This window comes from Neovison vison, chromosome 6 (genome assembly GCF_020171115.1).
Source record: "Neovison vison isolate M4711 chromosome 6, ASM_NN_V1, whole genome shotgun sequence".
Classification (NCBI taxonomy): domain Eukaryota; kingdom Metazoa; phylum Chordata; class Mammalia; order Carnivora; family Mustelidae; genus Neogale; species Neogale vison.
In genome coordinates, this window is record NC_058096.1 from 222,142,150 (window position 1) to 222,203,097 (window position 60,948).

Here is a 60,948-nt window from a genome sequence, read left to right on the forward strand (position 1 = left end):
GGACCAGGAGCTGAGCCCTCACGGGGACTCCCGCATCACCCCGCACGGGGCTGTTACTGACCACTCACGACGCGCCAGGTGTGCGATCACCTGTCCAAGAGCTACGGCGGGGGGGGGGGGTGTGCAGTACTTTGATTGTTCTTCTTTTACAGAGGGGAAACTGAGGCTCTGAGAAGTCCAGTCAGGAGCCTAGGGACACGTGGCAGGTAGAACTCACCTCTGAGATGTGGGAGGGCCGGGTATCCGCCCCATCCCCGATTTCCCTCATCTCCTTGAGGTCTCCGCACCCATGTCCCCTCCAAAGGGAGGCTCCCTCTGACCCCCGTGTTTAAAATTACTGCCCTCCCGGCTTTGTTTGCTCTTTATCACGATTATTTATTTCCTGTCTGCATCCCCCGCGGAGGGTCCGCCTGCGGAGGGTCAGCTCTGGGCGGGCAGCATACTTTCCACAGTCTTCTTCACTGCTTTGGTCCCAGGTGTCTGGAAGCTCGCCTGGCACAGAATGGGCGCTCAGTAATATATCTGTTGAATGGGTGAGTGAACGAATAAATAACGGGGCCAGGGTTTTGCAAACAATGGCATTTCCTGCTGACTTTCACAAAAGGCATTTTCATCTTGCCGCAAGAGATCCAGGTCCGGCAAGTGGGATGGGGAGGGGCAAGGAGCCGGGCACCCGCTCACAGGGGCTGAGCGAGGCCGCCCCTCGGCCTCAGCCGCCTCACCCAGCCGAGGCTGGCACAGCCCAGCCCAGCGGACGCGGTTCGCCCACATGGAGGCCCCCGCCCGTAACTATAATTTGCCTCAGTACCTTGTGGTCGTAGGAGACAATTACCCCACAGATGTGCGGTCGGAGTAAGGCATTCAGACGGCGGGTCAGAGCCCGGGCCTTGGCGGAAGGCAGATGTGGGAGGCAATCTTCAAACAAGAAGGGAGGGAGAGAGACACAGAGACAAAGAGACAGAGGGAGAGGTGGGGGACGGGGAGAGACAGAGACGGCGGAGAGACAAACTGAACAGAGAAAGACACTAACACAAGGACAGACCAAGAAAGGCCAGGAGACCAGCCACGCCCCATCTGATGGGCCAGGCAGGAGGCTGCTGGGTCACACACCCCACACTCCCAGCCCCCTGGGGCCTGGCTGGTCAGCTAGTGTTCACTCAGGGAGACTGAGACCCCTGAGAACCAGCCCAAAGCCTCAGCCACAGCTGAGCTAGGCCAGGGCCTGGAACCCCGTGAGTCCCCCCACTTCCTGTCCTCTAATACCAAGGGCAGAGGGCCCAGGTCCCCAAATCTTTGCCCACTCCGTGCCTCAGTTTCCCCAGACGCCGAATGAGCAGGCTAGATTAGGGAGGCCCCATTCAGCCTTCAGTGACTCACCCTCTCCATTTTGTGCGTGTATCACCAGACATTTTTCTTTCGATCACACTGTTTAAGTAAAAAGACTGAGATGTATTTAAATAGAAAAGTATAGGGACGCCTGGGTGGCTCAGTTGTGTAAGCAGCTGCCTTCGGCTCAGGTCATGAGCGTCCTGGGATCGAGTCCCACATCGGGCTCCTTGCTCGGCAGGGAGCCTTCTTCTCCCTCTGCCTCTGCCTGCCTCTCTGTCTGCCTGTGCTCGCTCTCTCTCCCTCTCTCTGACAAATAAATAAAATATTTATAAATAAATAAATAGAAAAGTATAGCTCACCACTCTGGCTGCCATGAGTCAAGGTCAGCAGTGAAGATAAATGCACCAGATACTGCAATCTAACCCTAACCCTGACCCTGACCCTGACCCTAACCCTAAAGCTTGCTCTATTTGTTAAAAAGTTAACCAAATATTAAAGAGGTTTTACAGATGGGTTAAGAGCATCCCAGAGCTGTGGGTAGACCAAAAGACCTAGTACACATCTTCAGAATCCCAGAAGAAGAAAAAGAGGCAGAAGAATATCTTAAGGGAGAATGGCCAATAATTTTCAAAAATTAAAGACATTAAATCACAGATTCCAAAGTTTAGAAAATAGCAAACACAATAAAGATCCCCCCAACACATACTCAGATATTTCATATTCAAAACGCATAAAATTAAAGATACAGAGAAAAATTTTGAAGGAGGATGAGGACAAAGAGACATGTCCCGTACAGAGGACCGACAGTAAGATTCACCACAGGCCTCTCATCTGAGCATGGGCAGGCAAGAAGGCAATGGAGGGATATCTTGAGGACGGGAAAAGACTGCCAACTCCGAATTTTATACCCAATGAAAGTATCACTTAAAAATGAAGGCGAAAGGAAGAGTTTTCAGCAAACAAATGCTGAAAAAAATTTCATGATTAGCAAGACACCCACTTTAAATAAAAAGACAGATGAAGTTAAAGGATGGGGGAAATGTACAAGAGAACATGAAATTCAAATATTCTGGAGTGGATACATTAAAAGTAGATAAAACAGACACTGGGGCAAGGTGGATATGCCAGTAATGGGCTCCGTGGGCTGATCCAGAAAGTGTGTGCATCTAAGCACCTACAATCAGCAAACTATCTAAGAACGGGCAGTTAAAATGTAAGAAATAAAAACAGAGCTTAAAGGAGAAATTGGCCAGTCTACAATTATACTTGGAGACCTCCACACTGTTCCCTTAGAAATTGATAAGGAAAAGGAGACAGGACGTCTGCAAGTCTCCAGAAGAGCTAGATAACACTGTCCACCAGCTTGAAATGACATGTACAGAACTCACCATCCAGCAACAGAGTATGCATCCTTTCCAAGTTCACATGGAACATTCCCCATGAGAGACCATATTCTTTTACATGCTTATTTATATTCATGTGTCTCTCTCATAGGGGGACCATATCCCCTGTGAGACACCATAGGCTGTGAAATGAACCTTAATAAATTTAAGAGAATTCAAGTCACCCACATTATATTCTCAGACCATAACAAAATTAAACTCTGTATGAATATCAAAGAGACATGTGAAAAGAATTTCTAAATATTTGGAAATTAAACAACCAACTTCTTAATAACCCAGATCAAAGAGGAAAGCATAAAACATAAGAAAATACTTTTAATTCAATGAAAAGGAAAAAGCAATATATTAAAGTTTATGAGATGCCACTAAAACAGGACTTAGGTGAAAAATTACAGCATTAAATGCTTATATGATAGCTTGTATGACTGCTTAGTGCCATTAAGCTGTATGCCTAAAAATGGTTTCAATGATAAATTTTATGTTACATTCATTTTACCACAATTGGAGGAAAAAACACAAGAGGGAGGAAAGTAACCGAACCACGGGAGTGACCATCACCTTTGCCGTACTCTCGTGGTTATGGCACTCAAGGGCTGGAAGGACCCAAGGTGGGTATCTGCGAAATCAGCTGCCCACAGCGCTCTTCTCTGTGCAGGACAGACTTCTTTTTTTTTTTTTTTTTAAGATTTTATTTATTTATTTGACAGACAGAGATCACAAGTAGGCAGAGAGGCAGGCAGAGAGTGGGGGGGAAGCAGGCTCCCTGCTGAGCAGAGAGCCCGATGCGACGCGGGGGTCGATCCCAGGACCCCACGATCATGACCTGAGGGGAAGGCAGAGGCTTTAGCCCACTGAGCCACCCCGGCTCCTCAGCTCAGGACCCCTTCCCTGACTCTTGGCCCCATAGGATCTTCCCCTCGGGTTGCCAGCTGATTTCATCCTTCACAACCGCATGGCTTAACTCTCGCTCATGCCTTCCTGTAGCCAGGGCCCTTGTTCTGGCCCTCGACCCTCATCCTTCCAGGCCCCACCCAAATGCCTCCTTCTGTGGAATGAGACCTTCCATGACCACCAGAAGTCTGCCCGCAAAACCCTTCCCTTCCTTGAGTCTTAATTTCCCCATCCGTAAAATGGGTCTGATGACGTTTTCTTTACAGCTTTGCTAGAAGAGCCAATGCGGTGTCGGATGCCTCCCGGCCAGGGCTCTGGACAGGAGCCATCCATTCACTGATCCATCGGACTTCTGCTGAGCACATGCTGTGATGCTAGATCCTGTTCGGAGCCCTGGGGAGCATAGCAAGACCAAGGCAGGCCCCAGTCCTGCCCTCGGGGTGCTCACAGTATGCTGGGGGAAATAAATATTCAATCAATATATATATTAACATATAAACTAAATATTAATATGTAATCAGTTATCTAAATATAAATTAAATGTTAGTACACATGTAATTAAAATAAATAAATAAATAAATATTTTTTAAAAATTTATTTATTTGAGAGAGGGTGTGCATGGGCACAGAAGTGGGGGGAGGGACAGAGGTAGAGAATCCTCACGCTTCCAGCTGAGCACTCAGTCCTACAAAGGGCTGGGTCCCATGACCATGAGACCAGTACCTGAGCTGAAAGCAAGAATCAGAGGCCCAACCGACTTTGCCACCCAGGCGCCATAATATATTCACATTCAAATGACAAAGGTGACAAATTCTGATGAGGGGAACTCTGGGGAACTCTGGCCTCATTATTATTATAAGGAATTATAAGCCACATCATTGTTTGCCTGGAAGCCAGCATGAGCCTTCTCTTTTAACTTAGCTCCTCTTGCACTGTGTTTACCACACAGCAGCCAGGGAAAGACCTGAAAACGCAGATGTGCTTGACTCAGCTCTCCCTTGGGTAAAATCCTCCTATGGTTCCTTACTGCCTTCAAGATAAAGACCAGTTTCATCAGCGGGTCTCCAGAGACTGTGACATCACTAGTCAGCCCCCTGGTAAATTCCCCCACCTTTGCTCCTCCAAGGCTACCTCTGTGTGTGAAAAGAAGGAGAGAATAATTTGCAGGTGAGTATCTGGAGGAAGAGCGTTCCAGGTAGGGGACACAGCCTGTGCAAAGGTCCTGGGGCAGAACCTGCCTGGAGTGTTGGAGAAACAATGAGGAGGTCCATGTGGCTGGAACAGAGTGAGGGGGAGAGAAGGAAGGACGGGAGGGGACAGGGATAGGTCCTGCAGGGTCTTGGAGACCTCAGGATAGCCTTGGGCTTTTACTATCCCAGGGAGGTGGGAGTTCTGGAGGGCTTTTGGCAGAGGAGGGCGGGACCTGATTGGGGTGATCACGGTCGCCCTCTGGTGGCCGCAGTAGGACGGACAGACTGGGGTGGGGGCGGGTAAGAGCATTAGCAGGGTTTGGGGCGGAAGGGACTTCGCTGGTCCGGGCAGGGGCGAGGGGGCGGTGACGGAGGCTGGACCACGTGGAGGTAGAGAAGGGGAGAGAAGTGGACAGGTTTGGGAAAGAATTTTGAAAGCAGCGGTGACAGGACTTGCTTATAGATTAGATGTGGAGAGAGCAAGCCAGGAAGAAGTCAAAGATAACATGGAGTATTTGGCCCCCGCCCCTGGAAGGATGGCACTGCCATGTGCTGAGATGGGGACGACATGGAGGAGCGGAATTCGGGACCAGACACCGTTCCGTCCTGAAGAACGTCCCCTTGGAGATGTCAGGTGGATTCTTGGATCATTGGAGGGTTTGGTGGGGGGCAGCCAGGCAGAGAAAGAGTAGGCCCTTGGATGAGGGCCTGGGGTTCTTTCTGGATCCTGTCCCCAGCAGGCGCTCCGCAGTCCCCGCAGCGGCACAGGACCCTCCAGCCATCCTGGCCCTGGATCTGTCCACGACCCCCGGTGCTGAAGTTCTAGCTGCGCGCTGCAAACCCGCGGCTGGAGTCAAGTACTTGCTAGGGACTGAGCGCTCGAATCCTATCCCTGGACTTCACCTGGGACGGCAATGCTCCTTCGGTGCTGTTGGTCTGAGCCGGTTTCTAATTCGGGCCCACGCCAACCTGCATTGTATAGACCTCCAAAGAGAGGCAGGTGTTTGTCACTCTAAGTTCCAGACTCCCTTCTCTATAGGTCGTCACTGTCCCTTTAAGGATTACTTAATGCATCACTCACTCAGGCTCAAAAGACTGGCCCGAGTCCCGGATGAGGATTGGTTGATGAGCTCATGAATATGTATATTACCCACAGCCCCCCTCCCTCTGGTAGGCTCAGGAAAGAGAGGGGGCGGAGAGAAGGCGGGGCTGGGGGCGGGGCGCCGTGCTGGAAGCCCCCACGCGGTATTTTGTGCATTTTGATTCCTGCGGGGCCTCCAGTCCCTACCCAGTGTGCTGCATACAGCAGGTGCTCAATAAATCCTGTCGACGCACGGATCCAGTAGGAGTGATGTCTGCGTTTTCGCTTTTCTGATTCGGGAGGAGGATCTGTCTTGTCTTAGTCGTATCACATTAAAATGGCCGCGGCTTTTATGTGCATTAATTAATCTCCCGTAGTCCTGCATGGTGCATATACCCTCACGAGCCCCTTTTTACAGGTGAGGAAACTGAAGTTTGGAGAGAGAGAGGCTGCCGAGGGCAAGCAGGCCTCGACTCCCCCAGCAGGTCCTGGGAACCAGAGGTGGGCGTGCCAGTCCACGTCCTCGGGGCCCGCGCGCCCCATGTCACCCTAGTTTGCCCGCCATGCACCCTGTTGGCGTCCTCTGCAGCTCTGAGGCCAAGCGGGCCGACGGACCCCTGTTCGTCCCTAGGACCTGGCTAATCCCTCGCTCTCCGCTTTGGCCGGTGCTGTTCTCTGTGCTCGGAGCATCACGTGTGCCGCGGGCCCAGCCCAGCATCTTAGGATCCGGGGCGGGAGGGAGAGCCAAGGTCGGGCAGCCGGACCACATTCAGCCTGCAAAGGAGCAGGGCCAGACCGCAGGTGGGGCTGACCCCAATGGCTTTGAGGGACAAGCTAAGAAATTTGGGCAGGGTAGCTTTGGAATCCAAGCAGAGAGCCCGGAGGTCCCTTCACCACCTCCCGCAGCTCCCAGAGCAGTGCGCGGCACACAGGGCGTGCTCAATAGATGCTTGTACCCTTTCGAGATGAGGACTCCAGTCCTGAACGGAGGCGTGGGTCTTTGCTGCCCCCTGCTGGTGTCCGGCAGTGAAGCCTTTGGAAAGGAAACTCAAAGGGATCGATTTTGACACTTGTGTATGTCTGACTCCAGGCTTTCTAAATATTAACTCGTCCTCCCCACAACCGCCCTCAAAACCGGGTGCCCGGTTAGCTTCATTTTACAGAGTGGGGACACTGAGAGATCTGAGCCAAGGGACCGGCCTCTGTTCGGACAATCGTCATAACTGGGATTCAAACCCTAGGCTGAAGACCTCCAGACTTAACTATTGTGCTCTTGGGACATTCAGCCAACAGCCGCTATGTGCTGGGCTCTGGGGAGTAGTGAAGGAGATAAAACCTGCAGGCCTCCATGGCATGCTGATTAGGGAACCGTGCCCGGCAGGTAACGTGCCCAATGACCAGCCGTTCGTTTTGGCACATTCTGGACTGGCTTCCCTTACAATTCAATCATCTGCGTGACTTTGAGAATCAGGTTGCCCAGTTCTTTGGAAACTCTTGCGGGGATCTGGACTGGGTCGAAGTTCCCTTTAAGATTGGGAGTCTTAACCTTAGTGGCTTAAACCATTCATTATCTGAGCTTCTGTGGGTCAGGAATCTGAGAGTGCTTAGCTGGGTTTTCTGTCTGCTTCCGGGCCTCTCCTGGGCTGCACTCAAGGGCTTGGCTGGGCAGGGTCTTATCGGAAGGCTCGATGGGGGAAAGACCCCCTTCCAAACTTGTGTGGTTGTTGGTGGGACTCAGCTCCTCGCTGGGATCTGGACTTTGCCATGTGGAGCAGTCCTGTGAAATGTTGGCACTTTTCCCCAAATGCTGCCCATACCTGCCTTTTCCATTCTTGCATCTTTACAAAATGTATTTAAAATGATTTTTTAACTTCTTAAATGATGCTTGACTGTATTCAGCTTGTGAAGATCGCAAGTGAGACTCAACTGTTCATCCTCTAGCCCCCCAGTTCCTCACTCCCCCAAAGTGTCCTCCTTCAGCATCCTGGTGGAATCGCTTCTAGTCCTCCTCATCCTTATGATCATAAACGCGCCTCCCACCCCAGCCCAGCCTTCAGATGAGGCAGCCCTAGGGGGGCCTATGGGCTGACCACAATCTCATGAGAGACCCCCATCCAGGACCGCCTGGCTACGTCTTCTCCTGTGGTCTGATTCCTGACCACAGAAACCACAAGATAACCAATGCGTGTTGCTTTAAGCTACTAATTTGGATGCATTTGTTATACAGCAATTACTAACCAATACGCCCTACATGTTACTTAGCCTACCCCACGCCGGATTAATGCCAACATCACAGCAGGGCTCAGCTTTGTCATGCACACTCCTGTTCACTCCATGGAGACACCCAGTCAGGACTACTGTATTGTAAGGGTGTACAGTACAAAAGTTCAACAGCTCGGAGTTACATTTAAATGCTTCACTTGGGGGGCGCCTGGGTGGCTCAGTGGGTTGAGCCTCTGCCTTCGGCTCAGGTCATGAACTCAGGGTCCTGGGATCAAGCCCCACATCGGGCTCTCTGCTCAGCGGGGATCCTGCTTCCCCCTCTCTCTCTGCCTGCCTCCCTGCCTACTTGTGATCTCTGTCTGTCAAATAAATAAATAAAATCTTTTTTTAAAAAACTTCATTTGGAGTATTACAAATAGTAACTTGAACTACAGTCTAATACATTTGACTTTTAGCCACTACATAGTACAGGGAAGCAGGTGAGAGCCAGCCAGAGGGCCAGAGTTCCCTTCCTGTGGAGCTGCCTCAGGCAGGCACTTAGCCTCTCTGGGCCTCGGTTTAGTAGTAACTGCTAGACCAGGGCGGGGCTCTCATCAGGACCTCGCTAAGAGGGTGGTGGTAGGTTACATGAGTTGAGTCGCAGAAAACACCGCACCGCACCCCTGCCCCACCCCATGCTGTCCCCAGGAACTTTGTGCAGCGGTGGATGTGAAGCTCTGGAGCCACTGAAATGGGGGTTCATTTGGCCAAGGAAGTGAATTTATAATTTCGTAGATCGATTTAACTGTCAACAGCCACATGCGGTCCGTGTATGACTCGGGCTTGAAACAATGCATGGCAAACCATAGGTGCTTAATAAATGCTTGGTAGGAATATTTCCCTGCCACATTATCTTCCAGCGTGCTGATCTGCATCCTAGCAGTAGCACAGAGCAGAGAGGTCACCCTGGTGTCCTTCTCCAACGCCAGTCTGATGATGTCTGTCCCCTGCTCAAAGCCCTCCGGGGACTTCTCATTGTCCTTAAGATAATGGCCCAGATTGGTTAACCTCATTGCAGTTACAACTTTTAGCACACTTTGGAATTACTTTTTCCTGCAGGGCTGGGTTTTTGCCCATCTTCCTCCTTGCCTGGGGCCTTGGGAGATTGGGGACAAGGTCTGGCACTTGGTAGTTGCTTAATCACCAGAGGCCCTCTGTAGTACCCTACACCTCTGTAGGGCCTACACCCTACATCTTCTTCTCCAGCCAGTGCTACGTTTTAGCTGGCCATCCAACCTCCACAACATCTCAACCTCTGAGCCTTCGGCCAGGCTGTTCCTTCCATCCGGAAAACCCTTCCAGGCGGACTCAGACTCAGCTTTCCAGCTCCCACCCCAACTGGCCTCATTCTGCCTGAGGGGCTGGAGCAAGGTGCTTGCTGTCTCTGGGCCTCAGTTTCCTGAATCGCAAAATGGGATGAGTTATTGATAAGACTAAAAGATGTGGCTGTGGCCCAGGGGTCCACGGGGGATTAAGTGGCTCCCGGATGAGTGGCTGGTATCAGCATTGGCGTGGCGGTCCCCACCATTCAGAGCCCCGCCCAGCCAGACCCTGCTCAGGGGGCCAGTGTCTCCAGCCCCAGGTCTAATTTTTTTTTTTTAAGAACTTCAAGGCCCCCTCATGAGCTGCACGCAGGGTCATTTTTCAGCCGCAGTCATGTCACGTCTCCAGGGTCACCTCCTTCATGCCTCACCTCTTCGGGACACTGCTGGGTCCTCAGCTACTTCAGGTCCAATGGGGGACTCCGTCCTGCGACAGCAGCATGGGTGGGGGTGCAGAGAACGCGGGGGCTCCATCGGCAGCCCGGCAGCCCCGCCCCCACCCCCGCCCCAGAAAACGCGGGCAGGTGCTCACACAAACACACCTGAGTAAAGTGGCGCGATTTGCAACGGCCAAAAGCTAGCGACACCCGAAATGTGTGGGGATGGATGAATGCAAACACAAAACGTGGTCCAGGCCCCCACGCACACGTCCCGCGGCCACCAACGGGGGGCGAGGCCCCCGGGTGGGGGTCGCAACCCCAGCCCACGACGCGCAGGGAAGGAACCAGACACAGGAGGTCACGCGGGGTGGGAGTCCACGCGTGTGACACGTCCAGACCAGGCTCCTGCACGGACACGAAGGGGCTCGTGGGGAGTGGGCGGGGTGGGGGGGCGGAGGTGAGGGCTCATGGGGATGGGGTTGCTTTTGCTTTTGCGGGTCTGAATGTCCTGGAATTAAGCACACGTGGTGTCTGCACTACCTTGTAAATGTATTTAATGCCTCTGGATTGTACCTTTTAAAATGGTGATAATGAGGAATTTCATGTTCCGTGAATTTTACCTCGAATTAAAGAAAATGCATCTTTTAGAGCGTCTTTCTCCTCTGGGGGCCACCTCCGTGAGGACAGAGACGAGAGCCACCGGGGACGGGCACACAGGAGGAGGTGGGTGGGTGTTTGGGGAATGGATGAGCGAGTGAACGCAGCGCCACAGGCACCTGCTCTCCTGGAGAAGGACAAGTCCCATCGCCTCTGCTTCTGGACGTCTCAGAGGGAGTCTCGGTGTAGAAATATTCCCAGAATATCTCCTCCTGCATCCCCTAACCTGAAATCCGGGTTCTTCTCTTGCCCAGGCAACTCAGTGGGGCCAGACACGCTCTATCCACGAGAGGCGGCGAATAAGGGAGGACCCGGTCCTTTAGCAAGTAAAACTTTTATTAAATAAACTTTCAGTTTCTCCAGACCAAAGAGAGGCATTTGGACATTGAAATGATGGTTGCAGCTTCTCACCTGAACACGCCACAGTGACAAGGACCTCTCCAGCCAGAAATCCAAACCAAGTCAACCCAAAGTTCCCTCTAAGTCCCTTTCTTGTCTTCCTTTTCTGTGTGTGTGTGTGTATGTGTATTTATGTGTGTGTGTGTGTGTGTGTGTGTGGCGGTTTGTCTCCAAAAGTCGGTTTGCAAGTTGAAACTTCATGAAATTACTCGTAGCAGAAATAAAGTACATCGTACAAATCACGCAGGTCTTCGATGTGGAGTATAAAAATGGTATTTACAGCCAGTAAACATGGGCCAGAGGGACACACGCCACTGCACACCCACACGCACTCCCAAGCAGGCCCAGCGGAGGGCTTGGCGGGTGCCGGGGACACGCACGAGGCCCCCTCGTGGCCCCTGGGCACGCGCACGCAGACGCACGGGACACAGGCACGCTAGAGTGTCTTGGAACAATTATCAAACTCTGGAATATCGAAACAAGTTGGTCATTAAGACTTTTTTTTTCTTTTCTTTTTTTTTTTTTTTTTTGCAATGTGTTCTTTTTTGTTTTTTTTTGTTTTGTTTTTGTTTTTGTTTTTTTTTCTGGGTCAGTCGACACATTTTGGTAGAAACAAAAGGGAATGCTGTTCTTTTTTTTTTTTTTTCTTTACAAATTTCTTTTTCTTGAGCTTATTACGTTCTTCGGCGCCTCACTTGGCAAGAGGCCCCAGTGACGTCCAACGAACTTGACTCTGTGCTTCAAAGTGGGTTTTCACGGTTTGAGTAGCTATACAGAGATGCCCCGAAAGGACTTCCCTCCCCGCCCCGACTAGGAAACAAAAATCCAGTCATCTGATTTTTTTTTCCCCATTTTGTTCTCTTTTCTTCTTTGTATCTGCTCAGAAAGACCAAAATTAAAAAAAAAAATTATCTGTAGAGGTATTTCTGGTAAAGGGGTGCTGGGACGGTGCAGGTTGGCTTGTCCAACGCGCTTGGCAATCTTGGTCATGAGATCGTGAACTCCAGGCTGGTGATCCGAAGGCAGGGAGGGTGGCTGCCTGCCCTGGGGAGGGGGCAGGAGGGGCGGGGGGCGCCCCGGCCCCTGTCTGCCCCTGACGGAAAGCTAAGGGCTATTGGTCACATGAGTAAGGCTATGACGGGGTGGGGGGGTGGAGAAGGTGGGGGGGTCTCTTTTGTGCCTACGTCGGGGAAGGCAGGGCCCTGGGGTGAGGGAGGGGTTGGGGGTCCGGAAGCTGCAGCTAAGACCAGGGACACTTGAGCTGGCTGAGCCCAAAGGCCTGCAAGAGCCGTCGGCAGCAGGGGCCCAAAGTCCTGGAGGTGTATCGCGTTGGCGGCTGATTCCCAGTGCTTCTCGGCGCCCTGGTCTGACATGACAGCGGGAGATGGGGAGACACTGGGCGGCCCGGTCATCCTCAGCCCTTCTTATGTCCCTGCTGAGTGACCGGGCCAGGGTCACCATCTCTTGGATGGAAGGAAGTTGGAAAAGTTTGGTCCCATGATCTATACTCAAAAAATATATATACTGTCTATAGCTCTATATATATATGCATATATATATATAGGAAAAGTTGTGATTTAGTTTGGGGAGCCACCAAGGAGGGGGCAGTGAACCTCCTGGCCCCCAACTCAGAAGCCCCCTCCCCCCAGCACTGGGGCAGATCACAAAGCCCCCTCCCCGCTCCATGTGGCCTTTGCAGTGTTTCACATTAAGGGGGGTGGGCAAGGGAGACGGGAGAGGAGAGGGAGGGCTGGTGTCCAAACTCGGTTGTAATTTACGGGAAAGTCCGGGATCGGTTGGAAGCGGGAAGCCCTCCTGGGGTGGGAAGGCCCCTCACCTGGCGGAGAAGGGAGGGGCGTTAGGGTGCGGTGATGGGGGGCCTACGACATCGCCTCCCACCTACACCCCCTGCCCTGGCCAGGCTGGGTTCTGGGAACCCAAGGGCCCCTGTCCTTTCACAGAGAGTCCATTTCCAGATCCGGAGGCCAACAAACCGCCTGGGAAGGGACTTGGGGCCACTGAGCCCATTTCCTCCCGGAACCCGGGGCCAAGAGTTGGGTTTATTCTGGTCTCCCCTGCCCCCTCGCTGCCACTGAAGCTCCACAGGGGCAGCTCCGCCCCCAAGCCCCGCCCCGTGTCAGGTCATTCACCACTGCGGTGTGGCCCCAAGCGCCTAGCGCTTAGTAGGTGCTCAGTAAGGACTTGCTGTCCCAGAGCGTTCAGGTGCAGGGGGCATTAGTCGCCTGATCCCGTGACCAGATACCCGCGAATCTGGGGGTGCTGACTTGACAGTTGGAAAAGCATGCCCAGCCTCTAACTGAGCACCTACTTGGCGCCAGACCCCAGGCGCGGCGCTTTGATGACCACGGCGCTTGTGATGGAGAAAAGAAAACCGAAATGAATGATCAAGAGCTTTCCAGGTGGCGGGTCCTGGGCTTGGTGGGGAAAACACCGCATCCCCAAGCGGATCCTCCCTGTCTTGGGAGGCGACTTCCACGAACCCATTCCACAGATGAGGCTCGTCAAGGCTTGCGGTCAGTTACGTTTCCCCACTGGCCCCTTAGGCTCACTGTTCCTTCCCCCGAGAAGGTGTTTAGTTGTTGATAAAGTTGTTCTCTCTGATGGCAAAATCCACTCTTGGGGGTGTGTCTGGGGGTACCTTTTTCGGGGGTGGGGCAGGCTGGTGAGCAGGGCAAACATTCCGCTTTCTCACCAGCCCACAGAGCAGGAATTACGCCAGAGAAGAGTTACGACCCCGGCCCAGCTGCGAGACTCACAGGTCAGGACAGAAGACCCTCCCCACAGCCCACCCCACCCCACACCAAACCTGGCCTCTCAGGCGAACTTCTATTCATCCTTCAAAGCCTTCTGGAAGGATTCCCCAACCACCCCCGGACCCTAGTTCCACCTTCTGTCCCAGCCCCAACCGAAGGGGGGATGGGGGTGATCTAGTCTAGCTCTGTCCACAGCGACCCAAGCTGGGGACCCCTCATGGCCTCCAGCAGCATCCCCGGGGGGCTGGGGAGGGCTCAGAGAATGAGGGGGTGTTTGGCCAAAACGGGGTAGGGGTGGGGGTGGGGGTGGGTGGGGCCGCCTGGCGGCTCACCTGGGCCAGGCCCGCAGCCTCCGGGCGGCTGTGGGCGCGGTCAGTAGGGGTGTCCCGGGTCTTTGGGCCGCTTCAGCTGCACCTTGAGCCTCTTCATGCCGATCTGAAAGCCGTTCATGGCCTGGATGGCGGTCTGCGCGCTGGCCGGGTTGTCAAAGCTCACGAAGCCTGCGGAGACCGGGGCGGACCCGCCATGGTGGGCAACGCGGGCGTCCTCCGCTTCCTGCAGTGCTGCGGCCCCGGCATCCCGGCTCGCGGGGTCCTGGGGGTGGGGGGGTGCGCTCGCAGGGGCAAGTGGGCCCGGGGAGGCAGGAGGGCGCGCCAGGGCACGCACAGCAGCCCGGCGCCTGGCTCTGACACCCTCTGGACTTGCATGCCTCCGGGGACGGGGTGCTTGCTTCCTTACCCGGGGTCTGCTCTGCGGAGACGTCCCACAGGTGGAGGGAACAGGTGAGGCCCATGGGGGGGGTCCCATGAGGGCCACATTCTCCCTCCCTCCCCATCCTGGCTGCCTGCCTCCTTCCAGGCCCTGGATGCTAACCCTTTGCCCTCCCGACACTGCTGTCCACCTGGGATCTTGACTGTGGATCAGAGACTGTCTCCACGTGAGCCTCCTTGTGTGGCCTCTCTCTGTTCCTCTCGCCCTCTTCCTCTCTCTGCCTGTTATCTCTGTTTCTGTCTCTGTCTCTCTACCCCCATATCCCCCGAGACCCTGCCCCACGCCCCACAGGCCATCAGGAACATCCTTCTCGGCCACTCCTCAACCTTCCACCAGCCCCAACTCCCTCCACCTGCCACCCCGGGCCACCTGGCCCTACTCCTGCCCCTCACCTCTCGGTCTTCGCAGGCTTCCTGGGAGGGTGTGGAGGCCCCAGGGGCCGGGAGCCCTTTGGGGTGAGGGACTGCATGCCCAAGTATTTGAGGTGGGGATCCCCGAGCTCTGGGGGAGAGGCTGGGTGGGGGTTCAGGTGGAGAGATAGTGGGGGCAGGGTTGATCGGTCCTGCAGAGGCCCACTGGGGAGCCAGGGGGGAAGGTGGAGGTGGGGGGCATAAGGTCTTCACGTCTACCAGCTGCCCTAACACCTGTCCCCCGCTACACTGATCAGGAAACCGAGGCTCAGGGAAGGCACAGGACTCCTCACTGTTGAGAGGGATTGAGTGGGTTTTTCCCCACACGCCGCCTTCTTCGTACCGCAAGTGGGATGCTGAGGAGGGGCCTGGGCACTGGCAGAGGACCCTGATCCAAGTGACCTCAAGTGCGCTGTTTGACCGCCCTGTGCCTCTCCTTCCTCCCTGGGTAAAATGGGGCCGCTCTTGCCTTTCATGGCTGGATACTGAGTATATACAGAACGCCCTGGCTAAATAGGCAAGACTTGGCCTTTGGAATACAACAGAGTGAGATTAAGAGTCCACATTTCAGAGTCAAACGGACTGGTTCCGATCTGGGTTCTGCCTCTTTGCTGCTGTGTGAACTTGGGAGGCCAAGGCCCTGTAGGACTGCCCTGTCCCCTCCCTGGCCTTCCCTCCTCCCACCTTCCCCCTCTCTCTGCTCCAGCCACGAGGGCCTCCTGGCTGGCCCTCCAACACACCAGGCACAGCTCTGCCCCAGGACCTTTGCATGTGTTGCTCCCTCTGCCCGGAACCCTGTACCCCAGACATCCTGGGGCTGGGAAATCTCAACGTTTGGGTCTCAGCTGAAACATTACGTCCAGCACACCGGCTTCTGGGTCCTTAGGAGCAGATGGTGACGGTGTTCTTCCCGCCATTCATAACCCCCTGACCGACGCCCTGCCTTGTTTATTTCCACCTCCCACCCGTAAGCCTGTGTTTTTCAACTCCGCAGTCACTGGCCAGGGGCGGTCATTTAGATCTGGATTCCTTAAAACTAAAACTTTTATCTCTTTCTCTATCTCTGTCTCTCTACCCCATCTCCCCCGCATCCTGCCCTGCTCCCCCCAGGCCATCAGAAACATCCTGCCGGTTGAACTGCCCCTCTCGAGGTGCCTGGCAGCCACGCGGTGCTCATAGCTCAGACAGCAGAGGCGAGAAGAACATCTCCGCCAGTGGAGAAAATTCTGTTGGGCAGTGCGGCAAGACTGCAAGCTTTGGAGGGCAGGAATTTTGTTGCCTTCCTTTGCTGCCCTGTACCAGCACCCAGCAGCGTGCCTGGCACACAGCAGGTGCTTAATAAGTGCTCACTCTAACTTCTAAATGTGATTCTCTTGGACCACACCTGTCTCCTAGCTGACCACGCCAACCACGCCCTCCCACGTCCGTGTTCCTGGCAGCACGCGGATCAGGGGGACAGGGCTGGCCAGCAGGAAGGGGTGCCCGAAGCAGGTACTCACCAAAACATTTGCTCTGGTTGGTGGCCCGATCCATAAACACCTTGGAGGAGATGATATTGCCGAAGGGCAGGAACATCTGCGTCAGCTCCGTGTCTCCAAACTCCTGGGGGAGGTGGTAGATAAACAGGTTACAGCCTTCGGGACCTGCAGGTAGGGGAGAGAAAGACATAAAGCCCCCAAGGAGAGGAGGCGGACCCCCCCCGGGGGGGAGGGGCGCGGGACCGGAGCCCACCTCTGGCATCTCCAGCTGTTGGGGGAGGGCGCCTGTGACACCAGGAAGCAGGCGCGGGGGAGGGGAGGCAGGGTGTGCTTACCCTGGCCTTTCTAATCCCACACTTGGGTACCCTGAACCTCTGATTATCCTCATGCCCCAGACAATTTACAAAACTCAGATGGTCCCTCCCCGCAAAACTGACATAAATCCCTCAATGCCAGACCAGGTAGTCCCCAAATTCCAGACAACCGGAAACCCCGGAAAAAAATCCTTAAACCCGGAAACGCCAGACCATTTATGACAGTGGATGCATTGTATGTGGGGTATGCGGACACTCTGTATATCTCTGCACTAATTCTGTAAATCTACAACTGGTTTTAAAATACGATGTTCATGTCTTACAAGTCCGATGATCACAGAATAAGACAAGTCATTCCCCAGTCCCAAATCCCACATATCGAGATAGTCTTCAAAACCGTGGATAATCCTCCAAGCCTTGAATAATTTTCAGGACTCAGATGACACACATAAAAAACCCTCAATTAAGATTAAAAAAATTCTGTAGCCCCCAAGCCACCTGGTAATTTTATTACATTTTTATTTATTTTTAAGTAGGCTCCACGCCCAGTGTAGGGCTTCAACTCAGAACTCCTGAGATGGAGAGTTGTGTCCTCCACTGACTGAGCCGGCCAGGCAGCCCTCCCTGCCCCCCCTCCACGTCCCCCCCTGGGAATTTTAAAATGATATACTACACCAACCAAGAATAACTTCTTAAAGGCACAGCTAACTCTCAAAACCATCCCCTCCCCAAAGAATCCCCAATGGAGAGGTTACGTAACAGCTACAAATAACAGTGGAATTTTAAAACCTTCATTATCTGAAGCCATGAACAGCCAACAAACCTGCCCCTCATCCCCAACGAACAGATGACCTTCGCCCATGTCCCCCAAAACCACGAACCCCCAAACCACCAAAAATCCCCCTCGGTCCCGAAGTGAGTATTCTCCATCCCAGGAAATAAAGATCCGGGATTGCCCACGGACATCCAACCCTCATCTTCCTGGTTGGGACCACCGTCCCAAGAACGCTTGTTTTGAAAATGCAAGCGAGTTGCAACGTGATCGTCGTGACTGATGTGGACGGCGTGATCTCGACCGCGGCACAAATGTTACAGCCGCCAGAGCGCGACCCCATCTCCGAGAAACACGGGGTGAAGGCGGAAAGCCGCACCCAGCTGAGGGGACCCCGTGAGAAGACAACGCACGCGCACACACTCCCCACAGCACACAGCGGGACCGCCGACCACTCCCTCGGCTCCCCACGGGTGTCTGAGCCACGCGCATCCCCCTCTGACTTCAGACACGTCTCTCCCCGCGCGTGACCGCAGCCGCACCCGCACCCGCAACCCTTCCCTCAGTGCCACGTCCACGTGCAAGCTTGAGGTCTTTGCCGGGATAAAGGGCCATCCTGACCGTATTTTTTTAACCTGCCCGTGGGCATGACACGGTCTCCCATTTTTATCAGGGCTCTATCTTGTCTTTTGCTTTGACGTGGGGCGGACAAAGGTCTAGAATGGTGCGAGCGGGAGTCTTGTACATTGTCCCTCGAGGTGGGGACTCTCCAAAATGCTCGTGACAGCAGGGCTGATCACCACTGCCCTAGCTCTGACCGCCTCAGCCCTGGTGGAGGGAAGTGGGAGCAGGGAGCAGGGAGGGAGACACCCAAGTCCAAGCCATGCACAGAACAGTGACCCGAGGCAGCTGGGCCCTCTCCGAAGCCGGTGCTGGCCCACCTTGGGGGGGGGGTGCGGGGGTGTCGGGAGGTCGCGGAAAGCCGCACTGGAGCTACCAGCACTGTCAAATCCTCATGCCCGCCGGCTGTGACTTGACCCACTGAGCCCCCAGAGGAATAAAATCTGACGGAGGACAGAGCAGCGGCTGGTTGGCCCAGCTGGGGACCCTTCAGCCTCGAGTTCGTCTCCAAAGCTCAGCTCGTTTCCTGGCAGTGGCCCCCTGCCACGGGTCAAGGGCAAGGGCCAAGTGGGGCAGAGCCTCAAAGAACTCAGTTTGCAGGCCAGGACATCCCCAGTGCTCCCCAGCCATGGGGCCAGTGGGTCACCTCTCCCCGACCCCTATAGCTGGATGGACAAGCGAAAGGGCCTTCCTGGTGCTGAGCCACACTGTGGGTCAGGACCGGCCTTGCCTCCTTCCCAGTAGCGCCTCTTGACCCAGATGGTCGCTCCTGTTGCAGAGGAGGAAACTGAGGCACGGGCAGTGAGTGTTTTCCTTACCATGCACAGCCACAACTCGGTGGATCTGAATCCTGGTCTGTCCGACCCCAGAATCTAACTCCTTCCTCCTTCCACTTTACTGGGGAGCCTCCGTTCACCCGAGATATCCCACCACCACCCGCCGCCCGCGCCCGACCTCAAGATGAGCGTCCTTCCCCAAAATTCAGAGGCTCGTCCGGTCCTAGGGAGGGTGGCTGGTGGTGGCTGGGTCACCCCTAGTCCCGCTAGTCCTATGGTTCCAACTTTCCAGAGGAGCGAGCCGAGGCTCCGAGAGGGTGATGAGGTTCCCCCAGAGCACGAACCCAGGTCTGTCTGGCCCGCAGGCCGTGCTCTTGGCCGCGGTTCCCCGAGGTCCCGCGCCACGCCAGGCCAGGCCAGGCCAGGCCAGGCCAGGGGTCCTGGAGGTCGAGGGGGCGGTCAGAGGGCGGGGCTGGCGCCCAGGGGAGGTCGCGGCCCCCTCACCTTCTCGCTGCTGCTGCTGCAGGAGGGGCGGCGGCTGGGGGACGCTGTGCGCGATGGGCGTGATGGCCGCGGTGGGGTACATGGCTGCGGAGACCGGGAGCGAGACAGGGCGGAGGCGGGTGTGAGGCCGGTGGGCGGCGCGGGGAGGGCGGGGGCGGGGCCACGTTGGTCTTGGGAGGGAGGCGGGGCGTGCCCGCGGCGGAGGGCGGGCCTAGGGGAGGGGCCAAGGCACAGGGAAGAGTGAGGAGGAGCCATGGCTCGAGGGGGTGGGGCCAACGTCTGGAATCAGGGAGGGGGAGTGACCACAGCAGAGGGCGGGCCTGAAGGAGGGGCCAAGGCCGCACAAGATCAGAGCGGGTGGGGCCAGAGTGTGAGGGGCAGGGCCAAGGCTGAGGGCAGGGCCCTGGAGGACTCGGGACCGGATATGAGGGGCGGGACCAGACGCTGCGAGGGCCGAGGAGGGGTGGGGCCAAAACCTGGGAAAGGGCAGGGCCAGAAGTAGGAGGCGTGGCTAGGTACAAGAGAGAAGGCCAAACGAAAGGGCGGCCCCTGGGAGGCGGGGCCAAAAGCGGGGTGCTACCAGGGGGCGTGGCCAGACGGGAAGGAAGGCGGGACCGAGGGGCGGGGCCACGCCCGAGAGTGGGCCGGACTGCCCGCGTACCTGTGTACTGCTGGACTCCGGAGAAGGCGGGATGGAGGGTCTCGGCTACCGTCGGGCTCTGAGCTGCGGGGCAGACGGAAGGGCTGAGTGGGACGGGGGCGGCAGATCTTCCATCCACCCCTGATCCTTAGCGCCCCGAAGGAGAGCAACAAACATCCGCCCAGCTTCACCTCTGCATAAACGTTTTACAGGTATGGTCCCCATTTTACAGGTAGGAAAACTGAGGTTCAGAGAGGTGAAGCAACCGGCGCAGGGCCACTCAGATAGGAAATGGTAGACGTCGAACAGGGCTCCAGAGAGGTTTAACCCCATCTCTCTGTCCCCAGCCGGACCCCCTCGCTCTTCCCCTTTATTCTCCGGATTCTCCAGGACTTCAGGCTTCTGCTCCTGACCACCCACCACCCCCATCCATTTCCCTCTCTCCCACCCCAAGCCTCACTCATCAGACACCCCGCGGATCCCCCACGTGGCTGTGACCTCCTGACTGCTCACAGGGCAGGAAGTAAGGGGAGGAGAGAGGTTGTCCAGACCACTAGAGCTGCTGCATCAGGGGGAAATTTCAGCAAAAAGATTCAGCTCGAACGGAGAGAGGTTACTACAGGATGGGTGTGTGTGTGTGGGGGTGACCATAAAGGGGTCACAGGAATGAATCACCCCCCGGAGATGGAGCATTGTGGTGGTGGTTACACAAATCTCTGCCGGTGAGAACATGGCACAGACCCCCCCCCACACACACACGAGTGCACACACAACGTGGTACAGTGTCCATAAGGTGTCCAGCTCCTGTCGAGGTCATTGTACTGTACCAGTGTCAGCCTCCTGGTTTCGACAATGTGCTTTGTTATGTCAGCTGTTAGCATGGGTGGCGGGCTGGGCTGGAGGGACCAGGACCTCTCCGTACTACTGAAACTCTCTGTGAGTTCCAGTCATTTCAAAATAAAAACAAATTCTCCTCAATGGTGGATATGCAGATGACTTACTTCACCCAAGCAAGGTGTTGGAGGAGGCTTGCCTGGGGACTGAGGTACAGGATGGGGAGAACTGGGACCTCGGCTCTGCAAAGGCAGGGCCCAGCCGAATCCAGTGCATGGCGAATACTGCATGGCTGGATGTAGGAGTGGATATGGGTCCTGATATCTTCCTCAACAGTGACAGTTAATATTAAGATTGATGGTGCTGTTCTTGGTACAGACAGCGCGCTAAGCATTCAACGTGCTAATTTCATCAGTGCAAACTCCTGAGATGACTGATGGCATCAGACCCATTTCCCGGGTAAGGACACTGAGGTCCAGGGACTCACAGAGACCACCAGGGACAACCGAACTGAAACTTGACCCCAGATATGTCTGGATATAAAGTTCCCATGTTTTAACCACCCTGCTATAGTCTCTTTCTCTGTGCCCACTGCTCATGTCTGTTGAGCTGACAGTCCCTCTGGTTCCCAGGGACCATGGCATGGGAATGCCTGCTTGTCCCAGAGACACCCTCCCCACCCTCCCACCCCCCCCATAGGTCCCAGGGGACCACTCCAGTTACCTGGGTAGGGCACAAGGCCATTGGCATACACGGTCTCTAGGGCAGGGTGCCCCCCAGGGAAGGGCACAACCCCTGCGAAGCCATTGGTGATGGGAGCCACGAGCCCAGGCACGGCAGTGGTGCCAAGCAGCGGGGGTGAGTGCAGTCCTGCAGAACGGAGGAGCACCATGGGGAGCCTGAGCCTGGCCCTGGCCCTGGCCCTGCCCTGCCCACCCATCCTTAGGCCCCTGGCAGACTCTCACCAGAGGCAGGGGCGATGGGCGTGGCAGGCAGCCCGTTAAGGCTGACGGCGCCAATCTGCTGGATGTGGCAGGGTGAGAAGGCCACGCCGGGGCTCAGGTAGCTGCCCGACGTGGACAGGACCGTTGTCTGCTGCTGCATGAGCTGGGGGTGGAAAGGGAGTCAGTGTGCACAATGCGGGTGGCACCTGCCCTGAGGTCATGATTCGTGGGAGGAGGCCTGGTCCTCAAGTGACTTGAGTAGGGGAGGGGGTCAGCCCGGTTCTCTTGGCTCAGGCTGGGGTCAGGGCTTAGCTAGGAATTGGGGCTCAGTGTGGGATCAAGGCTTTGTCTAGGATCAAGGCTGAGTCAGGAATTTGGACTCGGTCTGGGATTGGGGATCAGCCAACACTGAGCTCAGCCAGGGCTGGGTCTCAGTGTGAAGTCAGCCTCGATTTAGAGGCTCCTTTTGGCTTGGAGGCTCCGCCTAGATTTAGGGCCTAAGCATGGAGTCGTTTCAGCCCAGAGTTGGGGTTCAGCTTGGGCCTCAGTTCATGCCTGGGGGCTCAGCTGGGGTCGGGGGGCTCAGGAATCAGCCTGGATCTGGGGACTCAACCATGACCAGGATAGGACCATGAGTCAGAGAGTAGGAAGAGACAGAAAGATGAGCAGAGAGGCAGAACCCCCAACAGAGCATGCATGGAGAGAGAGAGACTGAGCCGGACCCCCCCGAGTGGTGTGGGGAGCCCTGCTGGAGACGGAAGTGCAGCCGCTGTGGTCACTCACAGCCTGGGCGTAGGCACTGTAGGGGCTGAAGGGCAGGGTGAGGGACGGCGTCAGGATGCCCAGCTGCCCCACCATCTGCTGCATGCGCCGCAGGGTCCGCTCCTTGTCCGTGTCGGCGAACTTGACCACCAGGCTGGAGGAGGCACCCTGCAGGGGCAGCGGCAAGCAAGGAGGGAAAGAAGGAGGGAGGTAGCCAGGACTTTGGGATTCGTGGAACCACGCCAGCTCTGGCCCTTGGGGGAGCACAGCAGCCAGTCCTACCCGTGGGCGCCGAGCTGCAGGACACGGACCTCACAGCGAGAACAGCTCAGAGATCAGCATCCTGGGTCTCGCACTTGACCGTGTACAGCTGCCTGTGGGCACAGGTGGGGCCTCCCCGCCCAGGGGGCCGCGTCTGGGACCCAGTAGAGGACCCTGACTATCAGCCACGCTCTCAAAAATGGAGAGTCCAACTGGTGGGACCCGGGTGAAGGACCCTAGAGCTGTCACTCACACCTGAGGACAGGTGAGACCCCAACCCGAGAAGGGACATGCCCCCTTTGCTGGAGAGCTCGCTCCCAGATGCGCCCCATCACTGGTCAGCTGCGAGCGTGGGAGAAAGCCTGACCTCCTGGTGAGCCCGAATCCTGCCTCCAGGGGCTACGACTGAGGCCCGAGTGCCCAGCATGGGAGGCCTGGAGGCTCTGACGCTGCCCTGCTCCTCACTCCCATTTGAGTGCAGCTAAGAGGGGGGATGGTTCTCTAGGGCTTGTACCCTCTGTGGCAGATCCGGCCTTTTCTGTACCGCGACTGTGGCTCCTGGCCCCTCCCCCAGGGGGCGGGGCTACTCCCAGCGCGGAGCCTGTCCTCCTCCGCCTCTCCCCGCCTCTCCGCGCCGCAGGCCTGCCCCCTACCCATCCCCGCTCTGGCCCAGGGGACATTTCCAACCGACCTGGCCCCTTCCCTGCGCTGTCAAAACCTTCCATGGCTCCTCATGACCCCGAGAACCCCGTGCTCCTCGGCCGAGGGCTGCAGCCCCTCCCGCCCTCTCCCCTGCACCTCTGCGCGCCCCACCTCCATCCTTGTTGTCACAGCCCCCCGCCCCACGTTCCCCTGCTGGCCTTCACAAAGCCACACCACCCCTCAGGTCCCGCCCTCCAGGACACCCTCTTGTACACTCATACACACATGCACACACACTCACACAAACTCACTCAGACACGAAGAGTCCGAAATGTGTGCACACATTTGCACGCACCACGCACGTCACACAGTTGCATACACACACTCACACGGTGCGCTCAGGGGCCCATATCACACGTGTACACATGCAATCACATACACGCATATTCACACACACCCCCGCCCATCCACACACTTACATACGTGCCCTCACAGATGCCCACAGAAGCGTGCTGCGCTCGTTCCCGCCACATCAGCCAGGCAGACCCACACACTCACGTGCACTCAGTACACACATGTATAAACACACATGTGCACACACCTACACGCACGCTGCACAAGCCACTCACACAAACACACCCGTTCGACACACTGACACGTGCAGCAGCACACGCGTATCCATATTCTCACATACACACACCTCATTTGCACGTTAAGTCACCTGCTAACAACCACACACACTCACATGTCCTCTCTTACACACACACGCAGCCACACACTGGCAGTACCTCCAGGCACACTCCCACACGGACCTGCTCACACACGCGTGTGCTCCACACATGCACAACCGCACACTCACCTGCATACCTGTGCCCACACCACCATCAGGGACTCCGCCTCTCTCTCCGCCTGTGCCTTACTGATGAACAGCAAGTGGCTACGGGATGGCGGGAATGGTAGAGAGAGGTTTTGTCCCTGTCCCCTCCCCCCTTCCGCACGCCCAGCTCCGTGGCCCAGGGCGGTCCCTACTCACCGGCATGGTCTGGCTGCCGTGCAGGGCATGGATGGCTGCCTGGGCCTCGGTGTGGGAGGAGAACTTCACAAAGGCACAGCCTGGCCCAAGAGAAGGAGCACGCGTGAGGGGTAATAGGGTCTTTCTGGGTGGGGAGGGGCCACAGGTTAGGGGACTGGGAGCCCCGGGCGGCGGGTCAGACGGTCAGAACAGCCAGCCAGCCAGTCATGTGTTCAGACAGACAGCTGGACAATAAGGGATCAGGCAATAAGAAGAGCACACAGAGTATGATGTCAGCCCGGTGGCCTCTCATTCGCTCAGAAAGCCACCAGCTTCACAGGTGTTGGTGGCTCGCATGGCCGGACAGGCACTGTGAGGCAGTGTGCAGTCCGGGGGAGGGGCAGGTCCTGCCCCCTAGAACAAGTGAAGGGCACGGGCTTAGGGAACAGCCCCCAGCCACCAGCCGCTGACATGGTGAGATCCAGTTGTAATCAGATATGCAGAGAGAAGGTGACAAACGTTCAGACAGAGGCACTGAGATTCAGTCCTCTGGGCGCATTCAGGCACAGATACATTCAGACCTAGACACGCAGGCCCATGTGACCAGAGTTGGAAAGATGGGGACAGAAAATAAATAAATAAATACCAGACAGGTCAGACCCAGCCGGCTGGCCACACAGGAAGAAATCAGAAATCACGCAGCCAAGGCAGCCAGGGACCATGAGACACAGGCAAATTCGGACACAGAGTCATAGGAGAGGCTACTAGACGTAGTTCCAGACGGGCATATTGTGGAAGAGCCAGGCAGACTGGGGGTGGGGTAGGACAATGGAATGTTCTAGAATTGGAGCGTGGCAATGGTTGCACAATTTCTTGAACATACTGGAAAGCACTTAGCTGTACGCTTGCAAAAGGTAGATTTTACAGTATGTAAATATCAATTAGAAAAGAAAAGAAGGGTTCCTGGCTGGCTCAGTCAGCAGAGTATGCTACTCTTGATCTTCGAGTCGTGAGTTTGAGCCCCACATTTGGTGTAGAGATGATTAAATAAACTTTAAAAAACATTTAGAAATAAAAATAATTAAAGAGAGAGAGAGAGACAAGCAACTAGGGACCACGGGATACATTCTGTCCTTAGAAGATAAAAAGTTTCCAGGGCCAGAGATAGGCAAGGCAACAGTTGGTGCCTGACAGGTGAACCCCAAAAGGTAGGACAGGTAGACAGACAAAGACCTCCAGACACACGAAGAGCTAGGCAGAAATAGTCATTTAGACACTAAGGCAGAAAAGGTCAGAGACTAAAGACGCAGGTGGAGTGATGCCCTTCGCAGGCACAGTCACGTGGGCAGACAGGGAAACAGGTCTCTGCGGACCATGAAAGTCTTTTCCAGATGCTCAGCCAGGATCACACAGACGGTCTACGCGAAACTGTCCCACAGTTAGGTGGGCACAGGCGGAGCGCCGGTCGGACCAGGCGGGAAAGGACAGTCTCCGCCCACACAGCCCACGCCTCCCGGAGCCAACCCCGCCTTCTCAATAGGCCCCGCCCGCCCCCGGAAGCCAAACCCCGCCCCCACGTGCCCCGCCCCTCCCCAGAAGCTAGTCCCGCCTTCTCAAGCGCCTGGCCCCACCCCGGGAGTCAACCCCGCCCCCCCGTTCCCGCCCTGCCCGAGAAGCAAACCCCACCTCTCAAGGTCCCTGCAGGGTCCCCAGGAGCCAAACCCGCCTGCTTGCTTGCTGCTTGCTTGCTTTTTTAAAAAAAAATATTTTATTTATTTGTTTGAGAGAGAGACAGAGTGAGAAAGACCATGAGCGGGGAGGTCAGAGGGAGAAGCAGACTGGAGCTGGGAGCCCGATGCGGGACTAGATCCCAGGACTCCGGGATCATGACCTGAGCCAAGGCAGGCGGCCAACCAACTGAGCCACCAGGTGCCCCCCAAACCCACTTTTTTTTTTTTTTAATTTGACAGACAGAGATCACAAGTAGGCAGAGAGGCAGGCAGAGAGAGGAGGAAACAGGCTCCCTGCCGAGCAGAGAGCCCGATGAGGGGCTCGATCCCAGGACCCTGGGATCACGACCTGAGCCGAAGGCAGAGGCTTTAACCCACTGAGCCACCCAGGCGCCCCTACCCCCAAACCCACTTTCTCAAGTGCTCGGCCGCACGTCCAGGAGCCAAACCCACCCTCCCACGTGGCCCGCCCCGCCCCAGAAGCCAACCTCACCTTCTCAAGTGTCTGGCCCCACCCCCAGGAGTCAGCTCCGCCCACCCACGTGCCAGGCCCCTCTCCCAGGAGCCAACCCCGCCCGCCCATGTGCCCCGCCCCGCCCCAGAAGCCCATCTGGTTTTCTCAAGAGACAAACCCGCCCTCCCCTATCCCCAGGCCGCCCCCAGAAGCCAACCCCACCTTCTCGAGGGCCCGGCCCCGCCCCCAGAAGCCGAACCCCCACCCCCGTCCCACGTGCCCCGCCCCACCCCAGGAGGCAATCCCGCCTTCTCAAGCGCCGGGCCTCGCTCCGGGAACCAAACCCCGCCCCGCCCCAGGCCCCTCCCCCAGGAGCCAAACCCCTCCTCCCCCGCGCCCAGCCCCGCCCCCGGGCCATCCCCGCCCCCGGCCGGTCACCTTTGCTGCTGCCGTCAGGCCCGCGCAGCACGGTGCATTCGTCGATGACCCCAAAGGGCTGGAACAGCCGCAGCACGTCCTCCTCCGACTGCTGCTTGTTCAGCATCCCCACGAACAGCTTCCGGTCTCCTGTGGGCGGAGACACCCCCTCAGCCGCGTCCTGGCCTCCGGGAATTTCTCGGTCCCTCCGGCAGAATGGAGGCAGCAGGGCGTGGGGGGAGCACGGCTGGCCCCTGCTCTGCCTGCGTGTGGGAGGACACAGCCGCGCGCTTCCCTGCTCTGGGCCTCTCCATCCTCCCACGTGCCATGCTCGGCTCATCTCCAAGCCTTGGCTCACGCGGCGCCCCCCTCCTGGACGCCCTCCCTTCAACCCTTCAGGGCCTCCGACCGCTTCCCGGCTCCCACCCTCCGGGCGGAGAGGTCTCTCTCCTCGCTCGCGGAGAGCCCACACAGTACTAGTGTACGAACTGCCTGGCCTGGGTCCCTGTCTGTCTGTCTGCCATCTAGATTTCCCAGTGGGGGTGAGCGCTGATGGCCCCTTTACCCTCAGCAGGGGCCAGGCAGTCAATGTCTGTTGAATGAGTGAAGGCACCTGTGCGCACAGGACCAGGGGCGGGAAGCCTGGAGCCCCCATCTGCTGGGGTGGGGGTGGGGGTCTGGCTGGAGGCCTGGCTGGCCAGCCTCTCCCGTATGAGGCCCGAGAGTCCTGCTCCCTCTGGAAACTGGGCTGCTCCCCTGTAATCAGGAACATGGCAGCTTCATCTCCCAGGGATGGTGAGCTGGGTTACTATGGAAACCTGTTCTCTGGCAGCTGTCACTCATGGGGATGGAAGAGAGGCATAGACGCAGAGAGACTGAGAGTCAGGGAAAGAGACAGATGAGAGAGAGAGAGAGAGAGAGACAGGGAGAAACACAGAGACAGAGACAGTCAGAGAGAGAGACAGTAAGAGACAAAGAGAGACACATAAAGAGAGAGAACCAGAGAGACAGAAGGAGAAAAGATGGGCGAGAAAGAGGTATGGAGAGGGAGAAGAGAAGTTGAGACAGAGAGAGACAGAAAGACAGACAGAAGGAGGAGGAGGAGGAGAAGAAGAAGAAGAGGAATTATTAAGAGTGAGAGAGAGAAGAGAAGAGACGGAGACATGCAGACCACCCCCCACACACCCCGTCCCAATCCCTGACCTACACGAGCAGCCTGCTTGGAGACTATGAAAACAGGTCCCAGCCCAGATGGGCTGTACCAGGCTCCTACACATACTCAGGAGTCCTAACCGCCCTGCCCCACACACCACCCCCAAGGCTGGATGCTCCGCCTCAGCCCCCAATCCACCTGAAGTGGGGAGGGGGTAGGAAAATCTCCAAGAACGGCTAGACTTGGGTGCCACTGGGGACAGCCAAGCATACTCCTATGGTCACATCCCCAACACAGTCCAGACCTACGCAGACGCCAGGCCTTCAGCCCACATACCCACACGCCCAGCCCGGAACAGTCAGGCACTCACAATTCTACCCACACGCCCACGCCCAGGCCAGGCGTGCACACAGGCCGGCAGGAAGCCCCACCACATAAGCCACAGAAACACACGTGCACATGCGCCCTGCTCACACACATCTGCATACAGGCGTGCCAAGGTATGCATGCTCACATATACACAAACACGCACGTGCACACACACACAGTAATCCCCCTGAGGGGTCCCTTCAGGGATCCCAGCCCCTCTGCCTCAGAAGACCCCCAGTATTGCACCCCACGGGGAGTGGGGCATTTTAAGATCTAGGGACAAGCAACTGGACCTAGCCACCTGCCCCCCCCACTCCTTCACTCCTAGGCCTGTGGCACTGTGGTTTGGAAGAGGGGACACACCCCCCCTGCTCTCCTGCGCCTACTCTAGCCAGGAGACTCTGCCTCTCCCACCACAATGAGGTATGTGAGACTAGAGGGGACAGCTACAGCCTTCTGATCAGGGGTCCTCCCCTTCCCCCATTCTTCTGCCACCTCCCAGCCTGGTGGCCACGGAGAGATGACAACTACCTCCGCGGCTTTCGCTGTCCGCCGGCTTCACCTGGATTGGCCGCGCCATCTGTGGAGAGAGAGGGGAGGAGGAGGTCGAGGCTGACAGTGGGGACATCAGGGGTGAGGGCTTCACCTGAGCTCTGCCAGGCACCCTGCCCACCTCCCCGAGGCACAGCATCCCACCAACTTCCAGCAGCAAACCAGTCAAACAAGTGACACATGGTCCCACCGACGGGGCTTTGCTCATTGCTGTCTGGAAAACTCTTACTTTACCTTCAAAACCGTTCACAATATTTCTTGCTGTAGGAAGCCTCTTTGCCTTCCCAGGTGTAGTAGGCTCTTTGCAAAGATGTCCAACACCTCTAGTCTCTGCATATTTGACTTTGCAGTTTTTCTCACAAAAAACTGGAGCCTGTTTCCCCACCTTTCTGTATCTGGACTTGGCTTTGTGACTTGCTCTGACCCGTGGAAGTTCATGGAAAGGAAGTGGTGGGAGTTCCAGGCTCTGGCCTTGAGAGACTTTGCAGCTTCCTCTTTTGGAAAGCTGACATTGGGACAAGCCCAGGTGACAAGCCCAAGCAGAACAGGAAGAAAGACCTCATGCCCTGAGAGGCCCCACTGCCAAACAGCACATGGGAGTGAGGCTGGCCAGTCCTAGCTCATCCCGGCAAGCCCTGTCCACCACTGCATGAATGAACCCAGGGGAAACCAGCAGAAGAGCCACCCAGCTGAGCCCAGGCTGAGCTTACTAACCTGCAGAATCAACAAATAAAATGGTTGAGTGTTTGTCACCCAGCAGTAACCGATAAGAGGGCTCTTTGAGCCCTGGGTGCGAGGACTGTCCTACCTGAGTGGACCAGCTTTCAATCTGGACTCCTTGTTCTGAACACTTCTGTTCTCCAACCCCCCGCCCCCCCCAGCACTGAAAATGATGTTTAATGGAAGAAATCCTCCTCTAATCCCCACCCCCAAACTGACCCGGCCATAGGGGTGAGCTAACGTGGGTATTTGAGAAAAACTCAAGGGATGTGGGAAATGCGTGACATTGCTTCTCCACTGGTTTGAGAACAGAATCTCTCTCCAAGCCTTGCGGCTCCTGGTGAACTCCTATTCATCCTTCAAAACCCAGCTCAAATGTCCCCAAGCAGGCCATCTTTCCACCCCGCTGGGTTCCTTCTTCCCTCTGCCTCAGGGCAGGAAGTGTCTACATCTTGCTTTCTCAGAGCAGGCAGTTCTCTCCACACCAGGCAGGGAGAATCCGAGAGGCTTGCCAAATTGAACTGACCAGAAAGAAGTGGCCGGCACACGCCAGCATGGAAGTGTGGCTGGGATGTCTGTGCCCGACCTGGGGTTGGAACGAGGGCCCACCCCAGACCCCCTCCCAGGTCAGACCATCCCCATGGCCATTCAGAAAAGGTGCTTGAGTATGTCAGCTTTCTAGACGCTGTACAGACACCCAGCAAGCTCCAGAGAGAGGCTCAGTTTTCACCAGGCTTTACAGATGTCAACATCAAGGCCCAGACTCTTTGTCCAAGGTCATGGTGGACGAGTCAAGGCACTAAGCCTTCCTAGACTTAAAATTTTAAGGATCTTTCTACCCAGTCCTATGAGTAGAGACCCCTCTCCGACTCTGAACCCCCAAATCTCCTTCTCCTTGTCTTTGACCCTATCTCAGTTCTGAGCCTCCCCACGCCATCGGAGGCCCGTCCCTCACTCTGCGCCCTCTTTCCCTGAGCCCCCGCCCCCTCCATCTCTCCAGCTTCCCTACCCCACCCGCGCCCCTCCCATTCTGAGTGTTTGTTCCCCAGCTCCTAATGGGCTGCCTCAATCTGAACTCAGCCTTGGGAGCCCCAGAAGCAGAGAGGCCTTCCGGCGTCCCCGATTCCTGCCACCCAGCCACACCTTCAGAGGGACCCAGACCACCTGCGAAAGACCAAACCACATCTCCCTTCCCCCACCACGTGTGCACACACACGCACACGCACACGCCCCCTCTCCACCTGGGTACCACACCCAGCTAGCTGGAGGCAGGAGCGGGGATTATTTTAACCAGACGGGACCATTTCTGGGCTGGGGGCAGACTGAGGTTGTGAAGGGAGGTGGGAGGAGCGGGGGCACCTGAGCTCCGGCCTCCGGTTCGCCCCCACCCCTCCCGCCCCGCCTCCGCTGGCCCTCACCTCCTCCCTCCTCCCAGCACCTTGGGCAGATGAGGATGGGGTTGCCATGGCAACGCTGATTCACCACACGGAAGCTGGCAATTGTTGTTGCCATGGAAACCGCCTCTTAGGGGCGAGCCCAGCTCCTGCCTTGCACAAAAGAGATATTTAAATATAATCTTCTGGAGATGGATGAGCTGAGGGAGGGAGCGAGGGAGGGGGCCACGGGGAGGGAACCTGTCCCCATCACCGCACCCTCCACCCCCGCCCCATTCTCGCGGCCTGGGTCCCTGCGCCCCATCTCCCCCGCCCGCTGCCGAGCCTGGGACCTTCCGCCTCCTCCTGGGAGACCCCTTCCCCCTCCCGGGTCAGCTCGGGCTCGGGCCGAGAGTCCCGGTGCGGTCCCGAGAAGCCAGGCGGGCAGTCCCCTCCTCCCCAGTCTCCCGCTCCAAAGCCGAGGCTCGGAGGCCTGGCCATCCGCACCCGGCGGCCCGCCTTACCCACCGGCCTGGAGACGCGCGCCAGGCTGGCCTCCACGTGCCGCCGCCCGCCCGGCCGGCCCTGGGCGCACAGGCGCGCACACGCCGCACGCACGCACCGGCCCCGCGCCTCGCTCCCCGCGCCCGAGCCCGACGCCCAGGCGGGCGCAGTCGATCCGCCCGCCAGAGGCCGGGAGGAGGCGTGCGGCGCGGGGCGCTGGGGGGGGGGCTGGGGGGGGGAGGGAAGCTGGGTCTCCCCACACCCACCCCTCCTGTCGCCCCTGCCCGCCCATCTGGCTCTGCCCACCTCCTTCCGGCTCCCTCTCTCCATCTGTCCCACCGAGGTCTCTGCCTAGTGCCCTTCCTCCCTCCTGCACCTTCCCTGACTCCCCACGGTTGCATCCCTTCCCTGCCCCCTCCCTTCCTCCTTTCATTTATTCAAGAACATTCCTGGTGTGCCCCGTGCTGAGTAATTTTGCAGCCCCAAGGAGGACCCTCTCATCTGGAAGGAGGGGAGACAGAGGCAGATACAGACACTCCCAGACCTAAGCAATCAGGATTGAGGCAGAGGTGGGGACAACCCCCTGGGAAACCGTAGAGCATAGAGCAGTGGAGAGCCAAAGGCTATGCTGGGGCTTCAGTGAAGATGGAAAGTCTGTAGAGGGTTTTGAAGTATGAGTAAGAGTTTGGTGGGGGGCGTAGTTTCTCACGTTGGAGGAATACCTACCTCCACCGACTCATTTAATCTCTAAACAACTTCATGAGATGGAAGCCTTCTTACTCTACAGATGGGCAAATCAGAAAGGGAACGGAGAAAATCAAAGCAGAGGCCCAATCTCCTGGTTTCCTCCAGGTCCAGCCAACCCTCCAGCCAAGGGGCCTGTGGGCCGGGGCTCTGGGGGAGCGTCTGTGTCTTTGGGGTGGGCATGCTTTAGGTAGATGAGACCCAGTCCTTGCTCTGTCCCCCAACCTTTGCTGGGTGACTTCAACCAAGCCACGCACCATCAAGAAACCAGGGTCCCTCATGTCTGAACTATGTATTATTACAGATGGGGAAACCGAGGCCACTGGGGGAGGGATGGCAGGAGGTGTCTCCGGAGGTCAGGCTGGGGTCCCAAAGATGGTCCTTTAGAAGATGCAAAGTTGTGCCTTTAGAGGACGTGGGGGCCCAGTAGAGGCCCCCGCTAGGTCGTTTCCCGGTGGAAGGGAGGAGGAGAAAGCAAGGTGATGCCTGGCCACTATTGCAGCCTCCCCTCCACCTGCAGCCCCAGTGCCTAACCCAGCCTCCCTGCCAAACAGACCACGCGGCTGTCCGGCTCTAGGTGCCTCTGTGGCTCCTTCTGGCCTGGGGGTGGCTTCCCAGCCTTCCTCCCCACTGGCCCCGAGTCCTGCAGGCTCCACGTGTCTGGGACAGTTCCTTCCTTCATTCATTCCTTCGTTCGTTCAGCATGGATTTTCCAAGCTCCCACAGCGAGCTCAGCAACGCGCCTTGTCCCCTCACAGGAGCCTCAAAGCCCTTCCGCAATCCCATTTCACAGATGAAGAAACTGAGGCCTGGGAGGGTCAGAGCCCTGGACATTTGGCACCAGAGTCAGGTCATGGGACATGGGAGGGGGTCTTGCAAGGGGGCCACTTCAGAAATCCCTGTGCACATAGAAAGGGTTTTCAGGAGGGGTCTGTGGGGGGACCCCCAGACAGACAGACAAACTTAGCCCTTTCTGGGGTGCAGGGCAGACGCCAGATCCAGGATGTCCTTTGCCCCTCAAGACCCTCCCGAAGAAAGAGACAGTACCCGCGCTAACGGCACAGCCTCTCAGAGACAGGGCTGGACCGGCCACCTGCCCCCCGCCTCACTGTCCCCACGGGCCTGTGTCATCTCCAGGAACCTCATCCTGGGGTCTGACAGCCCCACAAAAAGCCTCTGCTGCAATCTGAGTCCTCTGCTCAGCGTGGATTCCAGGGGCCTGCGGTCCGTTCTGGGTTCTATTCTGGGATTCTGTTATTCAATTTAGGATCCTATTCCAGAATGCCGAGATTTGATTAAACCACATCCCCCACGGACGCCGCTGTCACACTCAGACATGGGAGCTGGAACTCGCTTCAGAAGCAGCATTTGTGGAGGGGGCTTGCCTGTTCCCTGCCCGGGGGGGGGGGCACGGAGCCAGCAGATGACCCAGCTCACCCTCCCCTCCTGGTTTAGAGATAAAAAGACGCAGGTGTCCACTCCACCCTGTCCCCCCCAACACACACAGGCACTTGGGTTTTTGAGGGGAGGCAGGGGACAGGAAGGATGGTGGCTGCCTTGGCCCCCTAACTCCCCCGGGGTCCCTGTGCGGGTGTGTGGGGGCACATGAGCCGCCTGGGGTGGGGGCTCTTCCCACACGGGGCTCCCCTCATGCTGCTGCTGGTCCGTCTTCTGGTGGAGATGCCTGGGGGGGCTGCGCTCAGACATCCCTGCTCCGATGCGGCTGACATGCACAGGGACTCCCCCCCCCCCAGCAGCCCACCCCCCGGCACTCTTGCCGCCAGCCGCGAACGAGGCTCTGAGTGTGCTGATGGCAGATCTGTGCGTCCCCTCGGGGTCGGGGGGGGGGAGAGGAGGCTCCCCCGCAAGTCCGACCCCTTCACTAGGCAGGGGGGCATCAGCTCCAGAAGCCGAAGGCACGCGTACTCGGGGTGGGAGCTCCCGGCTGCGGCCGGAGGAAGCGTGGCACGTGCCCACCAGACACAAAGCGCAGACGAGGGTCTCTGTCTGTCACGGCAAAAGCTGGAAAGGACGCGGGTGTCCACCAACGGGAGGACGGACAAGTCAACGGCGGCTTCGTGCGGTGAAATGCCAGCCAGCCGTGAGAAGGCACCCGCGGCTGGGGCGCGGCACCACAGGGGATGCCGACCCTCTACAGCGTCGCGCTAAGTGAAAGAAAAATGCAGACGGTAAAGACTCCGTGTACTGTGGGTCCGTCCACCGTGGGGAAAGAGCAAGTGGGGAAGAGCAGCCCAGGGTTTCAGAGATCTGGTCGTAAGTGCAGAGAACGTGAAAATCAGGGGTCAGTTACCACAGAGGTCAGGACGGTGACAGCACAGGCTTGGGGACGTGGCAGGGACGGTTTCTGGGTATTGTTGACAATTCCTCCCCCTCCGCCTCTCCAGTCATGAGCTGGTATCAAACTGAGACTCACAATCTAGACATAATAAGATGACACTGAATCGTGTTCCTGGGTCTAGAACATTCTAGGTCTGCACCAAGATGGTAGTGGATCCGTGGTCTAGAACATTCTACACCTGTGCTATCCAAGACAGTGACTGACTCCTAGTTTAGGACATTCTAGGTCTGAACTCACCAATACAGTAGGTGACCCCCCAGTCTAGAACATTTGATATCTGCGGTCTAACACAGTAGCTGACCCCTGATCTAGAACATTCTAGATTTGAGGTGTCCAGTGTGGTAGCCATGAGCCACATGTGGCGGTTTAAGTTTAAATTTAACTCAAACAGCATTAGAAATTGTTCCTGAGGGGACGCCTGGGGGGCTCAGTCCATGAAGTGCTTGCCTTCAGCTCAGGTCATGATCCTGAGGTCCTGGGATCGAGCCCCATGTCTGGCTCCCTGCTCAGTGGGGAGTCTGCTTGTCCCTCTGACCCTCCCCCTGCTCAAGTTTTTCCTGAATCACACTTGCCACATTTCAAAGGCTCAGTAGCCACACTAATCTAGCGGCCACCACCAAATTGGACAGCAGAGACAGAACATTCCATCACTCTGGAAAATTCTATCGGACAGCAATGGCCTAGAATGGGGATCTGCCAACTCCATTCTGGGCCTCTGTTTGTTTCTGTAAAGTTTTACTGACACACAGCCACACTTATCCATTTCTGCATTGTTTGTGGTTTCTTTTATGTGATGCCACAGAGGGCCTAGAGCCCATGAGGCCAAAAATGGTCCCTCTCTGACCCTTTACAGAAGAAGTTTGCCGACTCTCGGCTTCGAACCTTTTTGTGGGATACTGTCCTACATGGTGGCTACCAGCGCATGTGGACATCAAGCTCTTGAAATGTGGCTTGTGTGACCGAGGAACAGAATTTTAAATTTTGTTTAGGGGCGCCTGGGTGGCTCAGTGGGTTAGAGCCTCTGCCTTCGGCTCGGGTCATGATCCCAGGGTGCTGGGATCCCTGCTCGACAGGGAGTCTGCTTCTCTCTCTCTCTCTGCCTACTTGTGATCTCTGTCTGTCAAATAAAATCTTTTTAAAAATTTTTGGTTAATTATAATTAATGTAAATATAAACTTACATGTAAAAGCTGATTTCTGACTCCATTCTTGGAAAATCTCTTAAGTATTTTAGAGCAAGCAGGTGTGTGGACCTGCTTCTTCAACTCTCCGTTTTATAGAACGTAAACAGCAAAGGCAGATCGAGCATTTCTGATCACAACTGACCGTCCGAATTGAGATGGACGGAGGGGTGGGCCCACCTCCGAGGGACAAAGGGATGTGAGCTCTCCTTAACTACGCCGACTGCCTGCTGCACTGATGATATCTTGGAGAGGTGTTGGGTTTAGAGGAAATCTAGCATGACAATTAATTTCACCTGTTTCTTTTTAATTTTTCGCTGTTGCTCCTAGAAAAGTGGGAATGCCACTTGTGGCTTGTGTTCTATGTCCCTTAGCATTTGCTCTAGAACATTCACCAGCTCCCTATTCTCCTGACCATTGGACGCCAGGCACCTCTCCCAGTCATGACAATCACAAATGTCCCCAGATGTCGCCCAGGGTCCTGTGGGGTGCAGAATCGCCCCCCGGGGTTGGGACCCCCTTGTGACCTGATGTGAACTCCTCCATGAGACAATGGAGGCTTTCGTGCGTTCCTGCACTCAAAAATGTGACTGGCAGCCTCCCAGTCTCGGCACACGCGGTCCCCACGCTACCCCCACCTCCATCTGCCACAGCTTCCCCATCTCTCCAGACATGGCGCAAACGCTCCGTCCTGCAAGAAGATGTCTTGTTTACCCGTCACCAAGTCCTCGGCAGTGGGCCGGGCCCCGTGCTTCCCCCTGGGTCCCCTCCCCGAGATGTTCCCCCCAGCTGCCTCATACCCACTGTTCATTCTGTGGCTTGAACGGGGAGCCCCCTAAAACATGTCCAAGTCCTAACGCCCCAGAACCTGTGAATGGGACTATATTTGGAACAGATGTCCTTACAGATGTCAGTAAGTCATGGATCTCGAGATGGGGTCATCCTGGATTTCGGGTGAGCCCTAAACCCAGGGACAGTTGTCCTTATAGGAGAAAGGCAGAGGGAGAGCGGAGACATATAGACACACGATTGCCGAGGCTGATGCCTCTATGAGCTGGAGATCAAGGACTACGGAGCTCCTGGAAGCTGGAGACATGCGGAGCAGAGTCCCCCCCAGAAACTCTGGAGGGAGCACGGCCCTGTTGACACCTTGATTTCAGACCTCGGGTCCCGGAATTGAGAGAGCGTAAGTCCATCGCGCTAAGCCCCCTAGTGCGCGGCCCCCCATTCACTCCTGCCCAGGAACCCTCGATCCCAAGGCATCGCAAACCCCAGGCCTCTACCTCCACCATCCCTGCCCCAGTCGCTTCCTGGGCAACCACATCGCCCTGCTGCCCCTCTGAGCCCCGCTCCCTGCGCGGAGCGGTGTCCCCAAGCACGCTGTCTGAACAGAACCTGCATCCAGAGCCTGAAAATCCCTCTGAGCGTCCCCCTGCTCCTCGGTTCCCTGTTGCTCCCATCACCGGATGCCCTCTCGCTGGGCCCCACGCCGGCCACAGAGCAGGTGCCCAGTGCGTGTCTGCTGGACGCACCACTGGGTGCTGACGACTCAGCCCAGCGTTTGCCCTGGAGCGGCCCCCGATCGCGGCTGCTGGTGGAGCCCAGAGCCCATCTTTGTCCCCAACACGGAGGGAGCCGGGGCTCAGGTCAGAGCAAGGGAGGCTGGCTTTGGGTCTCAGAGACTCCTTCAGAAAAATCATGTTAGAGCTGTTAGCACATCTCCGTGAGGGTAGGGATTGTTCCGGACAGAAGGGTCAGAGCTTCCAGCCCAAATCTGATCACACGCACACACATGCACGCACGCATGCACGCACAGGTCCAGTGGACGCAGAAGGACTGGGTGCCCGCGCAGGGTCTGCGGTCAGATCCCCGTTCCACTGTTTGCCAGCCGCCGACCTGGGACAGCACCCACGACAGCACTGGTTTGTTCCTCTAAGTGCCCGACACCCCCGGGGCCCTGGCGCCTGGAGACCCAGGCCTGCTGAGCATCTTCCTTGCGTCCCGGGGGGACCCGGCTGACCTCTGGACGGCGACATCAGGAGAGACTCGGAGCCAGGCGGTTCGGCAAACTCACTCTCTAATTCCTGCCCCGGGGCCCCTGAGATAACTCATGCCTGATGTGGGATAATTGTTCGGCTCGGGTCATGCTGGCACCACGTCCATGGGAGGGAGAACTGTGAATTCTCAGATGTCACCTCCTCAGTGAAGACTTCCTTGACTACGTTCTCTACAGTTTCCTCTCTCCACTCGCCCCTGTTATACTCTTCCAGCGCGGAAGATCAGAGAGGTTGAGTCACTGGCTCATGGACACACAGCAAGGATTGCCGGGGACTGAGCAAGGAGTCCACGGATGTGGCCGCCACGGCACTCTACCGCTCTGGTCTCCACTGCACGCCCCCCTCACCCAAAGAGGAGCACCTTATTCTTCACTATGAGGCTGAGGCCAACCCCAGGACCATTTTCGGTGCTTTCAGCGTCGAGCCAACCCCTGCCATGACCTCATGTTGCCGGCAGGTGCACCCCGATTACCCAGCTAACCATGCTGCACACGTATTCTCAGCATTTGTGGCTGCAGATGCCACCCAAGCCGCCCCCAAAAGCCTTTGATGCTGAAGAGTCCCCGAGAAGCCCAGAGGGAAGGGTGGGCACCCCCAGAGGTCATGGGGTGCCATGGATCTCACTGTGGTTCCTTCAATTTCCATCTCGAGGCACTGCCTGGGCTCAGTTGGTTCAGGGGGACCACCTTCCCTTCACCAGGGACAGGGACCTCCTGCCCTCCCCAGGAAGGCAGGGCTGACAAGGACAGCCAGCAGGGACAGAGCCTGGGCCAGCCCTGTATGACCTGCCTGGTCCCCTCCCTACACTCCCCTCCCCTCTTGCTCCCTCTTGCTCCCTCTGCTCTAGCCACACAGGCCTCCTCGCTGCTCCTCCAACACTCCAGGCACAGTCCTGCCTCAGGGCCTTTGCACGGCTATTTCATTTGCCTGCTAATGCTTCTTCATCCTTCAGGTCTCAGCACAACGACACTAACGTGCAGGGCCAGGTGCCCTTGTGCCGTGTGCAACGTACACGACCCCACACAACCACTCTGGTGGGGAGTACCAAGCATAGCATGCAGTAGGCACTCAGTAAATGCTCTCTCTGATGCTCGCTTCTGTCTGTCTGCACCTTGTACCTCTTTCTGAGTCCAGAGGCAGTGGGCTCCGCCGCTGATCCCAGGAAGGGCCTCAGCCTTCCCCAGGCTGAGAGCAGACCCCCTCCCAGACAGCACCCCAGACTCACCCCGGGCAAGGTCTTCTGTTCGTGCAGGGCAGTCTGAGCTTTGATGGCGGAGTCCCTGGCACAATAGGTGAGAAAGGCACAGCCTGGAAAGGAAAGACACGGGGGTGTTACGAGAAGGGGATGTGTAGACCCGTGTTCACAGTCACATTGATCCCAAAGGCCAGAGGGTGGAAACACCCCAAATGTCCTTCAGTGGAGGAAGGATAAACACAACCTGTCCTTCTGTCCCCACGCAGGAACATGGTCCAGCCTCAGGAAGGGAGGGACCCTGTCTCCTGCCACAACACAGAGGACCCCGAGGACACGGGGCTCAGCGAGAGCAGCCAGACCCAGGTCTCATCCTGCAGGACCCCACTCCCCGGAGGGCCCCAGAGGAGTCCCCTCCGCACAGACAGTGAGGAGAGGGTGGGAGCCGGGGCTGCAGCAGGGGTGGGGAGTCCGAGCTTCATGGGGACAGAGTCTCCGTGTGGGGACATGGAAAGTTCTGGAGACGGAGGGTGGGGGTGGTCGCAGGACAGTGTGAGTGTGCTTCATGCCACCGAGCTATGGGACGCCTGGGTGGCTCAGTGGGTTAAGCATCTGCCTTCTGTCAGGTCATGGTCTCAGGGACCAGGGATGGAGCCTCACATCCAGCTCTCTGCTCAGCGGGGAGCCTGCTTCCCCCCCTCCCTCTCCCCTCCACCCACTTCCCCCGCTCACACTCTCTGTCTCAAATAAATAAATAAATAAATTCTTTTTAAAAAAAAATCTGAAAAAAAATGCCACTGAGCTGTGCAGAGATGGTTAATATGATAAATTTAATGTAATGTGTATCTCACCACAATAAAAAAAAATTGGAAAAGAAGGAAAAAATGGTTAGGATGGTGGATTTTATGTTCTTTTTACTAGAGGTTAAAAACAAAGAGAGCAGCCTACTTTTTTGGGGGGCCAACAGCAGACGTGCAGTCTCCCACCCCCCCCCCCAAACCGGTGAGATAGGGAAGGGGAGGGAGGAGCCCCAGCTGTTAATTAAATCGTGGCTGAGGCTAGATGAAGAGATACTGGGAAGGCGGGTGAGGTGTGGCGGGGGCAGGGGGACAGCTGCTGCCTCAGGGAGGGGGTGGGGAGGGCACCAGCCGCCCCAAAGCTGCAGATGAGGGGCACCATGGCTCTGCCGAGACCGGTTTCGTGGCCTCGGATGGGGCGCCTCTTTTCTCTGGGCCTTCGTTGCCCCCATGAGCGAGGACGGTCTGAGCGCGGGGGGGGGGGGGGGGGGGGGGGCAAGGGGCGGCGAGGGGAGCTAGCGGGAGTGTGGCAGTGGCCAAGCGCAGAGCCAATCAGGAGAGGGAGGGGAGGGCAGGCCAGCCTTGAAGTGGTGTTTGACTGGGACGTCTTGGGGTGGGGGTGGGAGGGGCGGTGGGGGTGAGTTGGGGGGTGGGTTGCGAAGCATGAGGACCACAGAGACAGAGACATTGAGAGAGACAGAAGCAAGGAGAGAGAAGTCTCCAGAGACAGGCCGATGAGATCAAAGGTGTTGGAAAGACGCTTGCCGGAGGCCGGTGGGGGGGACTGGGGGGGCTGTGCGTGGGATGCAGGCGGGAGTCAGGTCCCCTTGGATGGACGCAGGGGACCAGGCCTCAGCCCTGGGCTTTGCCTCTAACCTCTGGGGGCCTCATTTTCATCGTTGGCCATTCTGATGCTGTTGGACCCTGTGCCCGCCCCGCCCCCCACCTCCCTCCCTCTGCCTCCCCCTCCCCTCAGGACCCCCTGCGGACCCCTGCGCAGAAGCCCTGGGAACAGCTTTGTGGTGCCCATTCTCGCTCCAGACGGGAGCTAATTAAAGCCGTTTCCTTCCTTCTGGGATGCCTCACCGATCCGCCACTCCCACAGGCCGCCGGTTGCTGGGGAGGGGTCTGCCGCAGGCCTGACAGGCTCCCTGGGAGCCCTGGGGAGGAGGGCACCAGGCAGAGCGGAGGATGGTTTCTAGCACTTAAAAGACATTTGTTGTGAGGATGTAAAATGGTGCGGCCCCTGTGGGGCTGTTTGGCGGCTCCTCAAAAAAAGTTAAACATAGAATTACCATAGGATCCAGCAATTCCACTTCCGGGTCTGTCCCCGAAAGGACTGAAACCAGGGACTCGAAGAGATATCTTGAACAGACACTGCACACACTCACGGCGGCGTTGTTCACAACGGTCGGACGTGGAACAACGCAGTGTCCATCGATGGATGCACCGATGGCAAGATGTGGTCCGTTCATACACTGGAATATTATTCTGCCTTAAAAAGCGGGGAATTCTGACCCGTGTCACCACGTGGATGAACCTTGAGGGTGTTATGTTCGGTGTAATAAGCCAGACCCAGAAGGACACGTCCCGCAGGACCCCACGCCCAGGAGGTCCCCCAGAGGAGTCCCGTCCACGCAGACACAGAGGAGATGGTGGAACCCGGGGCTGGGGTTAGGGGGTGGGGAGTCCATGATTCGTGGGAACAGAGTGTCCGTCTGGGGAGATGGAAAGTTCTGGAGACAGAGGGTGGGGGTGGCTGCAGGATGGGGGAGTGTGTTTAATGCCACTGAGGTGTGCACTTAAAAATAGTTCGGATGGGGGGAGGGCGGGAGGCGCCTGGGTGGCTCAGTCAGTTAAATGTCCGACTCATCTTGGCTCAGGTCATGATCTCAGGGTCGTGAGACAGAGCCGCCCCCCATACAGGGCTCCTGGCTTAGCGGGGAGTCTGCTTGAGATTCTCTCTCTCCCTCTGTCCCTCCCCCACCCCACCCCACCCCACCCCACTCTCTGTCTAAAAATCAATAAATCTTTAAAAAATGGTTAAGATGGTGAATTTAGTGTTATGTGTGTTTTACCGCAATAAAAAATCATCACTGGGATATATTAAAAACATACCCCCCCAAAATTGCAGAATACGGTAAGTGTACAATGCAGCAAGTAATTACAAAATCATGTAACCATCTCCCAGGTCAAGGAATAGAACATGGCAGCCACCAGAAACCCCAGTGCCTCGCATCCCGTGACAGACCCCTCCATCCCCTCGAGGTGACTGCTAGACTGGCTTTCGTAATAGCCACGCCATTGCTTTTCATTACGGCTCCCGCCCCGTGTGGGTCTCTCCTCAGTGTAGCTGAGTACTTCCTGCTTTCGAACTTACGTAAAGGGAATCAGAGCGTATGTACACTTTGTGCCTGGCTTCCGCTACTCCACAACAGGTGGCTATGGGAATCAGGGGTTAATTCCTTTTCGTAGCTGTGTAATATTTTCTCCTGTGAATATACTGCAAGTTGGCCATCTGTACTCTCGTGGGCGGGCATCTGGGCTGTCCCCCGTTAGAGGCTATCATGAACAAAGCTGCTTTGGGACACTCTTGTACGGGTGCTTTGATGCACAAAGACATATCCGGGAACGGATCTGCAGGTTATAAGGTAGGCTTATGTTTAGCTTTAAAGGATTCCTTCGAACAGTTTTCCAAAGTGGGTTGTACCAAAGAATTCTCCAATCAACGGGTCTGGCAATATTAATGCTCATTTTCACCAACGCTTTTTAAACGTTAGGCATTACGGTGGGCGTATCACTGTATTTCATTGAGACGTAACATACATTGCCATAGTTATTAACAAAGCCGGGCACCTTGGTGCACTGTAGGAATTCTCTATGTGCTGTGTAAATCAAGAATACTTCGTATTCTTTTATGGCTCTATCCGATGCACACATCTTCCCCCCATCTATGGCTGGTCTGTCTACTCTTTTTTTTTTTTTTTTTTTTTTTGGTGTCTCTGTTGTCTGAATTTAATCCCCCAAGGTCTTCAGGGAAAGGACAGGTGCTAAGACAACTAATCTAGGGCCGGAAAGAAATTAGGCAGAGCCAAGAAATTGGACTGCGGGGAGATGTGAGATAGAGACAAAACCCTTCTCCTTGGGCCCATTCTTGCCTGCGAGGCCTCATTTGCAGAACACGGAGTGCGCTGGTCCTGGGAGGCTAGGACAGGACCCCCAGGCCACCTTCTGGGCCATGTGCCTCTGGGTGCAGAGAATGTCTTCCGCCAGAGGGACGCAACTGTGTGCGCTGTCCCCGGTGCTGAAACGCTCGCTTGTTGTCCTGACCCGCTCTCTTCCCCATGTCTCCGTTTCTCTTTTCTAATTGGGGAAAATGTGGGATGTTCACCGCTTTCTGGGGAAACACAGCCTTGATTCTCAGTTTCTGTTAGGGCTGAATTGGATCTCCCTCCCCCAAATTCATCTGTTGCTTTCCTAACCCCTCAGGACCTCAGAATGGGACCTTATTTGGAAAACGAGCCATTGCAGATGTAGAGTTAAGGTGAGGTCGTAGGTTAGGAGGACCAGCCCCAGCGCCGTAGGGCTAGTGTCTTTTAAAAAGGAGGACATCTGGGCACCGAGACACACATTCAGGGGGAAGCCCATGGGATTACGAAGGCAGAAATCCGGGTAATGTATTCACAAGCCCAGGGACAGTAAGGACCTCCAGGGACAGTAAGGACCTCCAGGGACAGTAAGGACCTCCAGGGACAGTAAGGACTTCCAACAAACCACTACAGGCTGGGAGACACCGGAGCCAGGTTCTCCCTCCATATCAGAAGGAACCAGCTCAAGCCACACTTTCATCTCAGACTTCTGGCTCCCCGGACGGTGAGCAAACATGGTTCTGTTTTTGAAGCCCTCTGGTTTGTGGTGCATTTTCTCAGCAGCCCTAGCCAACGAATACCATCCCCAACCAGAACAGACTTTGACTGGTATTAATAAAGTTCCCGGGCTTCTAATACTAATAAACTTGTACTCAGTAATGACTCACTCAGTCCTCATAACAACCCCACAGAGTAGCTGCTAGTATTGTCTTCATTTTACAGATGCGGGTCTGGGGCACGGAGTGGGCAAGTGACTTGCCCAGGGTCACACAGGTGGTAAGCGTGGGCTCACTCAGGCTCCACACTGGGGTACACTGCCTGGAGCTTGCATCTTTTAAAAAATTTACCCAGGGCCTAGGGGAAGATCTCAGGTCCCTGACTCACCCCTCCCCAAAAGGAGTTTTAAAATAGTGCCAGGATCAAATGCTGGATCGAGGGCCACGGACGCCAGTTTACTTGTTCAAGGTCTGTTTGCGGCATCCTAGTCTCAGAGAGACTTTGGAGGGAAGCCACAACCCAACCAAAGCCTACACTGGGTGACCCTCTCATCTCAGTTTTAGTCCTGGCCACCCCTACCCACACATCAGCCTCCCCAATGACAAGGCGACCAGGCCTGGTGTCCAGTAGCCCCTCCCCTGCTGGCCAAGCCCTGGGGTCCTTCCCAGAATGCTCAGCACCTGACCGTCCCTTCACACCCACACCCATTGTCCAAGCCTGGACCAGGACGGACCTGGGGTGGGGGGCTGTCAATGCCCACAGATCTCTCTAGGCCCAAAGACAGAGCAGGGACCAAGATGGGGGAATCATTGGGGAACAAGAGTATGTATGTATGAAAGTTTCCTAATAACTACATCTGTGTCATCACAGCTCCCTTGGGAGGCAGGGAGCTCCCCGTCTATAGAGGTAAGCAGCAGGGGCTCCCCAGAGAGGAAACTTCTTGGCCAGAGAATCCTGAGATACCTTCCTCATGCTAAGATCCTCTGCTCTCTGGTCTGAGATCAGAGCTTTTGGGATTTCATGACTCAAAGTTGGAATGACGATAATAATAGTCAGTGTCCACGGAGCACCTCATCCTACAGGGCATGTCACCGCGATCAACCCTCAGTGCTCAGACTAGCCCAAGAGAACGGCATTGTTGTGTTTATTATTATTATTATTATTTTAAAGGTTTATTTATTTAGAGAGAGTGAGCACAGGGTGGGGGAGGGGCAGAGGGAGAGAGAATCCCAAGCAGACTTCCTGCTGAGCATGGAGCCCAGCATGGGGCTCGATCCCACGACCCTGAGATCACGACCTGAGCTGAAACCAAGAGTCAGACGCTCAACCGACTGAGCCACCCAGGGGACCCGGTATTTTATTTATGATTATTTCCGTTTTACAGGTAAGGAAACTCAGACAGCAGCCGCCAGGGTAACACAGTGACGGGGCCAGAGGCCAGATCGGAAACCCAGAGAACTAAGTCCAGTCTGTTCCTCCTCGACCTCTAGCTTCTCCCTTTTATAAAGACAGTAGTAGTGGTGACAATGGCTCCTTCACAGAGCACCGGGACAGGGTGGCCACTCTCCTGGGGCTGGGCTCCAGCCCCTTGCCCCCACCCCTCCTTGCAGGAACCTGGCAGGGCAGGTTACACACAGTAGTGGCGGGGGGGGGGGGAGCCTTGCCTAAGACGCACAGCAGGAAAGGGCAGAGCTGGAGTTGGAGCCCGGGGCATCTGACATCGGGTTTCACTCCCATCCACTGCACTGAGAGGCTTTGATCTCCAGGGTGTGCATGTGGAGCGGCAGGGGCTCCCAATTCTGCCATCTTCCCTGAAATTCACTCAAAACCTTGGATAGGTTAAGACAAAGGTGGCCTTAAGAGCATCGATGAAAAGATAACGTCCGTATCTGCATGACCCCATTGCCCAGGGCTCTCCCGCCCGCCCACAAGGACACTCCTCTATCTAGCCCGGGAGATGCTGCTTCGGGGGCCGGGGGACAAAGGTGGCCATGGTCCCTCTGTAGCACCGGTCTCTGTTCACCCTGGGCTCTGGGGACAACGTCCTCATTAACGGGCAATCCTAAGACTCGGAGGTTGGGAAGAGGCATGTGTGGTCAGCCTGGGGCAGCAGAGGGTGGGACAAAGGGCTAGGGGAAGCCCAGAGGACTGGGAATGGCTCTGTCTGGCGTCCAGGGTGTAGGGAGCAGGCTGGGGAGTGCGGCAGGTGTCGAGAGACGCTGCTGGGGGGCGAGGAGCATAAACAGGGCCCCAAGGACTTTGAGCGGCAGGTGAGGAGAATGAACTGAGTTGAAGGCAGTGGGGAGCCCCAGAAGATGTGCGGGCAGGGGAGGGCACCGGGGTGTGTGCTGGGAAGATCTGGGGCCAGCCTGGAGGAGGGCCTGGAGCGCAGGCCAGAGGCTAGAGGTCAGGGGAGGGGAAGACTGAGCTGCGGCCTTGGAGGCAGAGAGGAAAGGTGGGTGGGACACTCCGAGGGGGCCTCTGGGGGGCGAGGGGCTGGGGGTGGAGGTAAGGCGGAAGGCCAGGGCCATCCCTGGGAGGGTGCAGCAGATTGTATGGTGGCCCTCCAGGAAAGATAGCGTACGTCCCAGACCCTGTGCGTGGGACCTCATTTGGAAAAAGGGACTGAGTCCATGTAATTAGAGATCCTGAGATGAGATCCATCCTGGATAACAAGGTGCACCCCAGATCCGATGACAAATGTCCTTGTAAGAGACAAGAGGCGACACAGAGAGTAGACACCACGTGAAGACGGGGGCACAGACGGAGGGACGCGGCCACAAGCTAAGCGGAGCCTGGAGCCCCTGGAAGCTGAAGGAGGCAGGAAGAGCTGTGCCCCGGAGCCTCAGGAGGGAGCACAGCCCCTTGATCTCGACCTCCTGGCCTCGAGGACTGGGCGAGAAGTCGGCTGTTTCAAGCCAAGTTTGTGGTCGTTTGTGACCGGCGCCCCAGGAGGCTCACAGAGACGGAGGCCCAGCAGGAAGAGCAGTTTGGAAGAAAGATGCAGAATCTGGTTTGGGTCCTCAGACCTAACTGGGGGATTGGGGGACATCAGGGGAAGGACCGGCCCCCCCAGGACTGGCTAAAAGTCCCCCAAATGGCCCAGCAAGGCAGTACCCACAGAGCAGAGCCAAGCCCTGGGTCAGACGCCACAGCCTCAGGTGAAACCCCCCTTCTAAACTGGCGGGTGTCTGTATCCCGCGTTACAGCTGCAGCAAACCCAGATCAGAGAGGCTTGGGAATTTTCCTGAGGTCACACAGCAAGTCACAAACAAGGCCTAGAACTGAATCCAACCTGGGGGTAGGCAAAGGGCTTCTGAGGTCTCAGAAAATCCCAGAGTGAGGGGGACTACTTGAGTGGCCTAAACAAAAACCGTTTTTAAAGTTTTTCCCTTCTTAGTAGTCACGGTGGTTATTTTCATGCCCAAGTGTAGGATTTCTGTCACTTCTGGGGAGCCGGGCAGGTCTGGGAACTGGCCACGTCCCCCGGCACCCCGCGCTCGGGCTCTCAGCCACCACCCGGAGCTCGCCACGCCCTGGTTCGCACACCCCCACCTTCATCTCTGTCCCCATTCTTCCTCCTCCACCCCCGCAGCCCAGCCCCAGTGTCCCTTCCAGAGGTGGGGGTCAGGCACCCCTGCAGCTCTCCCCAGGCTGTGTGGGTCTCTAACTGCCCATCAGGAGTTACTGTCCCACTGGATTCGGAGTCCCTGAGCTGAGCGTGGGAACCAGGTGAGCCGGCCACCGACGTGTCCCCAGGGCCCAGCCCTGGGTCCAGCATGCTGTGTGCTCAGCAGAATTTGGCCGCAGCTCACGGCCTCCATGCTGATAGAGCACCCATCCACGCCCTCCTGGACCTGCGGGGCCCCTCCGCCCCCATCTCCCTGAGGGCACCGATGCCACCCTCCGCCCCACAACCGGCCCTCCTCCCAGGGGCCACCAGAGGGCGCCTGTGAGCCCCTCCTCGGCCCACAGCCCTCCAGGGCTCCTACCTTCCTGGGGTACAAGCCCAAGTACTCCCCACACAGTCCCTAATGCCCCACATGACCTGCTTTGTCCCCTCCCTGTCCTCCCCTCCTCCCTCTATCCCCCTAGCCCACTCTGCCCCAGACACACACACCGCCTCTGCTCTTCCGACACGCCAGGCCCTCCTGCCCCAGGACCTTTGCACGGGCTATTCCAGAATGCACTCTGCCAGATCTCTGCACAGTTCATTCCCTTCCTTTAGATCTTGCCTCGAATGTCACCACCTTAGTGAGGCCTCCTTTGAGCACCCTGTGTAAGGTTATGGCCCTCCATCGCCCCCTCCCCCAGCTCTATTTTTCCGGTGCCCTCATTACCAACTGCACGACGCATGCAGGTTTCCCTCACTATCCAGAAGTTGAGCGTTCCTGCAAAACCTTCCGACAGCCTAAATGGCATACAGCAAGGAAGCAACCACCATTAATTTACCTGGAAAACTTCTTAAACATTCCCAGACTCAAAAAATAACCTCTTAGGCTTTTCAGATACTTCAGAACACATCTCGCTAATGGATGTACAAAATGACGAGATAACGCACAGATGCTCACACAATTCAGAGCCCTGGAGACTGATTCATGGATGCCCAGTGTGGTCCTGGGGAAGGAGCCCAGTGGGGTGGAGTTCACTGCCGGGGTAGGGGAGAGGGGAGCATTGCCTCTGGGACAGCTCCCTGCAAAACCAGTGCATAAAAACAAAAATCCCCTTCAGGTTTCCTTCGGTTACCAAAAAGAGGTACTCACAGAGGCCTTTTGTAGGTTTTTACATGTTTGATTCGGGGGCTGGTGGGGGGGTACTTAGATATCACCCAGCACACAGTAGGTGCTCAATGGACACTTCTTGGCTGAATGCTTGCATTTTCAAGCTGACCTGCTGATATCAAGGCACCTCTTTGAGGGCAGGGACATTTGATTGCGTTCATCCCTCCCCTTTCTTAACATGCGTGGCACGGACTTATTTAACATTTCCTGAGCACCTACGATGCACCAGCTGTACAGTGGAAACAGACGACGGAAAGACTCCCTAGTTTACTGCTGATTGCCAGCATCTCCTGCTTCCCTCCCAGCAAGGACGCGACCACAGCTAGTTGTGCGAACCCTCCTCCCAAATCCCTGGGGCCCCCAAGCCCCTGCCCCCCCAGGTGCCCCATGTTCTTGGTCTTTAACCTTGGCTCTGTGATCTAGCCCGGCCCAGGGCCGCTGTCCACTGTGTGATCTTGGGTCACTTAACTTCTCTGAGGCTCCACTAAGAGCTACAGAAGACACTCCCCTGTGCGGTGGGGTCACCCTCCACCAGCCCCCTGCCCCTGGACGCCCTCTCCGCTCCCCTCCATCCTCTCAGCCCTGGGCTGTCCCCACTTGCTGACAAGAGCCCAGCGGACAGGCTCCCTCCCGCACGCATCCCCCTCCCCTCAGGTACAAACTCAGGGGCTCCCGCTCCTGGACCCCTCCGGCCAGTGCAGCAGCTCAGGGGGCACCTCCCCGCTCCCTGCCTGGACTCCTTAGCTGCCACTGCTGACTCCTCCTGTGCCCCAGACTTACGCAGTGGGGCTTCCCAGGCCTCGACAGGACATGCACCCCCAGTCTCCTGCCCACAGCCGTCTTGATTTCTCTCACAGACTGTCCCCACTGCTCCGCCACGGGACCCTCCGTCTGTACACCCACCCACCCACCTGTGCGTCCATCCATTTTCCCACCTGCTATGTTCCAGGCACAGTTCTAGGCCTGGGGGACATAGCGGTGAACACAAAAGGCAAAAAACTCCGTCCTAATGGAGTTTGCAGTCTCGGGGTGGGGGTGGGGTGGAGAAAGGCAAAATCACGTGAGAAGCAAAATCTATGATCTGCGTTATGTCAGAAGTCTTCATTTTCACAGGGAAAAGAGGAAGGCAGGGAGGCAGGGTTTGGAGTGGGGACGGTGGCTGTGCTTATAAATCACGTCTGCAGGAAGGCGGCTCCCAGAAGGTGAGGGTTGAAGGGCAAGAGGAAGGCGGATGCGGATGCGAGTATCTGCGGGGAGGAGCCTTAGTCAAGGAGGTGACCCCTGAGCCCGGACCTGGAGGAAGAGATTGAGGAGCCCTGCAGAGCTTTGGGAAAACAGCATCCCGGTAACAGGGATGGCTCATGCAAAGGCCCTGGGGCAGGACTGGCTTGGTGCGTTGGACAAAAGGCAAGGAGGCCTGTGTGTCTGGAGCAGAGTGGGTGAGACGGAGAGAGGGAGGCGAGGAGGGCAGGGAGGGGCAGGGCAGGTCATGCAGGGTCTTGGGGGCTGCAGAGAGGACTCTGGTCACTCTGGAACAGGGCCATCCCTGACACTGTGGGGGCGCTGAACAGCCTCCCTGGTCCCCACCCACTAGACGCTGGGAGCGCCCCCAGTTGTGACAACCACAGACGTCCTGAGCATCACCCAGTGTCCCCTGGGGGCACCACTGTCTCAGGTGAGAACCACTTTGCTAGATCCCTTCCTCTTCCTCACCTCCCCCACCAAGAGCTGCTGATTTGACCCTTTAACTATGTCTCCCCAGGACCTTCAGGTCAAAGCCAAGATTGCCGGCCTCTGCAGCCCTTCCCGGCCTCACCCCTGCTACCTTCCGGACTCTTCTCTCATTCCCTCCGCCGCCCTTCCCCCCCGGATCCACTTGTAACTCCCCAGACACGCAGCCTCCAGGCCTCAGGTGCCCGATCCTGGAATTCCAGCCCCTCCCCCATAGCCCTGCTCTCCCCAAATCACTGTAGAATACACATAGCATAACTTGACCGTCTTAACCATGTCTAAGCGCACACTCACCTGGTCCTGTGACCACCCCCACCCTCCGGCTCCAGAACCTTCCATCTCCCCCCACGGAGACTCTGTCCCCACAAAGCAGGGACACACCACCCCTGCCCCAGCCCCGGCCCCCACCACCTCCTCTCTGTCCGTGTGGACGGGACTCCTCTGGGGCCCTCCTGGGAGTGGGGTCCTGCGGGACGGGTCCTTCCGGGTCTGGTTCCTTTCGTTGCGTCCCGTGTCCTCGGGGTCCCTCCGCGTCATGGCAGGGCTGAGGGTCCCCCCCTTCCTAAGGCTGACCGTGTTCCCACGTGGGGACGGCCGCGCCCCGTGTATCGGTTCATCCATCGGCGGACACGGGCTGTTTTGCACGCGCGGCCGCCGCGAACTGTGCCGGGAACAGCCGTGGCAAACAGCGCTCGGAGACCTTCAGTCCTTCTGGGTCTGTGCGAGCTGTCGGCTCCTACGGCAACGGGTGTCCGTGTTTTGAGGAACTGCCAGACCCTCTTCCCCAGCACCGGCCCAGCGCGCGTCCCCAGCCGTGCGTGAGGGCTCTGGTCTGTCCACACCCTGGCGGTCACTCCTGTCTGCTCTGTTTTCAGACGCTGCCCCGGGGGGGGGCGGGCTGGCGCCTCCTTGTGCGGCTGGCACGCGTTCCCGCAGCACCTTCAACCCCAGCTCGTCCGCTCCGCCCGCCCCCCGCACACACCACCACCCCCAGGGCCCGCACAGACGTCTGTCCGACGCCCAGAGCCGTGGGCGCCCTCGGACACAGAGCGGGGGAGGTCGGGGGTGAAGAGAGGAGCCCGCAGCCCCGACCGTGCGTGGGCCTCGGGGCTGTCTCCTCCCCTCCCTGGGCCTCCATCTCCCACTGTGGTGAGGTTGCTCTGGCCCCCCCCCCCCAGCCGCCATGGGTGTCCCTCACCTGCTGCTTCCCCCGAGCAGAGGGCCGGGGACAAGAACGGCCTCTCCCAGCTTTCCCACGCTTACCCTGCCCGCGCCGCCGGGCAATCCACCATCCTCAGGAGGCCCTCAGAGGGGCTGGGGCAACGACAAGGCTGGCAGAAAGCTCTCTCTGCTCCAAGACCCTCTGTGCCTTAGCTACCCCATCTGGAAAAGGCAGATTCTGAGCTCCCTAAGGGGCCCTGTCTTTTCCCTGCTCACCGCCTTCAAGGGCTCCCACCTCATTCAGGGTAAAACCCACCATCCGAGCGTCCACAGGCCCACAGTCCCTCCCAGCGCAACTGGCCCTGACCCCTCCTCCCTCCCTCCCCTCACTGTCTCTGCTCCAGCCACATTGGCCTTCTCGCTTCTCCTCCGACAGGGCAAACTCATTCTGACCTCAGGGCCTTTGCATGTGCTGTTTCTGGTCCTGGAATGCCTTTCCCTTGGCTTCAGAACCACAGCTTCCTCATCTGTCATTCAGATGAGAGGCAAGAGAGGCAAGGTTCGCTGTCACCTCCAACACATCCTACTCGATCTCCTTCGTGGCAGCGCAGTCCAATCGAAACCTCACTGATTTGCGTCCCCATTTGTTACCAGTCCCTCCTCTGCCTGGGATTGCTTTGCATCCCCAGAGCCCAGCGCAGTGCCTGACACACAACAGAGACTTGACAGACAATCGTTGACCGTACGACCGCCTGGCCCTGTATCGAGGACCCCTACAACGCGAAGGACATTACTCAGACTCATTATACGAATCACATGACACAGGCGAACTCTAGTTTCTACAACCTAGTCTGGAAGACAGCTGTCAACATTGCTTCTCTTTTACAAACGAGGAAGCTGCGGCTCAGAAAAGGTGAGGTGGCTTGTCTAAGATCCCCCAGAAGCAACAAAGCAGAGACAGGAACAGAAACCAAGCCTGTCCGACTGCAAACCTGACGGGTCATCCCCACCCATCATGTGAGGAGGAAGGTGGGTGTTAGGTATCCATCGTCCACACACGCATCCACCCGTCCATCTGTCCATCCACCCACCCTCTGTCTACCCATCCGTCCTCCCATCCATCATCCATCCATCCATCCATCCATCTATCCGTCCATCCTCCATCCATCCATCATCTGTCCATCCATCTGTCTGTCCGTCCACCCATCCGTCCATCCATCCATCCATCCATCCATCATCTGTCCATCCATCCATCCGTCCGTCCACCCACCCGTCCATCCACCCACCATCTGTCTACCCATCCGTCCTTCCATCCATCATCTGTCCATCCATCTATCCGTCCATCATCCATCCATCCATCATCTGTCCATCCATCTGTCTGTCCGTCCACCCATCCGTCCATCCATCCATCCATCCATCCATCATCTGTCCATCCATCCATCCGTCCGTCCACCCACCCGTCCATCCACCCACCATCTGTCTACCCATCCGTCCTTCCATCCATCATCTGTCCATCCATCTATCCGTCCATCCTCCATCCATCCATCATCTGTCCATCCATCTGTCTGTCCGTCCACCCATCCGTCCATCCATCCATCCATCCATCCATCATCTGTCCATCCATCCATCCGTCCGTCCACCCACCCGTCCATCCACCCACCATCTGTCTACCCATCCGTCCTTCCATCCATCATCTGTCCATCCATCTATCCGTCCATCATCCATCCATCCATCATCTGTCCATCCATCCATCCACTCACTCATCATCTGTCTATCCATCTGTCCTTCCATCCATCATCTGTCCGTCCATCCGCCCATCCACCCACACACCCATCCATCAGTCCATTCCGGCTTCCACTCTCCTACCTGTTCTTTCACCTCCCGATCCGCTCATACATCCGCCAACACATCGCCACCCATCCACGCACGCGTCCATCCACGCCGGGGCCGGTCTACTCGCTGACCCGTCCGTCTATCCGGATCGCAGGTGGCCTACCCGCCCGGGCCGCCCGCTCCCCACCGGCCCATCCTCTCACTCCGCCGCGCCCTCATCCATCCACATGTTCACTTCCAAACGGCAAATGAGACACAGTCCTTGCCCTCCTAGGGCATAGGTATCAGTGACGACCCCCAGGACCCCAGGCCAACAGGACGTTGCCAGGTCGGTGTCTTCCAAACCTAGTAGCCCCTTCCTCTGGCACTGGTTGCCTTTGGCCCAAGGACCGCCAGCCTCCCTCGACGACCTTTACCCTGAGTCTAACCCTCCACACTCACACCTCTGTCCCTGCCGCCTTCCCTCCTCTTCCACAGTGGGCCAAGCCTCGGTCCGGGAGGTTGCGACGCCCGATACATTGCTGTGTGACTCGGGGCTGAGTGCCACTGCCCTCCGAGCCCCCGTTCCTCACGTGACCCGTGGGGGGGAGGGGAGCTTGATTTTTCTGAGGACACGAGTCTGCTTCTTTGCACTCCTCGGCCCCCACAGTGCGGGTCCGCCCCAAGGGGAAGCTTCCTCTCTTTTCATCCAGGTGTGCAGGAAGTCAGCGTATCCTGAATGAGGCTGTGTGTGAGGCCAGGAAGAGGCCGGCTATGGCAGGTAAAGACACATGAAGCGCCCTTTCCACACAAGTCCGACTTCCTCCCCTGCTCTACGTTTGTCCATGGCTCCCCAGTGCCCTCCGTCTGGGCTCACGGGCCCTGCAGGCCTTGCTACTCTCTGGCCTCGTCTCCCACGCCTCACCTAATGCTTTCTGTGCTCCACACGCCCAGGCCCCTGTAAGCCCGGCTGCCTCTGCCCACAGGCACGAGGGCAGGGACGGCCGCCCAGCGCACCCTCTGCTGTGTCTCACGCGCATCGCTGGGCCTGGGACACAGTAAGCGCTTCTGTGAATGAACAAATGAGATGTTTCCGCACCGCACCAACTCCTATTCGTCTTTCAAAGACCCTAAAGCCCACAGCAGAGCCCCCGATTCCCTGTCCCGTCCCCCCACGCTGCCTCCCTGTCTCTGCCCCGGCCCTGACCATCGGCTCTAGACGCTCACGGCCAGCTCTGTCCTGGCATCAGAGGGCCTTCATCCTGCCTCACCCAGGACGAGACAAGGCCCCGGAGGTTTTCAGGAAGTGTTGGCTGGATGAATGAATGAATGAATGAATGCACAGGCACCTGAGTGAGTGCGGCCTTCCTGAGCGTCCCTGACGGCCAGGTTCTCATCTGCCAGGGTCAGGGGTGAGAGAGAAAGACATGAGCCCGTGCCAGACCCAGCTCCTGGGCCCACCCCCAATGCCAGAGCCTCTCAGAAGAGCCCTGCCAGGTAAGTCCCATGTCAGAAGGGGAAGCTGAGACTCCGAGGACCCCTTCCTGCTTTCCCTGCCAGGGCAAAACCTCCGCCCCTCTCCCACCAGAAGTTTCCAGAGTTAACACTGCTCTGGGCCTTTACACATGCTGTTGTCTGTGCCAGGAACACCTGTCCCCTTCAACAGATCCTTCTCACCCTACAGGTGTCAGCTGGTTCACATGATGAGCCCAGCCTGGTGCCAAAAGGCTTAACTGCCTACCATTCTGGTCCTCAGCATCCCCGCCCTCTGAGGTGGGGAGGCCCGCAGCTCTCCCCTTCCTGTAGGGGACAACATCGTCTGCCAGTAAGATGCACGGAAACCAGACTCATCTCAATGCCAAACTTGGAATGGCTCGTTCACACTGACCACCTCCTCCAGGAAGCCCTCCTGGTCTCCATACCTGCAGGAACCAGGGCTCCTCTGGTTTCTCCCTGGAGGCGCGTGTTTCCACCATCACAACCCTAACAGCAATGCCTTTGACCTCCTCGGTCCTCACTGTGTCCTCCTGCCAGGCTGGGATCTGAAGGCAGGTCAGGTCTTGGGGGACATTTCTATCTGTGTTGTTCGACTTCGTATCCTGGGTCTAGAACGGGGCCCGGTGCTCAGTAAATGTTGGTTATATGGGTCGATGGAGACGTGGGTCTCATTCACTCCATCGTGAATCCCAAACCGATTCCTGTTCCCCCAGATTCCCACGTCCCCACAAACGCGGCACACAGTAGGTGCTCAGTCAAGGCTCTCTGCCTGAAGGAGGGCAGAAGTGATGCCACAGTCACAGCCTGGAAGGCCCCCAGGGCCTCCTAAAAGCCTGTTAAATCAGGGAAGGATGGGCGGCTGGGGAAACTGAGTCACGGAGGCAGGGCATGCCTAGCCCGGACTCGGGCCCCCCCGCAACCCCCATGTGCCCTCTCAGCTCGCCATGTCCTCCCTCGGGGGCCCCCGCCAGGCAGCCCTCCGTCTCCCGTCTCCCGTCTCCCGGGGCTGGGCTCTCACGCCTCAGAGCTCGGCGTGCTCCAGCCGCCCCTCCTGCCGCCAGCCCAGCAGCTGGTGCTCCCATGGAAACCACAGGCCTCCACCGGGCCCCCCACCTGCAGCGGCCCCCCTCTCGCAACCTCCGCTTTAAGACAAATATTGTCATTAAAATGCAAATGCATATACGATTACCATAAATGGGGGGCTGGAGGCGGCCGAGCCCCTATGGCGGGCTGGGGCCAGGGTAGGCACGGATGCTTGGCCCCCCTCGGGAGAGAGGGACCGCGTGGCCACACCAGGCACCTCCGTGAGTCCCCTCTGAGGGCGCCGTCCCCTGGCTGGGACCTGGTGGGGGGACATGGGGACACTGGCCCGTGGGAGACCCCCACCCGCCCACCCCGCTCCTGGCCTGAGCTCTTGGTGAGGCACAGGTCTGAGTGGAGAAGCGGCCTTGCTCCCTCCACGCTGCCCCTTCTCCTTGGTTCTCCCTGCCTCCCCCTGCCTCTCCCTGGCTGTGTGTGGGGAGGGGTCCTCCCCTGCCCCTGTTCCTCTCAGTCTCTGTGTCTCCTTCTCTCCTTCTGCTCTGAGTCTCTCTCTGTCTCTCCTTCTGTCTCTGAATCTCTGTTTTTCTGTCTCTCTGTCTCCATCCCTTTCTCTCTTAAAAACAAAACAAGCCAGCGCCCAAGGGCCTGCCCTCTTTCTGAGGACTGTATCCTTCCCATCCTCCCCCGACCCCCTACCCTGCCACATTCCCAGAGCCCAGGGCCTGGCTGGACCATCCCCTGGTCTCAGCGGGGGACCCAGCACACGGTCCCTGAGGCATCCGGGTGCCTCCCGTCACAGCCCCTTCCCACCCAACACCATCTTGGAGGGCCCTGACTTGGCTTGGGGGGACCTGTCACCCCTCCATCACACAGACAGACTTTTGTGTTCCCTGGGCTGGAGGGAGACGGGGGTGGGGGGGGACAGCGGGGGACCCAGCTCCCGGCCCCTGCGAGCCTCAGTTTCCCTTCCACGTGAAAGGCGCTGATGCTCACAGCCCACCTCAGGGGTGACCCCTTCCGCGGGCGCTGAACCGGCCTGGGCGTGACAGTTAAGGATGAGATGACCCATAGAAGGAGGGTGACGAGGACAACGCTGGGTGGCCCTTGCTGCATGGGGAGCGGTGGCACGGGGACCCACCTCACCCTCTCTGGCCCTCCTGCGTCCCTGCTGCCCCTCGTCATGGGATCCCCCAGCATTCAGGAGCCCAGAAGGCTGGGGGGGGTCCCCTCCCTTCTCCCCCGCTACGACCACACCCCCAAGCCCACTCCTCTCAGCAGGACAGCAGGTGTCCTGTGCCCTGTTGGTTCCCCAGAACGAAACCAGATCACCCCCATTTCCCATTCATCATTCCACCTCCCTTTGGCTGAGACCCAGAGAGGGGCAGCCACGGGCCACAGGTCCCACAGCAGAGCCCCAAACGCGGTGGGTCCTCGAGACCCCCTCACCTCCAGCTTGCCCCCCCCAGCCCCTTCCCACAGGTGAGGCCCAGCCAGGCCCAGCACAGGTGGGATCAGGAAAGAGATTCATCCTTGACCCGCGGGCGTCGGGGAGTGGATGTGAGGACAGGTCCCCTGCCCTAGCCACAGGCCCTCCATCCAGGACCCCTGGGACGTGGAGGGTAACAGGCAGGTGTCTGTCAGGGGACACACTGTTGCCTAATTTTCCCCCACCTGAGAAGGCCCCTGAGGTGTCCCTAATCCAAGAATTTCCAGTCAGAAAAACATAACCGCACATTCAAGGGGCCTTGCTCTGTGACAGTGGGGGAAACCGAGGCTCTGGCCACAGTCGCTCTTTTCTTGCTGGCCAGGGGGCGGGGGGGGGGCACCAGGGGAGACTTAAAAAATGAGGAAAGGGGAAAGAAAGGAAGGATCACCCCGTGTGGCCATCTCCAGCCCTCTGTGGGCTTCCTCGATCCAGAGCTCACCGACAGCCTTTCAGCCCAACATTCGGGGGCCGTGCGGACACCCCCTCCAGTCTCCATCAGAATCTTTCTAGAAATGGGCCCTCCAGGCATACTCAGGGTAGGGGCTTGAGGAAAGAGCCCTCACGCAGCCGTGGACCCCTGAGCGTGACTCATGGAGGAATGGAAACCCCCACCCTGCTAGTTCACGTAGAAGAATTGGATTTTCCAAGCCCGATATTTTTTTCTTTTCTTTTCTTTGCTTTCTTTCTTTCTTTCTTTCTTTCTTTTTTTTTTTTGGTGATGGTTGGATTTGAAAAAAGGTGGGGGATGGGATGGGTTTCTTTTCTCCCCTAAGATACCAGCTGGAGGGTCTAGCTACAGTGACGGGCCCTCGCTCCACCCCACCGGACTCTCCCCATGGCCTGCCCGGCCCGATCCATCCATCCATCCATCCATCCATCCATCCATCCAACAAACACGTATCCACGCTTCCCATGCCTGCAACAGAGAGGAGGACAGAGACAAGCAGGGTCGGAAATAGGTCATGGGTCCTGGCCCATCCCCAAGGCACCTCCAGGGTCTTGTCAAGGGTGTGCACAAAGCCTACACCGTCCCCACCCTGGGTCGCCAACATCTTCACAGGAGAGCCGTCAAAGCTACCGTAATTCAGACAGCGGGCCCATGATTGGAGCCCAGGGCTGGGGCCCCAGTCCCCGGGCCCCTCCCCCTCGCACCCCATCGGAAAGAGAGTCAGGTGGGAAGGAGGTGGGCAGGCCTCCCCACCCCTCCTGCCTCCCCCACTGGGCTCCCAGGTCGCCCACGCCTCCCTGTCCACCCTGGGATCTGGGCTCTGCCAGATGGACGGTCCAGGCTCATCGTCTTTGGCCTCAGACCTCAACACATTGCTAACAGGCTAGGCCAGTTTTAACTTGAGCCAAAGGTGGAGGCAGGGAGGGGGAGGGCAGAGAAATGGAGGGGGGACACTGATCCAAACAGAGAGGATGGGCAGGGGGAGGGCACACCATAGCGTTTTAACCACCCAAGGCTGGGGAGGCTGGCGCCCCAGCACCCCCACCCCCGCTTCACTCAGCTCCTGATACCCCCACCCCGCTTTCTTTGTAGTTACCGATTAGCCCGGGGTCCTGGGCATCCGTGTTCCCTGCGGCTGGCCGGACCTGCCCCACTGGCCTGGCTTTGTGAAAATGACCAAAGCAATGGAGTCCAGAGGTGCAAACTTTCCCGACGGGGCCTGGGGAGGCCCAATGAATGGGGTGGGGGGGGCGAGGAGGGGGGGGCGATGTTCAGGCAGCTGCCCCAGCAAAGGGGCAGGAAAGAGTGGATGAGGGAGGGAGGAAGGGGTGGGGGTCCAGGGGGAATGGGAGGGAGAGGCAGAGAGAGAGAGAGAGAGAGAAGGATGTTGGGGGGGGGAGAGGATGGGAGGTAGAGGGAGATGGAGAGGAGAGAAAAGGAAAGAGAGAGGGAGAGGGAGAGAGAGGATGCCGGAAGGTGGGGAGGGAGGGAGAGGGGGCGGAGGAGGGGAGGGGGCCAGCTCGAATCTGTCAGCTGCACCCCCAGAGGGGGGAGGAGGGGTGGGTGGAAAAGGGGGGGGGAATGATGCCGTGGCAGAGGCGAGCAGAGGGAGGAGGTGAGGAGAGGAGGGCTGGGGGAGAGAAGATGCCGGAAGGTGGGGTGGGGAGGCCGACGGAGGGGAGGGGGAGGGAGGGGAGGGGAGGGAGGGGGCCGGGGCGCCCACCTTTGTGCATGCCCGTGTAGGGGTCTTTGAGCACCGTGAGCTCGTAGATGCGGCCGAACTGCTCGAAGAGCGGCTTGAGGTCCTTCTCGTCCAGGTTGCGCGGGATCTGGCCCACGAAGAGCTTGATGGCGTCCAGGTCCTTCATGCCGTCGGGCTGCCCCCCGGGGGGCTCGGGCCCGCTGCTGCCCACGGGCGAGGGCCGCGTCTGCAGGAGCTGCTGCTGCTGCCGGCGCGCCTCGCTCTCCGTCAGGCGGGCCATGGCGGGCGCAGGCGGGCGGCGGGCGCGGGACCGAGCCGGCGGCGGCGGCGGCGGCGGCGGCGGCGGGCGGCGGGCGGACTCGCAGCTGGAGCGACGGACGCCGCCTCCCGCCTCCCTCCCGCCCGGTCCCCGCGCCCTCCTCCCTCCTCCGCGCGCCCGCTCGCTCCAGCATCAGGACCACAAAAGGGCGGCTCCGCAGCGGCCCCTGGCGGCCGGAGCGCGCCTCGCCGCGGCGGCGCCCCCCGCCCCCCGCCCCCCGCGTGCCGGGCGCCCCGCGCGGGCGGGGACACCGAGGGCAGGGCGGACCCGGCTTCCAGGGCGCCGCTCCTCCCGCCGCCGAGGACAGGAAAAACCACTCAGCGTGGCGCGCAGCTCTCCAGGGTGCCTGCCTGGCCTTGACCGGGCCGTCCTTGGCCCTTCTGAGCCTGTAGCAGTACAGGAGGTACTGATAGGACCAGCGACAAAACCCAGAAGGAAGCCTCTGCTCACACCGTGTGCCGGGCACGGTGCTCAGTGCCTTCAGGTTTATAACTCACTGGGTAGAAAGAGCCATCCTCGCCCCGGGTTTCGGCGGCAAAACCCGTGCGCGCACAAACACTCAACACAAAAACAGAAAACAAACAAACGAAAAGAGACTGCAACCCTGTGTCCCCACCAACAGCAACCAGAACTAACGCTCTTTCTGACACTTGCTATGTGCACGCACCATTCAAAATAGATCAAACGATGTTGACCCATTGGGTCCAACTGCTCAGAGATTATCCTGTTATCCTACCTTAAAACTCTCCAAAGATGTCCCCAAATTAAAGCCCGAATCCTCCCCAAAGCCCCTGTAGGGCCTGACCCCTCCACTCCCTGCTCTCCCACCTCCCTCTCTTCCCCTCCCTTACTCCGCCCCAGTCACACGGGTCTCCTCTCTTCCTCCAGCACACCATGTACGTTCTGCCCCAGGGCCTTTGCATGGGCTGTGCCATTTTCCTGGAATGCCATCTCCCATGGCATGGTGCATGGCGGGCTCACTCGTTGGATCCTCACCACTTTCCCTATCCGTCTTATCTAAAATCACTCAGCCATCATCATCTCCTTTCTCTGGCTTGCTTTTTCCTCCATGGC

General features: G+C 57.6%; 1 protein-coding gene across 6 annotated transcripts; it reads right to left on the minus strand.

Annotated features, from left to right (window-relative positions):
* Positions 1-10,833: 10,833 nt before the first annotated feature.
* On the minus strand, positions 10,834-59,841 carry CELF5 (CUGBP Elav-like family member 5). Of its 6 annotated transcripts, none has more exons than XM_044254583.1 (13): positions 59,577-59,841; positions 39,267-39,349; positions 29,081-29,132; positions 27,052-27,180; positions 24,451-24,530; positions 22,536-22,682; positions 21,774-21,915; positions 21,532-21,678; positions 19,996-20,058; positions 19,335-19,418; positions 16,369-16,512; positions 14,021-14,188; positions 10,834-12,751 (listed from the first exon to the last, which is right to left on the minus strand). In XM_044254583.1, exons 1-12 carry the CDS (start codon positions 59,833-59,835, stop codon positions 14,061-14,063), a joined length of 1,458 nt encoding a protein of 485 aa, XP_044110518.1. In that variant the 5' UTR covers positions 59,836-59,841; the 3' UTR covers positions 10,834-12,751; positions 14,021-14,060. The 6 variants fall into 6 exon arrangements, with proteins under 6 accessions (XP_044110518.1, XP_044110514.1, XP_044110516.1 ...); XM_044254579.1 differs by having other exon boundaries at positions 10,834-12,349; positions 59,577-59,835; XM_044254581.1 differs by having other exon boundaries at positions 29,084-29,132; positions 59,577-59,721.
* Positions 59,842-60,948: the final 1,107 nt, after the last annotated feature.

What these genes read in the sequence shown, in the direction of transcription:
- CELF5 (XM_044254583.1), bottom strand. Translation starts at nt 59,835, where the DNA reads ATGGCCCGCCTGACGGAGAGCGAGGCGCGCCGGCAGCAGCAGCAGCTC. An exon ending in CAGCGAAAGCCGCGGAGGTA is followed by an intron (nt 27,181 to 29,080) that starts GTTGTCATCTCT and finishes CTCCGCCCACAG; the next exon opens with GAGACCGGAAGCTGTTCGTG. An exon ending in ACGGCAGCCAGACCATGCCG is followed by an intron (nt 22,683 to 24,450) that starts GTGAGTAGGGAC and finishes CTGCCCCTGCAG; the next exon opens with GGTGCCTCCTCCAGCCTGGT.